General features: G+C 32.7%; 4 protein-coding genes across 18 annotated transcripts; 3 read left to right on the plus strand and 1 right to left on the minus strand.

Annotated features, from left to right (window-relative positions):
- The first annotated feature begins 337 nt into the window (after positions 1–337).
- On the plus strand, positions 338–8,945 carry LOC111699361 (LIM and SH3 domain protein F42H10.3). Of its 10 annotated transcripts, none has more exons than XM_023470021.1 (8): positions 338–439; positions 854–959; positions 1,340–2,229; positions 3,056–3,136; positions 3,758–3,815; positions 5,928–6,001; positions 6,496–6,854; positions 8,657–8,945. In XM_023470021.1, the coding sequence occupies exons 1-7, from the start codon at positions 410–412 to the stop codon at positions 6,661–6,663; spliced, it is 1,407 nt and encodes a 468-aa protein (XP_023325789.1). In that variant the 5' UTR covers positions 338–409; the 3' UTR covers positions 6,664–6,854; positions 8,657–8,945. The 10 variants fall into 10 exon arrangements, with proteins under 10 accessions (XP_023325789.1, XP_023325790.1, XP_023325791.1 ...); XM_023470022.1 differs by having other exon boundaries at positions 6,496–6,769; XM_023470023.1 differs by having other exon boundaries at positions 6,496–6,769; positions 8,689–8,945.
- Positions 8,941–29,945, plus strand: LOC111699360 (uncharacterized). 6 transcript variants are annotated; one of them, XM_023470016.1, is made up of 20 exons: positions 8,941–9,189; positions 9,997–10,731; positions 11,432–11,674; positions 12,515–12,620; positions 13,326–14,495; positions 15,151–15,250; positions 16,412–17,179; positions 17,284–18,874; positions 19,739–19,804; positions 20,499–20,576; positions 21,066–21,174; positions 21,402–21,481; positions 22,086–22,307; positions 22,595–22,719; positions 24,153–24,231; positions 25,864–25,986; positions 26,862–27,001; positions 27,370–27,604; positions 28,226–29,168; positions 29,650–29,945. In XM_023470016.1, exons 2-20 carry the CDS (start codon positions 10,454–10,456, stop codon positions 29,710–29,712), a joined length of 6,519 nt encoding a protein of 2,172 aa, XP_023325784.1. In that variant the 5' UTR covers positions 8,941–9,189; positions 9,997–10,453; the 3' UTR covers positions 29,713–29,945. The 6 variants fall into 6 exon arrangements, with proteins under 6 accessions (XP_023325784.1, XP_023325782.1, XP_023325788.1 ...); XM_023470014.1 differs by lacking the exon at positions 8,941–9,189 and adding an exon at positions 9,446–9,864 and having other exon boundaries at positions 9,931–10,731; XM_023470020.1 differs by lacking the exon at positions 8,941–9,189 and having other exon boundaries at positions 9,446–10,731; positions 21,411–21,481.
- A 5,002-nt stretch (positions 29,946–34,947) lies between these two features.
- Positions 34,948–44,501, plus strand: LOC111699359 (uncharacterized). Its single transcript, XM_023470013.1, has 9 exons — positions 34,948–35,024; positions 35,920–35,997; positions 36,491–36,553; positions 38,109–38,143; positions 39,981–40,012; positions 41,682–41,727; positions 42,319–42,360; positions 43,993–44,002; positions 44,372–44,501. The coding sequence occupies exons 1-9, from the start codon at positions 34,987–34,989 to the stop codon at positions 44,421–44,423; spliced, it is 396 nt and encodes a 131-aa protein (XP_023325781.1). The 5' UTR covers positions 34,948–34,986; the 3' UTR covers positions 44,424–44,501.
- Positions 44,502–45,616: 1,115 nt separating this feature from the next.
- Positions 45,617–52,701, minus strand: LOC111699378 (mitochondrial basic amino acids transporter). The gene is made up of 10 exons (XM_023470050.1): positions 52,695–52,701; positions 52,191–52,321; positions 51,700–51,858; positions 50,662–50,855; positions 49,197–49,278; positions 48,888–48,965; positions 48,038–48,352; positions 47,815–47,900; positions 47,440–47,526; positions 45,617–46,375 (listed from the first exon to the last, which is right to left on the minus strand). The coding sequence occupies exons 1-10, from the start codon at positions 52,699–52,701 to the stop codon at positions 46,240–46,242; spliced, it is 1,275 nt and encodes a 424-aa protein (XP_023325818.1). The 3' UTR covers positions 45,617–46,239.
- Between the last annotated feature and the right edge of the window lie 10,392 nt (positions 52,702–63,093).

Raw genomic sequence — 63,093 nt, forward strand, 5'->3', positions numbered from 1 at the left:
ACCAACAACTTTCCAACCTTGAATTCATTCAAACAATAATTATTGTTTAATTCGCTGTTTAAAGAGATTGTCAACGAGTTATTATTTAGCGAAACTAGTTACATAGCTTTCATGTGAAGAATAAAAATATATGAAGATTAGAATTAAGCGCATAAAGCTCGACATGTATATGTTAAGGTTTATTCGAAACGTTTTCAAGTTATATGCATGTCAATGTTTCCTTTTTCGGTTGCGTAGGGTTAACACGTGAACTGGTCACAAGCATCAATAAAATTGGCCAAAAATCTTGAAAATGGGGTGCAGGTTACACTAAATTGGAGTTCGCAGATTTCGATTTTAATTGTTAATTAATTTTCAGAAGTTAGTTATCTGTTTCTCTTACCATCACCGATGTTAAGTAGGTGACAAGATGAGTAAAAAATGCGCCAAGTGTGATAAGGAAAGTTTGCACATATTAATAACTAGGCTACCAGAGCGCTTCGCGCCCATTTTCTATTTAAACTTTTTATTGTTTCTGTTCGTCAAAACGATAACAAGAAAAGTTTGCGAGTTAACAATTTTTGCTTAGATTTTTTTCAAAATTTTACGATAGTTTAAATTTTAGAGACAGTTGGGTCCGTCCTAAAGAACGATTTTTGGACCCCCCCCCCCCTCCTATCAATTTTGTACATGACCACTTTTTCAACAATTTTCAATTAAATTAGTATTTATTTAGGGTTAGGATAGGTTCAGAAACTTTCTGGACCGAGCGCTGCGACCACAGGTTAGTTTGTTTAATAGATAATCTTGATACAAAATCTGAAGACTTAACTGTCTACTTTCTTATATTACAAATATGTGGTTCTTGGTGTAGACGGTTTATCCAGTGGAGGAATTGAAATGTTTGGAGAAGGTTTGGCACAAGACGTGCTTCAAGTGTCAGGTCTGCAACATGACCTTGAACATGAAGAACTATAAAGGGACGCAGACACAATTAACTTGTCGCCGAAACTTCGTTTGGAAAAATCATTATTTTGCTGATTGGAGAAAATAAATGGGTTTGGGGTTGATAGTATCAAAAAAATAGGGCTTGCCGCATAGTTGATGTCCAAAATTTTATTTTACAGCTAATTTTTAAAATGTACTCTTTAATTTTTCTAAATTTTTGGTTTTCTTCTCCTCTTTCCTGTTAAATGTTAAATGTTATTTTTATTTTTTATTTTGATCAATGCTTGTCCCCTAGATTCTCACACAAAAGTTCTAAAATTGGATGCCATATATATAAGTAAAATCAAGCTTTGTGACAAGTAATCAGTTATTTTCCCCTGAAAAAACCAATGTGAATGCTGAAAATGATCAGGGTTTGACAAGCTACCATACTGTGGGGCACATGTACCCAAGGCGAAGGCCACAGTTGTGGCGGATACGCCAGAAAATAAACGCCTGGCGGAGAACAGCAAAGTTCAGTCAAATGTCAAGTATCATGCAGAGTTTGAGGCAACAAAAGGAAAGTTTACACAGATCGCTGATGACCCTGAGACCTTGAGAATCAAAGCAAACTCCGACGTCATCAGCAACATCACTTACCACGACGTCAAGGGGCACAGGGAGGATATGGAGAAGAAACGAAGTCTCCAGGGAGGGGGGGAGAACACAAAAACCTATCAGTCTGAGTTTGTTGCACCAGAGCCTGTAAAAAATATGAATCACGGTGTGATCTCTGAGGATCATGGACGTATTTCGATCGATCAGGTTCTACCCCATCAAGAACAAGTTCGACTGCCACAAGATCATGGAAGACCGTCGCAGGATTACGGTAGGGTGTTACAAGATCATGGAAGACCGTCGCAGGATCACGGTAGGGTGTCACAAGATCATGGAAGGATGTCTCAGGATCATGGGAGGATGTCCCAAGATCACGGCAGAGTGTCGCAAGATTATGGATATAACTCTGTCCCGCCACCAGCTCGGTCTGCCGCCGGCGGTTTCACAACTACCAACCAGCCCGCCAGTAGATCTACCCCTGCTAGCAACAGAAATCAACCGCCACCCTACGCCAACCCACCTCAACAGCAACATCAACACCAGATGCAACAACAACAACAACTTATTCAGCAGCAGCATATTCAGCAACAACAGTTACGGCAACAACAGATGCAACGGCATCAACTTCAACAGCAACAACTTCAACAACAGCAAATTCAACAACAGCAGTTACAGCAACAGCAAATGAGGCAAATGGCTTATCAGGTTCGTTCTTTTTTGAATTTTTAAAATTGTTCTCTGTAGTTTTCTTTTATTTGTAAAGCAATGTTTTGTGTAAGATAGTTTGACTCATATTGGGATTGAATTGGATTTTTGATTGGATTTTTTTGGAGTTTGGATTGGATTTATAGATTTTGGATTTTATTTTGTATCGGTTGTGGATTTGTCAAAATTCTGGAGCACTTGTATACGTTTCACCACAAAAGATGTCCACGCAGAATGTTTATCCACAATGCTTCTTGTCACAAAACGTTTCCCCACAAAACGTTTCCTTCTTAAAACGACTCCCGACACAAAACGTTTCCCACTACAAAGTGTTTCCTGTTTTAAACTCCACTAAATGTCTCCTCATACTATCCTCCATAAAGATTAAACTGAAGAAACAGTTCATATTTTGTAAATGGAAACTTGACAGGAAATATTTTGGGACACGATACATTTTGTGTTAGGAAACATTTTTTAAGGAAACGTTGATAATTGAAGCTTTTTGTTGAAGGTTACATCCAGTTTTGCAGCAGGAAACGTTTTGTGATGGAAATGTAATGTTAGGAAACGTTTTTTGGTGGAAATGTAATGTGAGGAAACGTTTTTTTCGTTGGAAACATTTTGTTTAGGCAACTTTTTGTGGCAGGAAACGTTTTGTGCTGGAAACGTTTTGGGGTAGAAACGTTTTTAAGGAAATATTTTGTGCAGAAAAACTTTAATGCCAAAACGTTTTGTAAATTCCCCGATATTCTGAAACTTCTGATTATTAGATCAAAACTGATAGTTATTATTTTATTTTAAATCTCTAAGATTCTGATACTTTTAGAATCCCGCGCAGCCGACCGGAGCAGGATATAATTCTAAACCTTCATCTTCATCCCAACATCCTTCTAGTCACCAATATAATGTAAGCTTATCCTTCTAGTCACCAGTATAATGTAAGCTTTTCCTTCTAGTCACCAGTATAATGTAAGCTTATCCTTCTAGTCACCAGTATAATATAAGCTTATCCTTCTAGTCACCAGTATAATGTAAGCATATCCTTCTAGTCACCAGTATAATGTAAGCTTATCCTTCTCGTCACCAGTATAATGTAAGCTTATCCTTCTAGTCACCAGTATAATGTAAGCTTATCCTTCTAGTCACCAGTATAATGTAAGCTTATCCTTCATCTAAAGGCAACTGTTTTTATATTTGTTCATACTTTTTACCCGAAAATCATTTGTTTCCAAAATTCAGAAAATAAACCCCAAAAAAAGTATGTGACGGCATGCATATCTTATTGGGAGTAAAATTATTTTTAAAAGGGTAAATTTTTTTTCGTGAAAATATACAACCCTGTATTTGATTGATTGATTGATTGACTAAAATCCTAAAATGATTGATTGACTAAAATCCTAAAATGATTGATTGACTAAAATCCTAAAATGATTGATTGATTGACTAAAATCCTAAAATGATTGATTGATTGACTGAAATGCTAAAATGATTGATTGATTGACTAAGATCCTAAAATGAATGATTTCAGGATCAAAGAAGAATCTCTTCAAACACTCAACAGCAACCGCAACAGCATTCACATACAGGTGAAAAAATCTGCACAGAAAATATCACAGCAAAGAAAAATTAGTCAGTTAAAGAAATTGAAAAAGTAGTTCTTAGGATCCAAGGGGCAAAATATCAATCAAAAGTGTTGAAAAAATACTGTTTGGTCTCACAAACCCCAATTATGGTTTGTTGAAAAAAAGAATTTTTATAAATTTCTTTATTTCTGAATGGTTGCATCGAGTTGCAGCCCAGAAAAAAAAATTTATTTGATAATTCTCCTTTTTTTCTAATAAAAATCTTCAAATCTTAACTTATGCTCATTTTTCATGACCTGGATCCGGATCCTTCTTTTTCGCTGGGCGGATCCAGGATCCAGGAAATTAAAATCGACAAGAAAATCTCTTTATATTGTCGGGGAATTTGTTAGCTTAAATAATCTTTTTCTCCAATGTGATGTCAGGGACGCCCAGATCCCTGGTGAAGGTGTCAGGGACGCCCAGATCCCTGGTTTAACTTAATGCACTATCAGTAGAAACAAAAAAGATATATTGGCTCCCTGAAAATGTCACAAAAGTGATCTTCCAGCGAAAAATATTCCAGTAATCCAGTAAAAGAAAAATATTTCAGTAATCCAGTAAAAGAAAAATATTCCAGTAAACCAGTAAAAAAAATATTCCTGTAATCCAGTAAATGAAAAATATTCCAGTAATCCAGTAAAAGAAAAATATTCCAGTAATCCAGTCAAAAAGAAAAATATTCCAGTAATCCAGTAAAAGAAAAATATTCCAGTAATCCAGTAAAAGAAAAATATGCCAGTAATCCAGTAAAAGAAAAATCTGTAATTTTAAATGAATTTTAATAATGTTAACGTTTCTGAATTCGGTGTTTAATTTGATATTAAACTATTTTAATAAAAAAAAATTGCTAAATAAGGCACAAAAACCGGCATGGTAACTTAAATTTTTTATTTTCAAATTGTCGTCTTTTTTTATGGGTTGTGTGAAAATCATTATCCAAGTCCATTTCTATTCCAATTGAACATCAAGCAATTGTAGAATCCCCCCCCCTCCCTCTATAGACTACTAAAAAAAATATTACAACTCTGACAGAATAACAACAGTTACATGATCTGTTAAACGTGCAATGGAGTATTATTGTTCTAATCCTGTTCAGAGAGAATTAAGAAGTCATAAAAATGAAGAAACATCCGTGTTAGGATTTTCATATTAAAACTTGATACTATCTAGACTTGATTCTTTAGTCCACACTACACACACATGGTTTTCCGTTTTACTACGACAAAACTGGGCAATTGATTTGTTAAGCTTGATTAAATCAGTGCTAAGGATCCATTTAAGTTTGATGCGGATCCTGGATCCGAATTCGAAAAGATGGATCCAGATCATGAACATTTCTTAAAGATTTTCTGAATTATTTTGACAAAGCAGAATTGTTAAATTATTTTCTTCTTTATTTCCGCTTATTTGTATGCTAAAACTTGATGATTTCTCTTTTTTTCAACAATTCAGATTTGGGGTTTGAGAGTTTTTTTTTTCAGTTTTTGGTTGATATTGTGCCACTTGGATATTTTTGCGGATACGGATTCAGGAAGACAAAATCTTGTGGATCCAACGGATCCGGATCCTAAGAACTGCTTTAAATGTTGTAAATTCCTTATAGAGTTATGCCTGGCTCCGCAAGATGGGGGGGGGGGGGACAGGATTGAAAAAATCTACATTAACTAGCTATTTGTCTTTACTTTTCTAATATTTTTACCTTTAACTAAATTTTTATCCTTTTAAGTCATTCGTATTCCTCATTTCATTCTGAATATTCAGGGCATACCAGACTAGTTTTTCTTGTCTACAGCTTCCTGGGAACTGTAGATATGACTGTTAGCATTACAAATTTTGAGAAAAATATTATTTCAATCAATTAATCAATATTACTTGAGAACACTTAGAAGCACCCCCCATTGTCAGAACCTATGTTTATAATTATTATTAATTTAAACTTTTTGCCTCCTGGTGTGAGGGCTGAGGGGGAATATAATAATTTCTGAAGACGGGGTTGATTATATTAAGTGAAAAAATATATACATATAAGTACTCCTGCTTTGATATCTTTATTTCATGTTTTAATTGTTGCAGGAGGAGTAGGAGGTCGAGGAGGAGGCCCCCAGCAGCAGCCTCCATCCTCTAGGCAGGGGAATAGATGCTATCAGGTAAATTCTTAGTCGTAAATTCTTAACAATCCTGTGTCTTTAAACACAAATCTAATTTCACAGATTATGGGAACATTTTTAACGAATTTAGGTACTTTCCCAATTTTATTTTACCAAGCGGCAACTTTGCAAGGGTATTTTTCCAAGTTCAACTTCACAATTATGCAATTTCCCAAGCGACAACTTCCTAAGTTTGTTCTAGACTGAGCCCCCTAACCTGCTCTAGTACCAGCGCTTGGCCCTTCTTGCAGCCCTGGGGAGGCCTATCCATAACCTTCAATGTGCGTTTGGGACGTTGCCGTTGGGAAAATTGCACATTTGGGAAGTTTCTATTTGGAAAATTATCACTTGGGAAGTTGCCCTTGGTGAAAAAATGCCTTTGGGAAAGTACCTAACACCTTTGTAAGTTTTTAAGAGCTTTGTGGAAAAGTTTAACTAATTTTTTATTTTTTTTTTACATTTTCTATTTTAAAATTATTTCTGTTTCTTTCTAGGCGATGTACGACTACGAGGCCCAGGATAATGACGAGGTGTCCTTCAAGGACGGGGACATCATCGTTAACGCTGTATTTATTGACGAAGGTTGGATGACTGGAACGGTTCATAGGACCAACCAGTCTGGTATGCTGCCGGCTAACTACGTTGAGCCGGTCAACCTTTAAATATCCGTAAACCAGAAAGCCGCCAATGATTGGAAATCACCGTTCACCTCAGCTATGGAGTAGGTTTTAAAAACAGAGACACCTGAGTTTTTTTCAGATTCTGAAAGTAGACTAAGTCTAGACCTAGCATGTAGATTTTTAGAAATCCCTGTCGAGTCCTTTTTGAGAAAATATCATTCAAACTTTGTTGTGTAGTTTAGACTCAAAAAAGGCGTTGACTAAAGTTTTCATGAGATTATTAGGCAATCCAAAGTGATTTGAGCTTTTCTGCTTAAATATTATAATCATATGATAAATTTATCAATGTAGAATTGACAAATATAAAGAAATCAACCATATAAACAATGTTTTTTAGGTATTAAACCACAAATGATAAAAAATAAAGCACATTTTGATGCGTAAATCTTTGTTTTCTCCACTATTTGTCCATAAGAGGCTGAAATGTAAAAGGTTTAGACACTTCTTATGAAATACCTTGAATACACTGAAATATTTTAGAGCTCATTAACCAGGTAAAGCCATATTTAAGTATTTCTTTAAGATACAATCAAAAGAAAAAACCTACATTAGCTGTAAAATAAAAATTTCTTGTGAGTAAGTCTAAGGTTTGCGAATTAATTAGGTGCACATTAAGATTCAGATTTTGGGTCTGTTGAATCTTCACATATCAGGCTAGACCACCACTGCAGCACAAATATTTGACACAAGAGGAACGTTAAGATTCAATAAGAGTACATATTGAAACCAGTTCTCTTTGGGCGGAATTTGTAAACAAGAATAGATGCATCAGTGTTCGTTTAGTATCCGAGGAGGTTAAAAGCATTAAATTTTGATAATTTTGATTATGCACATAATAGTTTCTTCTGACCAGAATATTTCATTTATTTTTTGTATGAAAGATGGATCCCATGTCAGGCTTCGACTCCCGTCTTGTGTTTACATTACCACCTAGAGCTAGTACACTACAGTACAAAAGATGCGTACACCTCTGAAAAAACTTTCCTTGCATTATATCCTTGACCACTATAAGCAACATTAGAGCATTTGTTACAAAGAAAAGTTTTTCAATCGGAAAAATATGTTTGTGTTTAAATGAAACGTGTGCAATGTGCATCTTAGCCGTTTTTGCAGTGCAGATTCAGCCACCTACATTGTTTTTGCAGTGCAGATTCAGCCACCTACATTGTTTTGCAGTGCAGATTCAGCCACCTACATTGTTTTTGCAGTGCAGATTCAGCCACCTACATTGTTTTGCAGTGGAGATTCAGCCACCTTCATTGTTCTTTAACCTTTCTGGCTGTCCACCAAAGTAATTTTCAAGCCCATGACCTGATCACAAGATATTTTTATTATTTAGATGTCGATTTTTATCTTTGCTTCTTTTGATTGACGATTAAACTGTTAAGGGCTCTTAGAGTAACATTGTAACTTTAAGAAATACTTTGTCTTCTATAAGGCTTAACCCGAGTCCGAATTTAATGAATTTAAGCCGCGTCTCAAATCCTCCTAAAACTGATTTCAATTGAGCGCCGGCTTAGACCTTGAAACATTGAAAACAATTTGAGTGGAACCAACCATAATTGAACCGCGTCTCAAATTCAAGCTGCAGCTCAAATTTATCAATTCAGCCTCTGGTTAATGAGCTTTAAAATATTTAAACCCTTAACAAAACATTTCAGTATATTTAAGGTATTTCATAAAAAGTATCTGAACCTTGTACATTTCAGCCTCTATGGACGAATAGTGGAGAAAAAATAGATTTATACATCAAAATGTGCTTTATTTTTTATCATTTGTGGTTTAATACCTATAAAACATTGTTTATATGGTTGATTTCTTTATATTTGTTAATTCTACATTAATAAATTTATCATATGATTATAATAATTATGCAGAAAAGCTCAAAACGTTTCAGGTTTCCTAATAAACGTACGAAAACTTTTGAACAAACACATTTTTTCAGTCTAAACTACACAACAAAGTCTGCTTTCAGAATCTGTAACAAACCTGAGATGTCTCTGTTAGTTGAATGCTGAAATCCACAATGTGCCGGAAAATCCGCTAACTTTTTAGATCCATAAATGCGCGAAACTCTAGAAAATCTCTTAAAATGCATTTCTTGTAAAAATGTAATTATTCTTATACCTATTCAGGTTGTCCGAAGAAAGAAGCCTATATCTTTTTATAGCAAAATAGCTACTAGTTTTACATTATACATAAAGTAAAAATTGTCTCTTGCCAAATTTAAATTATTTAATGTATTTACAGAATGCCCTTTAATTTAAAACTTAATATATTTTTGGACATGTTCCTATTTTTGTTGAAAAATCAGATTTGAAAAAAATCAGTTTTATCAGTCACGAGCTACCTTTAAATAACAATTATGCATTTGTAAATTTGCTTTTAACTTTTAGAATCTGTATTATGCATGCTATATATATATATAAGACATAATTTGTTTATTTTATGTAACTTATGCTTGACCCATGTCTTCCGTGACTTATTATTTATTTTGTTAAAAAAAAGGTTAATTATTTTATTCTTTGACTGGTGATATTTTTCAAAATGTACATTGCCTTCAAAAATTTTGGTTTCGTGGGTTATTTGATTTTAATTATTTGAACTAAAATCTAATTTTAAATTTACTCCAAGAGTCTTAAGGTTTTTTACAGTTAAATTTGTATGTTCTATTAAAATTATATTTTAAATATTTTTTGCAATTGATTTTGTATTTCCTATTGAACATATATTTAAAGACCCCCTCCCCCCCCCCCCCCCCCCCCCCCCCCCCCCCCCCCCCGTCTTGTTGAATGCCTTACTAACGATCTATAATACATGTATGGTTGTATATAAGTATTCCACCTTTCTCCTTCTGTAAAAATAAGAGGAGTATTATTATTATTATTAATATTATTGCAGATAATTTAACGGTTTTTTAAATGATATCGTTCTCAAATCGATTTTTAAGAGTTCAAATAGCTTTATGTAAGACTTGATACAGTTAACTATACATATTGCAGTTAAAGTATTAATCATCATATTCTTACAATATGCAACCTCAAAAATCTTCTAAACCTTTTAGCCCTGTCACAGCCGCGGTGCTCGGCCCAAAGATGGTCTTAACCTAATCTAACCCAAAACATCTTCATCTGATGGACGCAGTGCTTGGCCCAGAAATTTTCCGAACAAGTATCATTTGAGGTTACAAATTGTATCATTTGAGGTTACAAATTGTATCATTTGAAGTTACAAATTGTATCATTTGAGGTTACAAATTGTATCATTTGAGGTTACAAATTGTATCATTTGAGGTTACAAATTGTATCATTTGAGGTTACAAATTGTATCTTGATTTTAACTAAATTGTCTAAATCAAACGAAGGAGTACATCAGAACAAATTTATGTAAAAGTGCTTGATATAATATAGTAAATGATCTGAATAAACTGTCCTACACTGTGTGATGATATTATGTTAGATATTATGTAAATAGATTCTAATTGAAGAGTGTCTTAAAAAGAATTTTGGTGCTGGTTAGAATCCTTATTTTAACAACATGTATAAATGTTTTAATTTTTATTGTGTCTGCATGCATTATAACAATTCCTCCAATTCTGCGTTTAGAGAAGCATTGGGAATCTTCAATGCCACCTCAAGTAAACGCCGCTCTCTATTTACGTATGTGTTTTCATTTAGATTATTTGGACATAATTCTTATTGTTTTTTGATTAATTTCTGATTTAGATTAAAAGATGAAAATTTAGATTTTAATCTTTTGACAACCTGGCAAAATGACCGGAAGCCCTGGCAAAATGACCGGAAGCCCTGGCAAAATGACAGGAAGTCTCGGCAATATGACCGGAAACATGTTGAAAGAAATCCAGAACCCGGACAGTACCTCCTCCAGTGGCACGACCTCCCTCCACAGTGTAATCATGATCCCCCTCTCCTCCTTCCCAGCCAACTACAAGGACTTCTGGAAGTTAAAGGAGAAAAAAGACGAACTGAAAATTATTCAGTTTTCAATAAAACTTCCCTCTCCAACTCCTCTACAATCTTTCAAGAAAAGGTAAAATTTTTTAAATCATTATCGCCTTTCTCTAAAAAAATTACTTCAAGCTGTTGCTCAGCTTTTTTTTACTCTTGTATGATGGCACCATTCTTTTAGTTTTCGTAATTTTTTTCAATTCATTCAGTTTTTCTTTCGTAAAAATAAGTTCAATTGGGTCATTTTCAATCTCACAAAAAGAGTAAAAACATCACGTAGACCACTAAAATATCCATCATTTTATCACATCTTTATTTATTTACCTATGAGTGTAATTCCTTTGCCAAGTTGTACTTCTTTGCTTAAACCACACTGGATTTGTTCCAGAAAAATTGTCAGCTTTGTAGGGCTTATTTCTAAAAATAAAACATCTACGACAACAATCTAAGAGGACATCAATATTTATTTTTTTATATCTTTGATTAATCTATTAACTTGCTTAAATATTTATAAACATTGAAAAGGAGAAAACTAGGTTTGATACAAGCCGCCCGCCCACCCCCCTTCCGGGAAAATCCCTTTTGACTGTTTGATAAATGTCGTTTTTTATAATAAATAATCTTTTTAATCTTTGTGAAGAAACAATCTCAAGAATTGACGAGGGTCAACCCAGACCGAAATATATTTTCATAAATGTGGAACTAACGTCTACTTTTTTACTCTACAGAGGTTTGGTCCATCACCATCACTGAATTTTAAATTTATAATAAATAAATTCTAGAATTGAGGATAACAAGGGTAAACTCCTCTACATGAAGACCTGGGACGACGAAAAGGACGTTAACTGGGACCTGGAGGACGAACTCAATGACAAGGAAGAGCTCCTGAGAAACCTGGAGAACCTGAACCTGTCCTCCATCATGGACGTTTCTTGGCCGGCCGCCAGGAAAGAAGATGATTATACGCTAGAGGAAGAACAGATTTGGACAAGTATTCAGAATTCAAAGATTGAATTCAGCCCGAGGAATTTTACATAATTGACGTTTTTTACCTAATGAAAAATGATTTTAGAGTAACAAATATGTTCACTTTAAAAAAGATATTTTAGACATAGTTTACTTTGTACTTTAGACATAGTTTACTTTGTACTTTAGACATAGTTTACTTTGTACTATAGGCATAGTTTACTTTGTACTTTAGACATAGTTTACTTTGTACTATTGAAAGTGTTCAGATTTTGTTGGGATTCTCTTACAAGCCTGAAGAATTTAAGCTGTATGAAAAGTTTCCCCACCCCCCAGAATTTTTTTTTATTCTTTCCTTGTTCGTTTTTTACGAAGTATCCTTATTTTTATCAAACTAGACATTTTTATACATATATTCACGTTGGTATTCTCTTATTACATTATATTTAAATGCAAATATGTTAGCTATAGCTGGCCAAATGTCCGGACCAAATTGCTTGACAATAATAATCATAATTCAATAATAATCATAATTCAATAATAATCATAATTCAATATCAAGCGTAGTTAACTGGCAGGAGTAACTATGACTGGAAAAAATACTAAAAACCTGGGGTGACGACGGGCACTCCAGTTAGCTAGTCAGACATAGTTTATAAGCGGTTAAACCTTTAGAATCGGTTTCTCTAGCAAAAAAAAGTTATAGTTTCCGGGACAAAAATGGTTGAGATCTGTGATTGATTTAGTATATCTTCTGTCTAAGATGTCTCGTTCTTGGGTTTATATCACTTTAAGGCTAAAGCATGACAATAGGACATTCCTGAAAATCTGGAATGATGATATTTTATGAACAATACCAATGTATATATGACGTGATTGTAAAATACAACTCTGAGTAGTAAGATTGACCTGAAGAGTTCCAGACCAGGCTGGTTAACCTCGGAGATATATCCTCCCGGGGAAAACCAGATCAAGAAACTACTATCAGAGAATAAACTGATCAAGGCAGGGTTTAGGTTGGATAAATTATTATATAGATATTGCTCATTTGGCGTACCGTCCTGTTTTGCCTTATATTGTCTGCATGTGACTGTACGCTATACCGCTTGCTCTAGCAGGTTTTAAGTCGGCCCGATACTTGAAATGAGCCTGAGTTTCCAGTACGTCGGATATAATGTAGAATAATAAAATTAAAGAAATAAAATTTGAATTTTTAAATTTCTATTCAGCTTTTATAAAGAAGAGAAAAAGAAAAACTGTCACCTAAAAGGGAAAATATTTTCTATTATTTAAACATTAATAAAAAAATGATTTCAAATTTACTGAGAATGAAATAAAAAGTCGACGTCGTCATACTTGTGTTGATATAATCGCCGACCACTTATAACTCCTTTGTACTTTAGNAAATTAACCCCTTTAACGAGGGGGTGAAGGCGACCCGCACCCGTTTTACCTCCGACCCACAGATGACGTCACAAAACGGAATTTGAGGCATGCGCTTACCCCTATGCCGTCCAACCCTCACCCGTTTTGCCTCCCGGCAAATTTTCTTAATCCCGGTTTGTGACGTCATCTGCGGGTCGGAGGAAAAACAGGTTCGGGTCGCCTTCCCCCATCCCTCAACAAATAAGTAAACACTTGTATTTTTTGTCTATGCAATCATTGTAAATCTTGATAAGATATTAAGCCCGACCTGTAACCCTGACCCAGGACGCCTATGATAAACTATGCATCGGAGAAATCTACATTGAGAACTTGGATTCTATGCCTTGGCCCCGATGGTGCCGGGACCGTCCCCCAGACACAACCGACCTACTGGACATGCTGGAGTCCGACTCCTGGACGGAGAACTACGAGCTAGAGAATGAGCTGGAGCTGATCGGGAAGGAGTTTGTATTCAAGTGGGATATCAAAGAGGAAGAGAGGATCAATTATGATCATCAAGATGAGAATGTTGGAAGGATTGGATCTGAGATGGACCAGGATTTATTTGATGAGGACGTTGTTCAAGCCACTCAAGACAAGCCAAGTGAAAATGTATCGATGGAAGAGGGGTATAAACCTGAGGAAGAGTTTAAAAAAGAAAATCCAGAAATTGATCTTAATTCCAATGATGATCCACACCAAGAGCTGATTTTTGATCAGGATCTAAATCCGGGAAATGATCTTAAAACAAAAGATGATCTTTCCCAAGATATCTTTGATCAGGATCTAGATCCAGAAAATGATCTTAAATCCAAAGATGATGTTGACCAAGATATCTTTGATCAGGATCTAGATCCAGAAAATGATCTTAAATCCAAAGATGATGTTGACCAAGATATCTTTGATCAGGATCAAGATCCAGGAAATGATCTTAAATCCAAAGTTGATCCTGACCAAGAGCTGATCTTTGATCAGGATCAAAATCCTGAAATTGATCTTAGATCCATAAATGATTCTGATCAGGAGTTGATCTTCGATGATAAAAGTTCAAAAGAGATGGCGGAGACTCAAAGCGAAAAAGAGTGTTCTCATGCCTTAATCAGCTCTATTCTTGAAGATATAATACTGGAAATTGAGCGTCATGAAAAATATTTCGACGCTCATGAGCATGAACCTTCTAAAAAACCTTCTGAGTTTCAGCATATATCACCTAACCTTGCTGAAGAAAATTGTAAACCAATGTCTGAATTCAATGATGGACAAAAGTTTGTTTCAACTGAAATTCTGGAATCGGAAGAGATTGGTTTAAATCTGACAAAAGATGGAGATATTCAAATAATCATGAAAGAAGAAGAAACAGAAGAAAACATATCAGACTCAAACACTGGTCTGAAAGAGACAGAGTTAGTTCAGATATCTGAAGATAGAAAACAACATCCATGCTCTGTATCTCAGGTTAGCTGACATTAAGAAATTTACAGTACCTAACTTTTTTCTGCTTTTACAAAATTTTCCGGAACATGATCGTTTGAAAATTTTCAATGACGCAAGATAAATGATAAATAGAAAATAATGATAAATTAGTAAAAAAAAATATCTGAAGAAGAACGTAACTTTAATGTACACTTTATTTATAAAAGTGCCTTGGCTGATTCAAAATGTTGACCTCCAACCATTTCTTTGACAATGGGATCAATAAGATATGCTAGTTATTTTTTAATTAAAAATTAGCTATTTTCAATTTTGATTTCTCTTTAAATATGACTTATGGATTTTATGTTACAAAGAAAAAGAAGGAAATTGTGAAAAATTTACACTTTTAGATTTAGCAAAAATTTTCTTTTTTGTTTACAGGGTGCCACTGTAAATGGGTCGATTGACACTCTCTTTGTCGAGGGTCAATTAAAATTAATTTTACAACATATTTATTCAAAAATTTTGCTCATTTGTAGAAATTCAAGATTTTCATCTAACAAAATTTGTTGGAACACTTGAGCCAAACTCAACTTAATAATATAGCACAAGTCTTCAAATGATGAAGAATGATAAATTTGATAGAGTCTAATGTTAAATTTAATGATTTCTATTGGTAAGATAGTTTTTTTTTCAGGCTCCCCCTTCAACAGTGAAGAAAAGAATAAAGACCAGAAACTGGAAAAAATTAAGAAAATACATTAAACGTCCTAGATCAGATCCTAAACTCTCTTCAGGTATAATAATGACTGTCAACTAAGAAAAGAGGGGGATAAAGGGTGTGTTAACATTTTATAGTTATCACACCCTTGAACAATGATAATGTTGTAGGCAATGCTTAGGACCCATTTTATTTTGATGCGTATCCGGATCCGGATCTTGGATCCGCTCCGAAAAAAATTGGATCCAGATCCAATACTGGATATTAAGGTCCTGAACATTCCTTCAATATTTACTGTTTTTTTATCCAATTAAAATGTTCAAAAATTTTGTTGGCTTATTTTATTGCCTGGATAGTCAAAATATGCTAGGTGTTGATTATTTGTAATAAAAAAGCTCTTAAGCAGTCCTAATCTATCAAATAAAAATGTCAACAAACCTTTTTCCCTCTAATTCCTCTAGTTATATGATGTAGATTCACTAATATATATTTATATATATATATATATAACATTTTAAAATATTAAATGATTATATTTTAAAACCGTCCTTTGTCAATTAAATCTTACACTAGGGACACTATTAAACCGTCCCTTGTCAATTGAATCTCACACCAGGGACACTATTAAACCGTCCCTTGTCAATTAAATCTCACACTAGGGACACTATTAAACCGTCCCTTGTCAATTAAATCTCACACTAGTGACACTATTAAACCGTCCTTTGTCAATTAAATCTCACACTAGGGAAACTATTAAACTGTCTTTTGTCAATTAAATCTCACACTAGGGAAACTATTAAACCGTCCTTTGTCAATTAAATCTCACACTAGGGACACTATTAAACCGTCCTTTGTCAATTAAATCTCACACCAGGGACACTATTAATCCGTCCTTTGTCAATTAAATCTCACACCAGGGACACTATTAAACCGTCCTGTGTCAAGCGACCACTTTTTAATCTCCCACAAATTTGAAGACAGGAACCAAATATAAAAGAACGAGACGTTGTTAAATGTTAAACTGCGTAGACTAAGTTAAAGCACTTCTCTTTAAATTGAAAAAGCCAACAAGACATTTGGTCTAACTACGTTTATGTAACTTTACTTTTTATCATTATTTCTGGTCCCTGTCTTCATAATTTTCATAAATCGGACAAAAAAAAATGTTTAACTAACTTTTTCTTAAATTATAAATGTCAATTTCTATGTTTATTGTGGCGTCTCTATCTATGTTTAGTTACAGGGCAGAAGTCTTTTAGACGAAGAAATGGTTTACTAAATCAACCAGATCGTTCGATAGGGAGCAACGGGGATTCAAATCCTTCCACCAATTCATCCCAGATCAATGGAGATTTATTCAGCACGACTAATCATCAGAAGATTGAGGATTTCTATTCTGAAACCAATAAGATTAAAAAGGATTGGATCCCTACTTCAGATCCTACCAAAGAATGTATTCCTACTTCAGATCCTACCTGGGATTGTATTCCTACTCCAAATCCTTCCCTTATCAAGGATTTTATTCCTACTCCAGACTCTATCATGATCAAGGATTGTATCCCTACTCCAGATCCTACCCTGATCAAGCATTGTATCCCTCCTCCGGATCCTGCCTTGATAAAGGATTGTATTCCTACTCCAGACCCTACCCTGATCAATGATTCTATCCATACTTCAGATCCTTCCCTGATTAAGAATTCTATACTTACTCCGGAACCTACCCTGACTATGGATTGCAGTACCACTACTAAAGATCCTACCATGATCAAGGATTTCATACTTATTCCAGATCCTACCCTGATAAAGGATTGTATCCCTACACTAGACCCTACCCTGATTAAGAATTGTATCCCAACTTCAGATCCTACCCTGATCAAGGATTGTATCCATACCCCGGGCCCTGTTCTTGTTCCAACTCTGATTAATAAAACTCAGGATCCTTCCAATGCTTTTAAACTGAAACCAAAGAAGGCAATGCTAAAGAGATTCTTGAGTCAAAGTCAAAGTAAGCATTTACATTATTCACACATTTTATTTAATAGCTTTTAGAAAACATTAAATATAATATATACGCAAGAAACAACACAGTGAAACCTAAATTATTTTTAGATTGTGTGCCTCAGTTCACTGATAAACCTGAAGAAACTGTAGCTGTACCTCTCCTTCAAACGTTTAATCAAGAAATTGCTGCTGAAATTGTTGATCAAAAAGTGTGTGATATAAATGTAAATTTTGTTGAACCTATACCGGGCAGTTTGAAGCACACTAAAGAAAGTGATATTGAAACTACAGAAAATGTTTTCAGTGTAATAAATCCACCACAAAATGATACCAGTATGATTTATCCTTATGAAAATGAATCCAGAGGGATTCCTCCTCTTGAAAATGGATCCAGTGATAATCAAGAAAATGGATTACACCAAAATAAAGTCGAAATTTTGAATCCCGAGAAAAATAACACATCTTCAGCACAAGTTGAACATGATAATTTGGCTCCAGCACAAGTGGAACCTGCTAATTTGGCTCCAGCACAAGTTGGACCTAATTATCTGACTCCAACACAAGTTGAACTTGATTGCTTGACTCCAGCACAAGTGGGACCTGATAACTTGACTCCAGCACTTGTTGAACTTGGTAACTTGACTCCAGCACAAGTTGAACTTGATAACTTGACTTCAGCACAAGTCGAACTTGATAACTTGACTCCAGCACATGTTAAACTTGATAACTTGACTCCAGCACAAGTTGAACTTGATAACTTGACTCCAGCACAAGTTGTTGATAACTTGACTTCAGCACAAGTTGAACTTGATAACTTGACCTTATTACAAGTTGAACCTGATAACTTGACTCCAGCACAAGTTGTTGAAAACTTGACTTTAGCACAAGTTAAACTTAATAACTTGACTCCAGCACAAGTTAAACTTCATAACTTGACTTCAGCACAAGTTAAACATGAAGCTCTTAATTCAAACCAAGATAACCCTGCTGAAAACATGATCCAAAAACAAGTTTTAGATTCTAAAACTTTTATTACTCCAGTCACACAAATTAAAAGTAATAACTTTACTTCAGTAAAAGCTAATTCTGAAAACATGACCCAAGCCCATACTCATGAAAATCTGACTTCAGATCAATTTGAACTTGAAAACTTGGTTTTAGTCCAAGCTAAACCTCAACCTGTAGATCTAAATCAAGCACAATTTGGGCCAAACACAGTGACTTCAATCCAAATTGAACCAGAGAAACATAACCCAGAGCAAACTGAACCCATCAACATAACCTTTACTGAAACTCCCAAGGTATCTTTAGTACCAAATAAATCTGCAGAAACGACTCCAGAGCAAGATGAACCTTTAAATATGGTGATTGAACAAAACAATCATGCAAATATAGTCTGTGACCCCAAGAAGGTACATGGAGAGGAGGTCCTGGATAAGAAACATCAGGATGAGAAGGTCTTAAGTGAAAAGGTCCTGGATGAGAAGGTACTGGATGATAAAGTCCAAGATAAGAAGGATCGGGATAAAAAGGTCCAGGATGAAAACGTCCAGGATGAGAAGGTCAAGGTCCTGGATAACAAAGTCCAGGATGAAGAAAGAAAAGAAGAGAAGAGGAAAGGATTATTTGATGTCTCTATCTGTCCTGATAAAAACTGTATTCCTACAAAGAGAAGATACAGCAAACCATCCAAGTACAGGAACAAATTAGTCAAACAAAAGAAAAAGAATAAACTTTAAAGAGACTACAGTGAGAACCAGAAAACTATGGAATAGGAAGTAATCTTCAAAAGAATCTGTTTTTTATTTACAAAGCAAATAGTTTTGCGAGTACCTTAAAAATCCCATATTATGGGAAATGGGTCTACAGCAGTGGCATGTTCGTAGGACTATTTAAAATCATAACTGCAGTTTTTAAGTCGTCCTTGTATTCCACAGTTTTTTGGTTCTTGCTGTATCATCTGTGCACTATAATTTTAGGCAATGCTTAGGATCCGGGCCAGAAAAAATATATGGTTCGACGGATCCGGATCCAAGGGGCAAAACTGTAAAAAGAAATTCTTTGCTCTTTTAGTCCAAATCTCAACTATTAAAAAGGTTTATGAATAGCAGGATCCATTTTTTTCCAAAGCGGATCCGCATAAAGATTAAATGGATCCCAAGGACTGATTTTGATCGACCCTTTTTGGATTGGAATGCCATGCAATATAGGGTCCAAATTTAAAAAATGAAAGTCCATCTTTTCCTCTAAAAACAGTGGAATATTAAAGAAGTCTTCGTTCTTAGTTTTATCAAGAAAGGATGCCTGGATGTGATGTCAGTCTAGAAAGTTGACAACAAATAATTTAACAGTCCCTTTTAAGATCTAAACTTCAAGTTACCAGGCCGAATTTAAAGAATTTGAGCCGCGGTTCAAACATGGTTGGTTCAACTGGAAGTTCTAATATGTGTTTAAAGATTTGAGCCAGCGCTCAATTTGAATCGGTTATTGTCAGTTTAGCGACGCGGTTCAAATTCTTTAAATTTGGTCTCTGGTTGCAGTTAAGACTAGTTTGATTGCTCAGTGTTTCCCCCTTGGAGGACTGGGTTCATGAGAACCTTTTCCCGGAAGGAGTCAACATGTTTGTGAGGCAGGTTTACTAGTTTTTCATGAATCATTTCTACAGTCAAATTCATTTTATTAATTAACCTGCAAACATTTAGTCTCCGAAAATCCAATGTCAAACATATAAAGTCCAGAATTATTTACACGACATCTTCGCCATGGGCATATATAGGCACATATAGTCGATTAAAATGTTTCCGTGAGATTGATATTTATAGATAAAGAGACTGCAGGGGTATACAGGGTGAGTCATGAAAAGTCCTGCAAAACCTTTTTTTTCGTGAAGTTCTCATTCATGGTAATTTCCCCCTCTGTATTAGAAATCTTTTCATTTTTTTTAACACAAACGGAAACTCCTCATATGCCAACAGTTGCGATCATAAGAACTATTTAAAACACTGTTATTTTGGTTTGCAGTATTAAAAATTATTTGGACCGAAATTTTCTTTTATCGAGAAGGTTCAAGCCTTATTAGATTTAATTTTGTCTTGAGCTTTAGCGAGGGAAAAAATTATTTTGGAAATATCCTAAGTTTTTTGGAGAAAATCCCGGAACCAATCAAAACTTTATAGCACACGTGCTATAATGTACAGATAGTTTAACTTTAATGCACGATGGTTTCATAAATGTTTATATAACGATGCCCTCCTCTATTCAAGAGGGAACGTCTGTGAATTAATGTCAAATAAGAATTGAAAATAAAAACCTAGAAATGTTAGGGAAGAAGTTCTGCAGGAGCTCCTCTATGAACCCAGAACAACATATTTTTCCAGAAGGCGAACCAAAGACAGGATCAGGGGGGTTTAAAGATTTGATTAGTCTCATCAAACACTAATTTTCTAATCTGTGAAACCTGTTGGCATAGACAAAAACATATAAATTCTGCAAGATCCAAAAATCAAAATGTTTAATTTACACTATTCGGCTGCAAAGATATAGAGATAAAATGTTAGTGTTTTTCATATGTTTCATCATATTATTATGAAACCGGCATGAGTTTACTAAAATTGACAAATAGCGTGGTTTGATGTGGAAATTAAACTTATTTTTGAAAAGGTTTAAGCATATTAATACATTTTTATCTTACATTTCGAATAAGGTTTAATGTTGCTGATCATGCATTAAAACAATTCTGAAGATGTTCAGAATTTTTTATTTTATTTTATTTTAATGTTTGAATTTTTTTGGTGCGGTTTGATGAAAGCCAGATTTCATCGAAAAAAAAACACTTAAAAGGAAAACTCTTTTTTTAAGCTTTAATTTTGATGCTCCCCTTGTGTCTGTAGAGAGGGCAATGAAAACCCTAAAGAGGGGATTAGAAGTAAGCTTTTGTCTAAAATTAAAAACTTGGCAAAATCTTCTAATTCTGATAAAAAGGACGGAGAAAAGTCTAAGGTAAGAGATATTAATGTTTTCTTGATATTTATAAATTAATGGATTAAAAATATATATTTTATAACTATTTGAATCTTTTATAAAAATATTTGAAAAATCATTTTAATCAACATGGTTACTTTAATCTGGCGTACATTTCAATATTGAGGTTGATAGATCTTGAAGTCATTATTTGCCAATAGAGTTAATATCGGTATAGTTTTTTTTGGCAAAAATTATTATTCCAGTACTTTAAGAAGCCTGATGATCACAAGAAACAGCCTGATATTCCTGTCCAAGCTACAGTTACAGAAAACTCTCACAAAAGGTACTTTTGATTAGTTAATAGTAATTACTATAAATTACTATCAGCGTAAAGGAATTGAGTCTTTGCCACATTTACTCAAATTGATAAACCCTTTATCTTTTCAACCTGATGGATTAAACATTTGATATTTCAAACTTAGATTACATGATCCAACAGAATTCATAGGTTGAAATATTTTAGGTTGCAAAGATTTACAGATTAGAATATCATTATGACAAATATTCAATGCCTTTAAGAGAACTTTTATTTAAATGTTGAGTACAAAATTTAGAATATGTTATTGGATCAATGCAATCTTTATTTGAATGGTTACTTATAATTGGGTTAGATTTGTACCAATACAGGCCGGAGGGGTGTAGATATTATTTCCAATCCCCCCGCTACCCTTCAAAACCCCTCTTTTTTCCTTTTTGTAAAAAAATTTTCTCCGGGGGAAGGGTTTGATTTTTGAAGGAAAAAATCATTTCCCCCGCCAACCTTCAAAAATCTTTTATTCTAATTGTAGAAATTTAATAAGGGCTATAAAATTTAAAATTTAAAAAAATGATTCTCCAGGGGAGGGTAAATTTTCGAGAAAAAAAAGTTTTTGACAACAATATTAAAGGAATGATTCACCTATGCTGGAGAAGAAGGAGAAGGACTGTTCCTGGATCCTGGTCCAGGAGTGGTTAACCAACATCCCCAACCTATTGACCAACCTGGAGATGGAGAAGGGTTTGACCCTGGTGGTGAGGAACCAGGCGGATTATGAGAATAAGATCCAGTTCCCTGACATCATGCTGAGCCCCAGTGTGGGGATATTTATCATCTGTAAACCAAAGTCCAGGAACCAGATTTAATAATTAATGAGATATAGTTGAACCGCAAAGACTTAGTTGAACTTCAGGGTTACCAGCCTTGAATGTAGACTTCAAATGACTTATTTAATGATTTGACAAAGATAGAAAGAACTTTAAAGTTGCAGGAAATCATAAATATAGGGAAACAGACAGTAAAAATTCGGTACAGTCGTCTCTGAAGTCACATCCTTTGTGGGTAACCGGTTACCTCCGGTGGTCAAACTTAGAATACACGGTTCAACTCCTTCTCCCAATTGATTAACTCTGGTCCCAGCCCTTACACTTGTGCTAAACTATTTTTAATGAACTACTCCTTGTTCAAGAAGTTGTTCTTCCTGATCCTGGATACATGCATAGATCAATACCTGAAGGGACTATCGGTACAAGCGTTTTCATCAGGTAAATACAATGATTACTCTCCAGTCCCCGCCATCTTATTTTCTAATCCTTAAATCTTTGCAGATTGATACATACACGTTTGATATTTCAAACTAAGAATTCTGTCACAATGTAGATCAAATAGTCAAAGTTTGAAATATGAAGAGTTAACACCATCAGGTTGCAAAAATATAGGTATTAGAACAGTCGAGTTAGGAGCGAGTAATCTATTCCTTTTTAGATACTCTATAATTTCGACAATTTTTTTTAATTGAACAAGAAAATCCAAAATAAACCGGTTCTGTTTCAAGCAAAAGATATTTAGCAACAAAAAGCTAAGATTTTTATTATGAAATATCAACATGTTTAGCATGATAATGTAAAATGCAACGACGGTTTATTTTGGTAAAACATAGATTTTAAAATGTTTTTTTATATACTTGATACAAGCATATATATATTTTGTTACATGTCAAACATTTTTTAGCTTTAAAATTTAATTTATTTTTCTCTGATGATTTAAAACTAATTTGAGTTAATTAGTATTTTCATGTTGTTAACGAGACTTTAAAAAATGAAATTCTAGGAAAATGCTATTATTGGACTAATTGCTTTCATATAAATACAAAAATATATATTTGCAATTTTATAATATATCTATATTCTCTATGTTTAAGAGCATGGATCTAGTTGTTTAGTCTCTACTCTAATATATATACTCTATGGTTAAGAGCATGGATCTAGTTATCATGTTTCTGCTCTAATATATATATTCTCTATGTTTAAGAGCATGGATCTAGTTATCATGTTTCTGCTCTAATATATATATTCTCTATGTTAAAGAGCATGGATCTAGTTGTCTAGTCTCTACTCTAATATATATATTCTCTATGTTTAAGAGCCTGGATCTAGTTATCATGTTTCTACTCTAATATATATATATTCTCTATGGTTAAGAGCATGGATCTAGTTATCATGTTTCTGCTCTATTATATATATTCTCTATGTTTAAGAGCATGGATCTAGTTTCATGTTTCTGCTCTAATATATATATTCTCTATGGTTAAGAGCATGGATCTAGTTATCATGTTTCTGCTCTAATATATATATTCTCTATGTTTAAGAGCATGGATCTAGTTATCATGTTTCTATATATATATTCTCTATGGTTAAGAGCATGGATCTAGTTATCATGTTTCTGCTCTATTATATATATTCTCTATGGTTAAGAGCATGGATCTAGTTGTCATGTTTCTGCTCTAATATATATATTCTCTATGTTTAAGCGCATGGATCTAGTTGTCATGTTTCTGCTCTAATATATATATTCTCTATGTTTAAGAGGATGGATCTAGTTATCATGTTTCTGCTCTAATATATATATTCTCTATGTTAAAGAGCATGGATCTAGTTGTCTAGTCTCTACTCTAATATATATATTCTCTATGTTTAAGAGCCTGGATCTAGTTGTCGAGTCTCTACCCTGCTCTGCTCTAAGAGTGAACTCCCAAACCTAATATCTAAGATCTACAGGTAATGGATTAAAAGGGTATAGTGGAACCATTAATTGTTTTCAGAAATTTGATAAAACATTTAATTTTAAAATTAATTCACTTCAGCAACATTTCAATATAATAGAAAGTAAACTAAGACGACATTGTTCTACTTAAATAGAGTTATCACTGTACTACAAGTGAAACCATGAAAATTGAAAAGAAAATTTCCTTTGTTTCTCCTTTTACTTAATAAATGTCGCTTAGTATTTTGTAATTTTTATTTGTTGAACTGATAAAAAATCTTCAGGAGCCAAATGAATAACGAGAAACCACGTATACTTAGTTGAACCACTTCAATGATCTTGAACCGGCTCACAAAAGAAGTGGTTCATCCGAACATCCATGGGTTAAACTACTTGACACTATTAATGTGCTAGGGCACTTTTTGTTAAAAATAGTGCTTTTTCCTCAGATAGGAACATTTCTTAATTAAAAGAAAAAGGTGGCGTGTAATAAATCGAAACATCCATAGGTTAAATTACTACTCACTATTAAAGTGCTAGGGCACTTTTTGTTAAAAATAGTGCTATTTCCTCAGATAGGAACATTTCTTAATTAAAAGAAAAAAGGTGGCGTGTAATAAATCGAAACATCCATAGGTTTAATTACTACTCACTATTAATGTGCTAGGGCACTTTTTGTTAAAAATAGTGCTATTTCCTCAGATAGGGACATTTAATTAAAAGAAAAATGGTGGCGTGTATTAAATCGAAACATCCATAGGTTTAATTACTACTCACTATTAATGTGCTAGGGCACTTTTTGTTAAAAATAGTGCTATTTCCTCAGATAGGGACATTTCTTAATTAAAAGAAAAATGGTGGCTTGTATTGAATCGAAACATCCATGGGTTTTACTACTTCTCACTATTAATGTGCTAGGGCACTTTTTGTTAAAAATAGTGCTATTTCCTCAGATAGGGACATTTCTTAATTAAAAGAAAAATGGTGGCGTGTAATAAATCGAAACATCCATAGGTTAAATTACTACTCACTATTAATGTGCTAGGGCACTTTTTGTTAAAAATAGTGCTATTTCCTCAGTTAGGGACATTTATTAATTAAAAGAAAAATGGTGGCGTGTATTAAATCGAAACATCCATAGGTTAAATTACTTCTCACTATTAATGTGCTAGGGCAATTTTTGTTAAAATAGTGCTAGTTCCTCAGATAGGAACATTTCTTGATTAAAAGAAAAAAGGTGGCGTGTATTTAATCGAAACATCCATGGATTTAATTACTTCTCATATTATCATGCTAGGTAATTAAAAGAAAAACAGGTGTATTTCAGTGTTTTCTGTTTTTTACTGTGGTTAAGTGACTGAAGATGTAATTTCAAGTAACCTCCCATATATTGAGGTGCAGGGCTAACTCACAACTAAACTCTGTAAATCTTTATCTGATTAATAATATGGAAGAGATCGTCATCTAAACGGAATTAAATTCCAAAAATGTCCTCGACTTTTGTGTAGCAAAATCAAAAAGTCATGATGTTAGAAAACATCTCATCCATTCTTAATCATAAATAGGTTTAAAGGGTGCCGTTGTGAATTAGTCATTTAAGTTTAGAGTTACTTAAAATTACGTCTACAGTCCCTTTACCTCTGCAGGATGGAGGAGATTAGCCCCAGCCTGTTGGGCAGCGAGGTGATCACCTGCCACGAGAAGTTCCTTGTCAACATCTGTCCAAACATAAACCCAGTCCTAGCTCAAACAATACTTCACAAATATAGGAAGGATATTTTAGATAGTGTGCTAAAACTTCACTACCCCACCCTCCCTTCTAGAAATATACAGGGGATCCCAAATAATGCTCTTTTAAACATTGGAGTACTCATGGTGGTTAAATTTTTGAAATTGTGGACATATTTAAAATTTATAGAACATTGATGGATATCAATTATATAGCGTTTAGGACAAAAGTTCAAGAAATTTGACATTAAGGCTTTGGTGAGTTTATAAATTGGAAAGTTACTGTATTATAGAACTTTATAAGGGAATGTTCAATAGATTTCAAAATGTCCAAAATTTTGTAAATTGAAAGATGGTTGTGTCAAAATGTCTAAAAGAATGTTTTTTGGGGACAGCCTGTACATTTTATGAATTTTTATAAATTTATACGATCTTAATTTCATGAATTAAAAGAATACCACAGATTTTATTTTCATCAATGGATTTCGAAATATTTTCGAACAAATTCTTTTGAAGGATTTTTTTTACTTCTGGCTTGCTATAGGCCTTACGAGTTTTAACCTTAATGCTTTAGCCAATTTGAAGATTAATGGATGCAAACAAACAAGAAAAATACAAACACATATAAATAAAATATGTAAACAAACCTTAAATCGAGATGTTTTAAACATATAAAATTTGTTAACCATACCTTGAATCAAGATGTATGAAAAGGGACTTAGCGTAATTTAAGTGACCCTCCTTGCAAAGATGACAATGTCCGATTTACAACAGTACCTTTAAAGTTTGATCAAGATATCCATGTTTTTGTTTATTTAAACTATTACTTTTTAATTGTGGTTTCTCTATTCGAGTCTGAAACACGACGTTATGCATGAAGGGCCACTAACATTTACAGATATCTTATTGTCTGCAGTCTGCTGGAGGTGCTAACTCAAAGTGTTGAGCAGCTGGAGAAATCAGTTCCTGAGCTGAGCAAGGATATGCTTAACCTTCTCAACAAGGTTCTAGATGTTCAGCATTATTTGATTCATCAGAACCACAACAAACATACAGGTATCATCATCATCATCATCATCATCATCATCATCATCATCATCATCATCATCATCATCATCATCATCATCATCATCATCATCATCATCATCATCATCATTGGGAAATATACTTTAAAAGGAGTGTTCTTGTAATTTCGAATAACCTTTCGTAGTTTTATTGGCTTGAAATCATTCTAGCAAACTCCTCTGTTGCTCTGAAGCATATATACATGAGTCACTTTAAAGAGAGAAACCAAAAAGAAGTTTCAAATATCAAATGCATTCTTGATATAGTATAAAGCTTTTAAGAATACTGTTGTACAGGGGACCTGCCCTTTTATAAATGGAGACTTCTACAGCTTCTCTAAGATCATTCTTAAATTTTAGGGCAACCTGCATTTATCCCTGCGGTATTGAAACCAATGGTTCCTACTGAAGAATATACACAGCCTGTTGGTTTTATTGGATCTGTTTCTTCTCAAAACTATCTAGATAACCTTGATACTGAACCTCTGACCTCAAAACGGTTCAAACCAGCAACTGATGAAGGTTCAATTGGATATATCCAACCTAGAGGATTGGTCCGGCCGGTGCCATTTCATCCTGGATATGTTGGATACAGGTACAGTATACACACTCGAAAATAGTTAAATAGTACTTCGAGAACTTTCACATACAGGGTGTCCCACGAAACATGACAGTTGGTGAACAGTTTAGAATGTCTTCTTCCATAATTTGTTAGGTTGTTTGATACCAAAGAAAATAATAAAAATATTAATTGGAAGTCATGTTCTAGTAAAATTGATTTCAAAGTATAATATATTTAAGCAAAAGATTTTTTAACGAAATAAACTGGAAAAAGCCTTTAATATATAATAGAGGATATGTAAGACGACATTCATAGATCATTGTCATGTTTTGTGGGACACTCTGTACTTGCGAAAATTCTCAAAACAGTTTAAACGTCAAATCGGCTGTACTGATCGAGCCAAAAAAAAAATGTGGGAGGACCTCACGTCACTGGGAAGGCTTATGGATGGTCAGAATTTAAAAAATTTCTATTTTTCAAAATCCACGGGAAAAATCAATAAATCCGCGAATTTTGTTCATTATGGACAGATAGAGCAAGAATTAAAATCAAAGATAACCTAGTACTATAGACGGAATTATCAAAGTTTTTTAAGTAATCTTTTTTTATTTACATGATCGGTAGTGAATCTATACTGACTCATCCATATATTAGAACTAGCTCGAGCCAAGATCCTGTTGATCACGTTCCTCGGGAATCTGGACCTGAGATGTACAACCACTCTCAGTTTAAACCCAACCAATCTGATTATCCTGTAGACTATAATTTGGTAGAACCTAGACCAAGATTAATACAATCAAAACCTTCAGAGCCTTTCTTTTCAGTTCAGGTTGGAGCTAATTATAAATATCAGACATACACTCAACAAGAACCTGCCGGATATCAGCCATCCGCCGGATATCAGCCATCCGCCGGGTATCCGCCATCCACCGGATATCCGCCATCCGCCAGATATCAGCAATCCGCGAGATATCTGTCATCCTATGTACATCAACCATCTGCCGTATATCAGCCATCCGTAGGGTATAAACTTTATGCAAATGGACATGCTCCGTCAATGGTTAGTGAAACAAATGGAAATTCATATTTGGATCCTATTGATTCAATTGGATACAATCCAGTCCTGTCTTCCGAAAATACTCTCTCTGGATACAACTCACACCAAACCAGTGGATACAAATCTCAGCTTCCTGATCCGATTGGATACACATCTCAGATGGCTGATTCCATTAGATACCAAACTCACAACCCTAACCCCATTGGATACGAACCTCAGTTATCTGAGTCCATTGGATACAGACCTCAGCTTCCTGAACCCATTGGGTACAGACCTCAGCTTCCTGAACCCATTGGGTACAGACCTCAGCTTCCTGAACCCATTGGGTACAGACCTCAGCTTCCTGAACCCATTGGGTACAAACCTCAGCTTCCTGAACCCATTGGGTACAGGCCAAAGGAGTTTACCCTTCATCAGGATTCTGCATCCATGACTACTCAGTCTCCGGTATTTGGGCCTAATAGATACACTCCTCAGTTTCTTGGGACAAATATAAACCTTCGGGATCAAGCAATGGGAGTGAACTCATCAAAGTCAAAGGAAAAATATATTCTGTGAAACGCATTGTTTCTACAGTGGTCGGCGTTTATATCAGTACAATGAAGACGCGTATCTAAAATTGATATTGAAAGTCGTCTTCTTTGAATTAATATATACGACGACGATTGTAAATTCTGTAAATAAGTTCTTTTCTTTTGCTCATACTGAGGCCGAATATTTTGTAATGTTAATCCCCGCTTATCCCTTTCCTAAAAGAACTATAATAATTTTCTTTTGAAGTCCATTCTTGTATATTATTTTAAAGGTCTGACCAATCAGAACTGCACGAGAACCTACTCTCGGCTATTGAGAGATCGCAAAATATCTATTCAAATTATTAGTTAAATTAACTCTAGAAATATGCTTCAAAAATAGGTTAACGAAAAAATGCTAAAATATCAAAGAAGACCTTTAAGTTGTCTTGCTAATGTTATGTTTCGTGGGACACCCTGTACGCCAATCAACAGAATATGTTTTATAGAGCACAGAAATATCCTCAAAACCTCGCTCCTATGAATTCCGTCCACCAATCAAGAAAAATTGAATGCCTGGTGGAAATGCACGAATTCGGATCGTTTTTGCAAATTTTTTAAATTATAAACACTTCTGTATTATTGCAAATTTCTAAATAATAAGCGCTCCTGTATTATTTCTAATTTCTAAATAATAAGCTCTCCTGTATTATTGTAATTTCTAATTTATGATAATTCCTGTAAAAATGTGTAATTGTTCTAACCCTACAATATTGGTTCAAAATATAAATTCTTAGTTGATGAAGTATGCTGATAAATGTTTTCTATGAAAATGTTGTAGTAAATATCGCAGAAGTATTATTGCTTACTTTGACAAATTTGATAAAAAATATTTATAATATCCCCAATATATTCCTCTAAATGTCCTCTATATATTTTTCTAAATGTACCCCATATTTTTTCTCAGAATGTCCCAATACGTTCCTCTAAATCTCTCCCAATGCATTCAACTAAATGTCACCAATCTGTTCCTCTAAATTTCTTCAACCTATTCCTCCAAATGTCCCCAAATATAGCTTGAAAATGTCCCCCAATATATTTCTCGAAATGTTTCACAATATATATTCCTCGAAATGTCCCCCATCATATACCTCTTAATGTCGCTAATCTATTCCTCGAAATATCCCAATCCGCGGGACTCCAGGTATAACTAAGTAGTATCCACTAAGCCTCTGAAGTTCGAGGTTGTATTTAGAAATATAATAAATTCTTATTCTTTATTTCTCAGCTAAGTATCTTTTCAGTATTTCTTTTTTGTCGGGAGCTGAACAACAAATTGACAGTTTGTAACGAAAATTTTGGGAAATAATTTAGTAATTTTTGAAAAACAAAAATGTTACTTTGTTAAAAAGATATTAATCGAAGAGATTAAATCTGTCAGAATTTTAAGACTCGTAAGATTTTTTTTAAATGAAAGTCTCAAAATTATGATTCAAAAAAAAATATTTCGTCGCAAATCTTTGATAATCCAATATCAGAGTACACTGTACATTTCAATAATTTGTTTTTTATTAATTATAAACTTACATCTTAAAAATTTCATTGTTTGATGCCTCCGCTTGCTAATATTTAGAATTTTATTCTATATTTAATTTTCTAGTAAAATTCCGAATTTCGAAGAGTGAATTGTATATTTTGATAATCTTTATTTATAGATTGTAAACTTTTAATTTAAAAAATACATTATTGTTTTATGCTTAATTCTGCATACTATTAAGTCAAAGAAGACGATTATCTATATAATAAAGCTCTTCGTTCATGTTTATGATATGGTAAAGTTACATCGTCTCGGACCTACGACAGCTGTTATATTTTCTATTTTGAGGGTTAGGTTAAGATAAGACAATTTCTGGGCCGATCACTGCGGCTAGGGAATACTAGGGGGCCGTGCGCTACGGTCACATATCCAGCTTGCAGCTATAAAACCACGTGCTATAGTAGGTCGGAAGTGTAGTATTGCAGATCTGGCGTAGGTCAGAACTGGAGTGTGGTATAGGTCAAACGAGAATATGCGTAGGTATCGTAGGTAGGTCGAAAGAAACACCATCAAATGTAAGTATGTTTTGTTAGCTAGAGCTGGCAAAATGGCTGAAATATTTTGAGGGAGCCTATGGGGATGACAAAGGGTAAAAAAATTCGATTTTTTCAAAAAAAAATTTCTTTTCAAAATTTCATTTTTTTATTTTACGGGAAACGCCTGGCACTCAAGCAAGTATTTAATAAATATAAGATAAAAAGGTTTTTAATGATTCATATTTTGAAATTTCTTCTTTAAATATCCGTCATGCAATGTGCAAAGCTGCTTCAAAGTAAGTTTAAAGTACAAAAATCAGAATCTCACAGAAGATACAGCGATAACCAGAAAACTGTGGAATAAGAAATCGACTGGTAGACTCAAGTTATGACTTTAAATATTCCAATATACACAAGACACAGCAATTGTGCAAAGGTAAACATACCCATTTCACTTAAAAAGTAATTTTAATAGAACTGAAATATTTAAAGTTCTTTTCCTCTGCAGAAATATTGGTGAAAAAAGGCAGAAAACCATTTTAAAACGCAAGAACTAGAATTATTTTGTAACTACTTTAAGAATTGTAATTGTTAACAAGTGAATGCCGCAGATCTTCACCTTTTCTTCAGACACTCTACATTAGAAAATATATTGCTTTTAGATTTGACAAATATGTAATCATAAAAATTACTAGGACTAGGGTTAGACACATTATAATTTTTCAATTTTCTCTGTTAACTGTCAGAAACATTAACGGAACAGTCAGGCTTATCAAGTTCGTAGCCGTTCGTGAAATAGTTGTGAAGTTCGTTTTCAACTAGTACCTAAGGTAGGTAAGTTCCTTTTCAACTAATACCTAATTTGGGCAAGTTCGTTTTCTACTAATACCTACGGTAGGTAAGTTCGTTTTCAACTAAAACCTAAAGTAGTAAAGTTCCTTTTCAACTTATACCTAAGGTATGTAAGTTCCTTTTCAACTAATACCTAAGGTATGTAAGTTCGTTTTTAACAAATACCTACGGTAGGTATGTTCCTTTTCAACTAATACATAAGGTAGGCAAGTTCCTTTTCAACTAATACCTATGGTAAGTAAGTTCCTTTTCAACTAATACATAAGGTAGGTAAGTTCGCTTTCAACTAATACCTAGGGTAAGTAATTTCGTTTTCAATTAATACCTAAGTTAGGTAAGTTCTTTTTCAACTATAATACCATATGGTAAGTAAGTTCGTTTTCAACTAATCTAATACCTAAGGTAGGTAAGTTCGTTTTTAACTAATACCTATGTAAGGTAAGTTCGTTTTCAACTAATACCTACTGTAGGTAAGTTCTTTTTTCGCTCGTTTTTATTTTTGAAGAGTGTTAAATTTGCCGAGAAGTTAAAAATTAATGGTTTATCCCGCCCGTTAACAGAATTCTTGAAAACTGCACGTCAATGTTGCCCAATTCTTTTAAGAAGATAAAGGGGTAAGCAATTTTTATTTTTAAGTCCCGTACTTATACGGTTTCATCCTTAAAAAAAACATTTGCTAGATTCAACATAAAGACGAACGAACAGAAACTTGGAGATTTGGGATTTTTAGGAAACAATATTACACTTGGAAAGTTAACCAAGCAACATAATCTATATAATAAAGCTTTTTGCTCATTATATAATAAATATAATATATATATATATATAATAGATATATGTTAGCTATGACTGTTGAAACGGATGGACCCAATTGGCTGAATTTTTTTGCGAGAACTCTGGCAACACCTGGCACTGCTAAATTCCTACTTTAATACCAAGAGCGTGTAAACGGCGGAAGTAACTATGATTAACCTGGGCAACTACGGTTTCTTCAACTAGTTCTTATAAATTATACCTTGTAAAATGAATGGGGCGGAAAATAATAAATTTCAGCCAGTTTTTTTTTCAAGACTTAACGCTCTTTTCAACCCAATATCCATGGTTAAACATCAAGGGACTGTAATCAAAGGTGTTACTATTGGCTTGGTATAGTGGGGGGGGGAAGGCCTAGACATTGACTTTGATTGCAGACTATGATATGAATCTTGAAATAAGAAATAGTGAAATAAATTTGGATCCAGGTTCATAAACATGTCAGCTAAATAATATTTTATGTCTGTTTCCTCTAATTGTACGTATATAAGATTTGACAAAGTTAGCAACGCCGTCAAGGGACTGTAAACTGTGTCAGATTAAAGGGACTGTAAACTGTGTCAGATTAAAGGGACTGTAAACTGTGTCAGATTAAAGGGACTGTAAACTGTGTTAGATTAAAGAGACTGTAAACCGTAACAGATTAAAGGGACTGTAACTGTGTCAGATAAAAAGTCTTTAATTCCACCAGTTTTTTATTTAATTTTTCAAAGGCCTTGTATCCTGAAAAGTGTATAAAATTCAACCAATCAGAGTCGCGTATATGAAGCCGATAAATTTAAAATTTTGCGCGCCATTTAAGATTAATATACAGAAACAGGAGGGACTCTCGAATTTTGAAAACCGGTTTTTTATTTTTCTCTCCCATATCCAAGAAAGAACGGTTTAAGAAGAAAATTAAAAGTGTGTCCATATTCCAATTAATACTCATTCTAACTCAGCCTTGTCCCTTTAATAACACAAGTTTCTTGCTAAAGGACAATTAATAATAAAGATCTGAAAACAAAAAACTAACTCTAGCTGCTGCTGAAAGTTTTGATTAGAATCGTTCTAAAAGTTTGAAAGAACAAGCAACAAGAATAAATAGAAACAGTTAAAACTACTTTACACATTTCATTTATCATTCTCAACTGTTTTAAATCTCGGACATTTTGATTTCTCAGAATTATGAGTCCTACATTTTAGACTTTTTCGAAATAAAATAAATCAGCCATTTCTATTTTTCAGTTTATCAATTCAAACATTTCTATTTTTCAGTTTATCAATTCAGACATTTCTATTTTTCAGTTTATCAATTCAGACATTTCTATTTTTCAGTTTATCAATTCAGACATTTCTATTTTTCAGTTTATCAATTCACATTTCTATTTTTCAGTTTATCAATTCAGACATTTCTATTTTTCAGTTTATCAATTCAGACATTTCTTATTTACTCGGTCATTTTTTCTTCAATATATTTCGATATCTATATGTAAATTTGGCTTGTCTGTCTGGGTGTCTGTTTGTTTGTTTGTATCCAATTAACGTCAAAATGGCTGAACCGATTGAGCCCAAATTGTGTGTGGGACCTCACGTGACCCCAAGGAAGGTTTGTGAATGCTTAAATTTTTAAAATTTGTGATTAAAAGTTTTTTATTTTTGTAAAATTTGAAAATGTGCGAAAAAATATTATGAAATCCGCAAACTTTTTTCGTTTTTGTTTTATACTGTACAAAGAGAAGATGCTGACAGATAAAGCCACAGTTAAAAGTTGAAATAGAAGATGGGCGCGAAGCGCCCTAAAAGCCTAGTTTCAATATATGTCTAAAGAGAACTTTTTTTTATGTATTAGAATGAAGATTAGGCAATAGGCAATCTTAGATTTTTTCAGAATATTGAATCTGCAGCAAAAATAATTTTCACATTATAAAATCGACCTTTTTGAGTTTCAGAATATTGCATCATCAATAATTACTTTTCTTAATATTTTTCAAAAGAGACATAATGTTTTTTAATCATATTGAATTAACCAATTTTAAGGTGAACTTTGTGAGAATGTCAAAGTAAATGTAAGAATTCAGTTCATTTTCAGAATATAATATAGAATGTATAATAGCTAGCTCTGAGAGATGGGAGACAGTAAACCAGGAACTCCTGACAGCCCTAAGTAGATAAAAAAAAAACATAATTATAATCACAATATTAAGATTTCCAGAACCATAGTTTTAACACCGAATTAAAACAACTTCAACGAAACTTAAGAGTTGGTCAAAAATATTTTAAATTATAATAGGAGCAAACCTGAGTTTCTCAGGTTCCTCTGGGATATCGTCGTTTTCAGATTGGTTGCGTATTTACTGAATATGATCTGCTTAAAAAACTATCATTATATTTCTCGAGACATCAGATAGAACTCTTATAGGTCTCGATCAACTCCTGAAGTTCTTGGGTTTCAGACTATACCCCCTTTCATTTTTCCTTTACAGTCCATTTTAACTGGAAATAAAAGTTTGTTAATTTATGCAGAGAGACTCGATACACATTGTAAAGTATATATTAAGGAAGTTATTTTTAATATTTTCATAAAAATAACACAACATTAACAATTGATCTCGATATCCAATGTTTGGGCACTTTTAAATTTTGAGAATTAATGCTTGAACCGAGGAGGAATAAAAAAAATACAAATTAAAAAATATTGGAAAAACCCATACAGGAAAGGAATTTTGCACCAGGTGCGGCAAATCACACTTTTTTTTTGATTCACCCTGTATTTATATAGTAAAAACGTCAAATTATAAGAACATAAAATGTGATTAAAAATAAACAATTTTAAATATTTGCTTTTTTTACACTTTACCAAACTTTGACCCTGACAAAAAATATATGCGAAAAACGAATCAATAACGAACCAAAAACATTAAAACAATTATTTTAGGTTAGTGTTTCCCTTTTTTTGGGGGTACAAATATTTCAAAGTACTTTATGATCTAAAGTTTTTAAAAACGATTAACAAAACTTTATGTAACCATATCTATCATAATCTAACAACCAAACTATAGGTTGCTACCAATAGAACGAAGCCAGGCAGCTAGTACTCGTAGATATTCTTTGCAGCCACACAACCAGACTAAAGCCAGGTATACAGATGCCATTTTTTCTTTCTACAATAAACAAACAAAATAATGGCAGATTTTTCTGTTCTGGATTTTCAAGAAAAATATTTTTAAGCAAACCTTTTTTAAAATTCCTTTTATGTGAGCTGGCACACAAACAAAATTTAGACATTTTGATATTTATTGGACACAAACAGACAGAAATTGGTTCCACGCGCGGATTTTTTTTCAATGTTCCAAAATGTTTTTTAATTTTTATCTCATTTTTACTTTTTTATGCCTAAAATCCGAACAAAACTAAAAATTTAGAAAATTTAGAAAATAATCCCTGTTTTTTTCTCACCCTGTAGATTCTGACATCAACAGTGAATTGGTTTGAACTCGTTTGATATTCATCTCCTGTATTATTTTTATTTTGGATAAAATACCCAATATATCTTTTTGCAAGACGTTAGAGATCAATTCAATCTCCATATTTGATGAAAGTTGTCCTAGCAATAAAGAAATCTATTTTTAGAACGAACTGGAACAGAGTCTTCTTAAAAACGAGAAGTGTTGCAATTATGACAGATTGTTTAAGGTAATTTTTAAGATATTTTTAACTTTATATTTTTGTTTTAATGAAATACATTTTCACCCGTCACCATTAAAAATGAGCATTTTAAACGGCATCTAATATTTACTGCAAAGTTTTAAAATAAAATGGCAATAAAGCAACGGCTGAAAAGTTTTAATTACCATTCCTCCGGTGGAGTCATCAGTGTCCAGTGTCAGTTACCAACCCTCCTCATTAGAGTTATTAGCATTAAATTTAAAATGTTCATTCCCTCCAAATTTTTCCCTCCGATGGCCTACGCTTCAACGAAGAAATGGAATATCCTGCAGAATCAAAATAAAAAAAATGGCCTAATTTTTAAAACCTTTCATTCTTAAAAACAAATACCACAATGTAAAAATTAGGAAATATCACAAAATTTAATTATTTATTTTAGAAAATTCAAATGTCGTCATTTTCTTCCATGTTTATTGGGACACCCTACATACGGTCATCGTCGGATATATTAAAATAAGAAAGACGACTTTCTAGTTCTTTGATTTCTCCCAAGATCTTAAACAGCTTGGATACTCATAAAAATGAAATCAAAGAGAATCTGTCAATTAACAGATTATTTTAATGTTCATATGTAAACTTGTAACTTGAAAAAAGGCTTGTTGGAAGTCAAAACCTGAAGAGAAATATTGTATTGATATAGACGCCAACCAAGCTGTACCACTGTATAAAGTGCATGGAGGATGGATTTTTTATAGGAAATATAAACATCCCTCATTCTTGAATAAGAATTTCCAATATTGAACAGAATATCATTGGCAAGCAGGTTATATACCTTATATCATTCACATTCAGGGTTAAACACAAAAGTTGAGACTTGTATGGGAACCTCAACATTTTTATGATAAAACGAGCTGAGAGAGTTGATATTTAACAGCACACTGTAAACTCCGGTTCTTTTCAAGTACTTGTCCGACTTTTTAGCAGATTTAGTGAGTTGTACAGTACATATATGACTATATACGGCAATCGAGACCGTACACCAAGTGAATCGGCCCCTTCCAGGAAGATACATAGGGAACCCATTAATGTCGGAAAAAATACTTAATATATTTGTTGATTGGTTTCTATGGTCGGATCTATTGTGTTATTAACAACCCTGTATCTTATCACTTTTCTTGCAATGTGAAATCTTATGTTTATGATATTCATAACATTTTTACATTGAAAAAAAATTAAATCAATTGTCCAATTAAAAAATTGGTGTCCAGGTATTGTCTTTAATTGTCAATATCAAAAATTGGGGTCCAACATGTGTCTTTAATTAATTGCCAAAATAAAAAATTGGGGTACAACAATTGTATTTTACTGCCAAGTCCAAAAATTGGTGTCCAATATTTGGAATTAAGTGTCAATTTTAAAAATTGTGGTCCAAAATTTTTATTAAATTTTTATTTTGAATTCCAAAAAAATATTTATATTTTCAAAAAGATGATCAAATCCCAGAAACAAGACTTGAATAGAATTATTCCCATTTAAACCTAATTCCGCGAACGGTCCCTTTAAAAGCACTATTTGTATGCAGGGATAGAAGGGGCGAGAATAAATCTGGGATGTCAGGCAATCTAACAATTATCATTTATTAGCGAAATCAATAAATTATTATTTAATATTTTTATCTCAAACTATACTTTGAGAAACGAAAAAAAATAGTATATTTCTATTTTGATTTTTGGTGTCATTTAACCCCCTTTTTAAAAAGTTTGTATACCTTTAAACCAATAGTGAGTTGTTGTGCCCCCCCCCCCTTCCATGCACCCCCCAGGTTAAAGTTAGCTGGACAAAATCAATGTTTCTGAAATATTTTACAGGTTTCCAATTGTTTCCATTCTTTGCAATACAGCTGCTCAGAGAGTTGTAGATTTTAATAAAAACAAAATAATTTATGAATCGGTGGAACTAAAGCTAAAGAGTGCCCTACCTGATTTACAATGGTACCCTTCATGTCTAAATCTAAGCAACAATGAGGAAATATCTTTATTTTTCTATTTTAGTTATGTCAATTTCCTTTCTTGTTTCTAATGCAGAAATCCGCAAGTTACTTTTATAGCAGAAACAGTTAAACAATCTGAAATTTAAGTTATAATATTTAGAACATCATAGCATTTTACTCATACAAAGGGTTGAATGGGTACCGTTGTAAATCGGACAAACTAATTTATGTAACACTTTGAATTTCATCTACAGTTCCTATATATGAAACTATAAAATACAATATTCATTCTCAAAAACTGATATTGGCTTTTTATATTTATCATTTCCCATTTCGATTTCTTAACTCTCGGAATTGTTAAAACTGCAAAATATAAGGACCAAAAGTGTATTGAGTGATCATTAAAAATAATGATCAATTATTTGATTTCTGTGGAAATTTATGATAATCGTTTGGGATCCCAATAGTTTGGATTTTATGTAAAAGTTACGACACTATAAACTTTTTATATCATGCTTTATTTATGACAAATGACAATGGACAAGAAAATATGAATTTTAGAAGTATTAGAAAGAAATAAGCCTGTGCAAAAAACCAGCCTGTGTGAATATTTTGTGCAGTATTATGCTGCCTAGCTAAAGGGGTGTTTAGATCCCTTGAAACAAAAGTTGTTAATATGTTTTCATGTTTTCACTTTTATATCTTTTTTAAGCCTAAAAGTGTTTATATTGTCAAATATTACTATCTTTAAATTTGCCCTGAATTTGGCAATCTGCAAAAAGCACGCTAAACACAGCCGATATAGAACCAGTAAAGAGAAAGGATTCAAGATGTAACTCCTACAAAGAAGAAAAGAACTGTTCGACCCGCGTACCACCCTCGCGGTCAAAGCGAGTGCAAAGAACCCTATATTCTTTATGTGACCAGATCTGATCAATATACTTCTTTAATTTGCAACCACATCGATTCATTAGAGAGAGAGAACATCATATTGCTGGTTAAATGGTTATATTTCTGGTTATATATATATCCTACCATCTCAAACTACCCTCCCCAACTCAACTTCCAAAATACCTTCATCTCCAATTCATATATCTTTCTCATTTTCTGAGACAACCCATAAAAGATGAGACTATTAAAACAATACAAGGTTATCCATAAAAGATGAGACTATGAAAACAACCTAAAACTCTTGAAATTTGGCGACTTAAAGGTTGAATTAAGTAGTTCTGCCTTGAATATGATATTTTTATAGCAAAGTCAATGAAAAGGCAAAGAAAGAAACAAGTTTACAGTTTCAAGGAATCATAAATATGAGAAAACAAACAGATAAATTCGGTACAATCATCACTAAAGTCTCATCTTTTTTGGATAACCCTTTATAAATAAAAGGATTATTTAAATTCATTTTAATTTATTTTAATTTATTTTGATTTATTTTAATTAATAATAATTGTTGATAAGACGAACTACTGTTGAGTTTGGCTAATCTTCAGGTAAATATAAGAATTGATTTTCTGATTTTTTTTACTCGTTAAAATAGAATTCCAACGTATTTTCTATTGAAAAATTGCAACGGTTTCCTTTGCACCTATTTTTCAGTTCAATTATGACGGAGATTTCACTATTTTCCCATCTTAAAATTGGTAATTCTCAATTGCAGCCTGCGGTTTATTCCTGAACCAAGAAAGTGAACGACTACAATTTCCTTATTAATGTGTGTGCTTGTCTCGGTGTAAATATATTAAAAAAATACGTTTAAGTTTACAATTTTATGAAGATGTAGCATAAACAACAAATGTTTTAGTTCTGTGCTGTGGTACAACCTTCTAATTCAAATTCATTTCTTCAATTCTTTTCAATCTGTAGCTTTTTAAATTTCATTCTTTTATAATCTATCAAATAAATTTTTAACGGTATTCTATTCTCATGGTAATAGCCCGACTAGAAAATATTTGGCTCTTGTGCATTTTTTTTCTGAGAACAATTTTCCATTTAAAGTAAACAGAGCTCAAGATAAATAAGAAAACTGTTTATGTAATTTCATGTCACCCTTCCTTTGCAATTCAGAAGGTACCTTTGTTTAAATAACAATGATATTTTACCAAAGAGAATAGATAATATATTAGAGGGGAATTTACTAGAAAAAAGTGTAAAACGGCCATTTTGTTGTACTGCTTCCATACTGCAGGTGTACTTCACATATTTATGCTATATAACCTTTTGGGCCCTGGAATATCATTTTATAGAAAATCTAAAATTATATGAACCAAATTATGAAATAGGCTGGTTTCATAATTGACCAATGATCATTTCACATAGACTCTTTGCCTTTCACTTTACAAACGATGATTTTCCGATATAACTATAAATCAAATTATGTTTTTTATTTATCTAATTCATATAAAGTTTATTTAACAGCTTTAAAAATTTCGAAATTGAAATGGATAGTCTAGGGAGCATACTGTATTAATGTACTCTACTGCATATAATTTGTGAACATTTGCATGATTTGTACACTTTGAACTCCCTTTTAGGCTGAAAGGGACTGAAAAAATTCATACCGAGAGATTCTTTAAATTCCCCTCTAATATATATTCTATTCTCTTTGTATTTTGCACTAACTAAACCAATTAATATTTTTACAGTGGTTTCTTTTTAAAGTAACTTGGGAATTTCTGCAAAGATATGCATTGGAAATTGTCAGAATCTGAGATAGAAAAACAACGATATCATCGTGATTTTCAAGGCTACCATTGTGAATGTGACATACCAAACCTTAACTAATTTTAAGAAGTATAACTTGGAAACTGCACTGAGTTCATCTTTATCTGATCAATAATGTGGAAGATATCGTTAAGAAAGTCTAGCTTCAAAGTTGTTTAATACTCATAATTTCCCCAATTGTTTACATGTGTATGTCGCAAGAAATTCGCAATTTACTTTCGAAGAGAACCCACAATTGAAAAAAATACATTCGTTAAAGCAAAATAATGAATATTTCATTCATTCTTAATTAGACTATGCCTTAAAAAGTAAATAGAACATACCATACTTGTTTAATGTACATCACTAAGAATACCGTCCAGTTCCTCAATATGTAAATTCTTGTAAAAATTAAGATATAGAAAACTTGAAACAAAACGTTAACTTTTCTGTTTTTAGAGTGAAGATATTGAGAGTCGTCCCAGTTTAACCGATTACCAGCGAGGAAAATATAGATAAACAAGTTTATGTACAGTTTTGTATTATCAATACAATGAAGACGACTTTCGATTTAAATTTTGATGTTTATTACAAATTTATATATCAAAGGTTTACACAGCCCGGTTGTAAAGATATAATTGGATTAGAAAATTTATTTAAAGGTACCATTTAAAAATGGAGATAATAATTCTTTAAATATTTGGTGAAAAATACCAATAAAACAACTTTCCACACAAATCAAACGAGAATATTTCAAGAATAAATTTCGCTGATTAAAACCAAAAAAACACTATTAATAAATTATCTAAAATTTATCCCGAAAATAATAAAAAGAAAACTCTTCCATAATGTAAATATAATTGTTTCTAAAAATAAAAGATAAACTAAATTGATATAATAAACCTAGAAATTGAAATAATATACAAATTATTATTATTTTATTTTTGTAAACATGTAATCTCCATAAGAATTCAACTTAGCGTGGAATCAATTACATTTCTATAATTTCGATACCATGCAAGAAATAACGTAATATATTCAAAATAATTTTATTCTACAAAAACCAGTTCTTTGTTTACATTTTACTGTACTGCAGATTCTCACCATCCTTCTATATCGGACATGCAGAAGTCTCTAGGAAAAGGGAAATATAAGTTGATAAAAAAACAGATTTTTAATTTTTAATTTTTCTGAAAGGGAGCAGCGAAAATTATAATTTAGAAAAAAAGATTTCAAAATGAAATTCCTGAAAATTTGGATGCGTGATATTAATTGGATTTTATTAAAGGGACCGTTCACTTATTTGGATAATTTCAGGGTAAACTGAACTGTCTATTCGCTCTTGATTGGTAATAGTCTTACTTTTCAAAGACAACTGTGGCCGGAGAAAAAGCCGGTTTTTCGTTCAGAATTCGAGCGCAAAGGGACGGTCCCTCTCTATAGACACTAATTGATGTTTTTTTTCAGTATGTTGTGAATCAAAATAAATTTCGAATATAAAATTAAACTGTAGTATCTAATCGTTAATTGTAAATGTCATTATTTTTTAATTTTTGTTGTTTTTTAACTTTCTATTTCTAAAATAACACTATTTTATCGCATTCAAAATTGTGTATTGCCTGTGTAAAAGCTGAATTGAACGCGGCATGACAAATGAAAAGTTGTGCACATACGCGAACAAAATCTACAAAATCTACGAACCAAAATACGAGTAATGATTAATTGATTGTCGTAGAGACGTCGTCTTTGTATACACAGTTTACGTGTTTTAATACGAAAAACGTTAATTTCTTGCTAACTCAAATATCAAAAGCTTTAATATTTTAGTACATAATAACGAACACATAATGACATTAAAATATGATAAATTTAAATGTTATTGGGCTGCTGTTACTGAAAAAAAACATCAAATAGTGTCTATAGAGAGGGACCGTCCCTTTCCGCTCAAATTCTGAACGAAAAATCGGCTTTTTCTCCGGTCACAGTTGTCTTTGAAAAGTAAGACTATTACCAATCAAGAGCGAATAGGCAGTTCAGTTTACCCTGAAATTACCCAAATAAGTGAACGGTCCCTTTAAAAGCTGAACTAGGTTTGGAAGTTTTAATTCTTTCAATTTTTTTTACTTTTCAAGCTAGAAAAATAAAAATATCTTATTCTATCCCAATTAAAGTTTTGTTTAAATCAGACATGAAACTCCAAAAAACTAATAAATAGCATCTTTATCTGGTCTTTTCATAACATTTTTCATGTTTATTTGGTCTTTCATAACATTTTTCATGTTTATTTGGTCTTTTCATAACATTTTTCATGTTTATTTAAGGTCTTTTCATAACATTTTTCATGTTTATTAGGTCTTTTCATAACATTTTTTATGTTTATTTGGTCTATTCATAACATTTTTCATGTTTATTTGGTCTTTTCATAACATTTTTCATGTTTATTTAAGGTCTTTTCATAACATTTTTCATGATTATTTGGTCTTTTCATAACATTTTCATGTTTATTTGGTCTTTTCATAACATTTTTCATGTTTATTTGGTCTTTTCACAACATTTTTCATGTTTATTTGGTCTATTCATAACATTTCTCATGTTTAATTGGTCTATTTATAACATTTTTCATGTTTATTTGGTCTATTCATAACATTTTTCATTTTTATTTGGTCTATTCATAACATTTTTCATGTTTATTTGGTCTTTTCATAACATTTTTCATGTTTATTTGGTCTTCTCATGACATTTTTATTTTAATTATATTTCCCATTTTCAGATGATTTGAGGTGAGAGTATTTCCATTTGATCTAATTCTACAGAATTCTCATTTTATAAAAGGAAATCCTTTCAGAACAAAAAAAAGGTTTTTTATTTCAAAAATGGAAGAGAATGAGTTTTATTTTGGGTAGTTTAGTAAATAAATCAAAGCCTATTTAACAATTTTTAAATATTTTCAACATTGGATTTTTTTAGATTTAGGCCGAAAATTTTTCAAAACATTTAATATTTTTTACTTCAAAAACTATAACTTTTACTTAAAATATGTGTTGTGATGTTTCATTGTTTGTATGTAAATGCATATAAACAAAAGTATGAATTTACAAGAAATATTAAATACATTAAAATAAAGTCAATAATTAGACCGATTTGTTTAGTAAAAAACGGATGCCAACATTAAACGAAAAAGAGAAGAAGCAGCTGACGTAGAAATATAACTAATATATTATTGTAAATAGTAACTAAACTGTAATTACCTTAGATTTAAATAATAGGTGTTTAACATTTCCCCATTCTACTCTGTAGATATAATTTCAAGTTACTTTCATTTTCAATCAATCAAAGGTTTGAAATGTACACTGGAGGGTCACTTGAAATTACATCTATCTTATTTAGACAATTTTCTTCTAGATTTTACGCCATTGTTAGGAACTTAGGAACGGGCATCGTTTAAAATAAGATAATTAAAGAAAACTTCTCGTCCCCATCGTTATCTATTTACCTTCCTACACTCCTTTAGCTTTGAGATCAAAGCTTTTAACAAAGTTAAGTTTATTAAACCGGTTTAATATATTGTATGTGACGGATTAAACCGGAAATCTTAAATGTAATAGATATATGGCTCCGCATGCCCCCCATCCCTTGTTTACCTAATGGAACCCTTCGTACTAAGTCTTGAAGTTATTGTACCAAATCATTAACTTTACCAGGCAGAGAGGACCACATTTCATCTCCAGATGGAATCGTAAAGTTTTAGGTCGTCTTTATAGTCTTAAAATTTGTATATTTCACTTTTTGTTTTTTTGTTTACCAAAACTGAACAACTTTAGGTAAAAAGTAAAAAATATTTAAAAAAAACTTTAACTATTGTTGTTTTAAGAAAAAATGTCGTTTGAAATAAATAGTTAAAAATGTTGTTTATAAAATTCTTTAACGAAAAATCAGCATTTCGTCTGAAACTTAATAATATTATTACTATTGTTATTATTATCATCATTATCATTATTATTATCATTGTAACATGATATGACCATATGTAAATAAAAATAGCACTTACTACGTTAAATAAAAATAAATTTTCCGTTTGATCTAAATCTAATATCCTTCCAATCAATTTACGTAAAATAAGAACTGCAATTGAGCTACGAGGTCACGAAGTCGTACAATAATTATCCATAGACTTGACATTTTCCTTATGTCTGGATTTTAGTGCTACATTTGTAAACAACAATATTTTATTTACTTTAAATATCACAGATTTTGTTGAATTTTTATGAAATTCTTGTAATAACATTAAAATAGTTAGATAAACTTATACATTAATTTAACACAATATTTAATTACTAAGTGGAATATATATTTATAAAAATGTAGGATATATCTACATATATGTATAAACTTCCCAATCTATAAAATATATATTTCATATATACATATATATAAATTTTATCCTGCAAATATGAACTACACAAAATACTACTGCTAGGCATTAATAAAATAATGTTTTAATTTTATAAATTATTTTTTCTTACAAGTTTCAACTTTTCATGCTTTTTCTATCTATATAAGGCTTCAATAGCCTTATATAGCCTATCTATCACTTAGACTTTTTTTGTAAAGTGAATGCTTAAACTTGGATGAGATAATGCAGTGGAACCCATACAACTGAGGAAAAGTAAGACGACTGTACGTCTCAAGTAATGAATTTAAATTGTCCAATGAACATGAAAATAAATTGTGCAATGTTCACAGACCCATTTAATCTAAAAGTTGATTTTCAAGCCACTGATAAAAATATCAATTATCAATATCCATTATACATTGATTAAATGTCGTGTTCTTATTACATATTGTTAATGGGCCCACTGTATGTCTTAAGCTAACAATTATATAATGTAAAAATTTAGTTTTCGTTTTCTTACATTAAAAAGACCTAACCGGCCAAAATTATTTACGATGTATATATTCTGTGTTGGCCAAGCCTATATTCTGTTCTGGCCAATAGTAGATGTTTGGCCAGTTTGTTCTATGCGACAATATAATAGAATCCGTATATTCTGCCCAGTTGGCTGTTAGCGAGTAGGTTGGTCGGCAGCAAGAAGTCGGAGGTACGTATTTTAGTTTTCCAGCAGGCCTCCTGCTCATCGGTCAGCAGGGAGGGTCTAGAATAAAAGATAATTTTTCTTTTTTTAAAAATTATAGTTAATTAAAGTTAATTTATTTAAAGTTTACACTGCATGTATAGGGACTGTAAACGTATTTTCAAGTGGATTCAATTAAAGAGGCCGACTTGCCTTTTTCAGCGAAAAATTGATAATTTTCGATTGTGGTTTCTCAATTGACTTCAACACGTTTTACAATACAGTTTTAAACTTATTAATATGAATACATCGGAAGAATTTAGATAATGTCGTCTGGAATTTGAATTTGAAGCTGCCAGTTGTATTTTCCCAAGATGCTAAAGTTTTTATCGGTTATGAAAGTTTTCTAGATTTATTTTTTGTATAGATAAATAAATATCAAATAGCCCTGAAATACTCGACAATATGGTTGGGCGCTACACATCATATAACTCTAAGCGGCATAATCAAGTGAAAATTGATAAAGACGACATTTTAAATATTCTCCAATGTATTCATAATAATGAGTTTAGGAAAACGGCAAACATGTTCCTTTTGTAGATTAGACAAAGGTAAATTCTTCAAGAAACTTTAAAATTCCGGAGTCAATTTGTTTGAATTACATTTACAATTCTTTTTTCCATTTTTTTAAGCGTGAAACCAAAAATTTTACAAGATGAACAAAAAAGTTTTTTTGTACCGAGAAATTTGGCTTTAAAGAACATAATATCCCACATAGAACTAACTACAACTAAGTGGATCCTGTCTGTTTTCAGTTATTTTTTGACCTCTCATTCAAGACTTTAGTATTTGCTAGTAAAAGACCACCAAAAAAGAATAAAAGTGAAAAAACGAAAACTCTACATTTAAAAGAGTTAAAATTGGTTCTGAAGTTGAGACTCGCTGGACTTAATACCAGGACCTTGAGTATACCGTGCCAAGGACCTTTAGTATACCGTGCCAATGATCTTTAGTATACCATGCCAAGGACCTTTAGTATACTGTGCCAAGGACCTTTAGTATACCGTGCCTTACATAAATAAATCTAGTTTTATTGTGCGTCTCTATTGATATTCTTAAAGTTGGAGTATTTGGGAAAATCCTACCTGTCCTCTTCCACTCTCTTTATTGTTGGGACTACTTCCATGGACTCCTCCTCAATCCAGTATTGGTTGAATTGGTTGAAATTGTTCCTAAAATAATTATTTAATTTACTTCGTTGTCGTCTTCCTATTCCATAGTTTTACAAGTTCCACCTTACAGATGCGTTCTAGATTAAAGTGTTTAAACTCCTTCCTTGGTTGTAAATTTGTTGAGTTTATACAGTTAGTAGTAATTTGGAAATTCTTATTAACATTATTTTAAACTTAACAGGGGCTTAGTTTATTCGTTCTGCATTCTTGGAAATGTAATTTGCCTGGTTTCTAGAGGGGAGGGGGGGGGGTCTTGTGAGTGGTTACCCCCTGTTTTTTGCTGTTTACCTGAAGTTAAGATTTGATTCTGTTGTGACAAAATCCTCATGTACAGTTGGACAAGCGTAGAGTATTCTTTCGGGGTGAAGTCTCCACTAAATAAATTTAAAATTAAACATTTTTATACTTTTTCCTATACTAACACGACGGTTCTCTTAACCCTTTGTCTGATCGTCGATGATGGAGATATCTTTTTAATTATAACTGAAAAGTGAGTGTGGATTTATAATACCTGGGCAATATTTGTTGCTTGTTCCTTGACAAGGAGAATATTAGGCATATCAGTAGTTACAGTTGCCAGGCGTTGATCTCTTTTCTTCTTGCTCCACGTGTTCGGAACTCTCTCTATCCTACTAAACTTCTCAGCACTACCCTTCAAGCTCTTAAGGGTGTCATACACCTCATCCGCCTTCTCGTTCAAGGTGGTGAAGGTCTTCATAACAAGGCTGTAGACGAAGAACGTGGCAGCGTTCATGGGGAAGGCTCGTATGACGGTAGATACCAGACCACGAGATAGGAACTGATGACCCTCCCGAGCCAAACTCATCTATAAAGGTTAAAACTTGATAACTTTTAGATTATTTAATACAGCAAGTGGCCATGATATTAAGTAATGTTTCCAAAGTATTATTTTTACTTAAGCTTGAATTCAAGTGATCCCTCAATGCAAAGATGGCAATGGCCGATTTACGACGGTACCCTAATCTGATAAAAAATGTGTCAGATACCAACTCGACAAGTGTTTAATTTCTCCATGGCTTCTTAAAAGCAAGACATGCGCAAGTCATCTTTCCACAGAGAATGAAGAAAAAAACAGAAACTAAAACATAAATTTCAAATTCATACTTCATCGATTAGTAAAAGCTTTTTAAGGGCTTGCTGTTGTAAATCGGCCATTGCCATCTTTGTATGGAGGGTCACTTGAAATTACGCTTACAGTCCCTTTAAAAGTATACTCCCGCATAGCTTGAACCCTGCTGTACTGGTACATTTCTTTTTCCCCCCTACCCTTTATCAGCAAAAATGCAATCTCAGTTTGTGTTTATGTTATCTTAAAGGTTGGTTTGAAAAATGACGTTTACCTTTAAACAACTCATTACTCCTGAGTACTTTTGTTTTGCACCAAACCCATCTGCTTGGAGTCGAGACTTTATCACATCCTGATCAAACCAGTTCAAATATAATACATTGACATACCTTGGTTAAAGAAAACAAACCAGTTCAAGATTAATATCTAAAAACTGGAATAAATCTGGTCCGCCTTTGCTAACGCTTTTTTATAGATTTGACCGATAATAAAACCTGCTCTGGTTTTTTCCTTAATGAAAACCTTGATGAAGGATATTTATGTAATTGAAAGAGATATGTAACTGAATATTTGAAAATGGTTCCTGTGGGTAGGTGAAGACCCAGGATAGAACACCAGCCATTCCACCAGCTGCTAGGATCACCATAGTGCTCTCTCCAAACTCTCTAAACACAGTTATTATATAAATTTAGAGGAAGTTATACCGTATATATTAAATACATACTACTTTAGTCTTTATACATAATTTAGCAGCCATTTTGTATTGTTCCTGAGCCTATGATTTGATAAAATTGGGAAAATTATTAGGTCTAAGCTGCCATTAAGCCTAATTTAAGACCCCAGTGAGCGGGAGAAGGCAGGCGGCCATAAGCCACAACATTTTCCCCTTCCATGCCACATATTATCTTTTTTGTCTTCCGGCAGCCATGAGCCACAACAGTACGGTCTTCCATGCCACAGCATCTGAGTCTTCAGGCAGTTATTACGTTTTTAAATGATAAGGGCATTGAAAAATTTTAAAAATCCTGCCACATTACACGATAGTGATACCTTTAAGAAGTTTTAGAAGTTTATTAAAGATCAATGAATTGCGTGTTCAGTTTTGTAACTGCTTTACATAATACAAAAGAAAATTTTACATCATTTTACGCATTGTGGCCCTGTGGGCACCAAGACAAATTGTTTGGGGTATAGTATAAAGAATAAGAAAAGATGAGAAAAATCACAATATTAACTGTTATTACCTAAGCGTTACAGATGTCCTCAAAAAAAATTGTATTTTGCAATTTTCTCTTTAATTTGTGCACATTTTTGAACTTTAAGAGTATGATATGGACATGGTCACATGGTGCATCATTTTTATTGTTCATAATATTTTCAAAAATTAGCCATTTTAGAGGAAAGATGGAATTTATGGTTTAGAAAAATAAGTTAAGCAGTTCACATTAGATAAATTAGTCAATATTTCAATTTAAAAGTTAAACATAAAGTTCTTTATATGAATCTTTTGCATGACGTCAATGGATTTTTAAAATCATAATTTCAGTGCACTAAATTTATTATTTAAAAGTTATAACTGCCAGAAGACTCAAATGATGTGGCATGGAAGAACGTACGGTTGTGGCTCATGGCTGCCGGAAAACAAAAAAGCTAAAATGTGGCATGGAAGGTAAAAATGTTGTGGCTTATGGCTGCCTTCCTTCCTACACTCCTTTAGCTTTGAGATCAAAGCTTTTAACAAAGTTAAGTTTATTAAACCGGTTTAATATATTGTATGTGACGGATTAAACCGGTTTAATATATTGTATGTGACGGATTAAACCGGTTTAATATATTGTATGTGACGGATTTTCATGGTTGGAATTGTCGAGTCGAGTCTATAAGAGCTGGCAGCTGGTTCTAAAGTGGGGTTGGGTCTAAAAAAAACCTTAAACCTGACCCTTAGGAAATTAGGCTCAAGTAGAAGCTTTTAAATCGCGGGCTCTGTATGTAGACATCAAATATGTTGGTTTTGAAAGCACAGCAACTGTAGATAAGCTTGACTCTACCTGATCATGATTTCATAAGCACCAAAGTAGATTCCAAACGCAGGAACCTCTCTTGTGAAAGTTATTCCCATTCCTCTAGCAAGACCAGAAGCCCCAGCAGCTTGATAAATATGTTTGAGGGTTCCAGAAATGCTGGTTTCCCCTCCTACTTGCATCTGAGTTTTCACAAGCTCCATTGGCGACACAATAAGCGTCTGAATTAATACATTTGACAATTCTTTTAATCAAAATCCAATGAATTGCAGATAAAAATCTCCTCTTGTGCACGTGCTTACGATGGTATAGTCTCATCTAGCTTGCGTTCGGGTAGCTCACAGTGCTCTAATGTCACCTAGCACCGAAGGCATGATCTTATAAAATAATCGCGAAAATAAGGTCAACTGGCTGACAAAGTAATGCCCTAATTCAGGCAGTTAAAATATGATACTAACAGTTGCTTCTGAGTAACTCCTGTCAACCATATTTTCGGATTTAAAGAGGAATTTTTACTGAAGCTCAAAAAATTATTTTTGCCTACCCCGTTCTACCTGGATCCGCTTAGAGCGGGTCCAAGGAACCGCAGGTTTAAAGATGATCCAAACTAAAGATGTTCCTCAGCAGTTCCACCACCTGAGAAATATTATAATGATTAATAAAAATGAAATTTGAAAAAATGCATTCTCGTAAAAAAGGTGTATAAACATGATTTTTTAAGAGTATACAATCTGCCACCGATTCAGTAGCTTTCAGATGAATAAAATGATCTGGTGCTCTCCCCCAGCAGTTCCTGAATAAAGGTATTCATGGAAGTAAATATTATTTTAAGCTTGGTTAGTTTCTTGTTTCATGTGTGTTAAATAAAGTTTAATTAATCCAGGCTGGAACAATCTGCAAAAAAAATAGGAGTAAAAGAGCACATTCCATTTTAATGCTTGATCAGCTAGCAAAGGACATAAATTTATTTAGCGAAACATGCATTTTTATCAGAACACCCAATAAAAAGCATCAGCACACTAAATTTTATTTACTTATGTACGAAAATTTAGAAAGTTCTAGTACCTGAACCAAGCCTGCCGTTGAACCAGCTAAAGCAACTGATTTAACCGAATCTGGATCGTTCATTTGTCGAAGAACGTTTCCGTAAACACCAAATGTGATTGCGTTGATGCCGGCTACTCCAGCCAATGGAGAAGACATGCCTCTGTATAATCCTTTTACCTGGACAAAACACATAGTTCAGAAATAACTTTAAACCTAATCTGTCCCGCGTGATTTGGAGGATAGTGTATTGAAGGCGTTTTTGGTGTCTATATAACTTTGAGTTGTTTCAATACCCTGCATGCCAAAATATGCATGTTAAATGTTTAATGTTTAAAATTTATCATAACTTATGAAATTATGTAATTAAACAGATTAAAATACAAACAAAGCAAATAATACATTTATTACAGCAAAAATATTGTAATTTTAACCAAAAGTGACATAACTTAAACTGATCAACCCCAACTTGCAATTAAAGCACTGCAAGTTCAAGTTTGAAGATAACCTACCCCTTCATGTTTAAATATCTCGGAGAGGCAGTGGAAAGTTCCTCTGTATTGAAGACCCTTTGTGGGATCTTGGGTTTGGATTTTAACTTTAACAGTGTCCAAGGGGTAGCCAATCAGAACTCCGGCAGCACCTAGGAATCATTAAACTTTATAGATTAATTTCATAATAAAACTTCTACACTAAAAATCTACTCAAAGGCCTTTCCCCGGGGGGGACTTCCCAAGTGACAATTTCCCAAGTGGCAACTTTCTGAGGCGCCGCAGGCTGGACGCTGCGGCTAGGATGGGCTAACAAACCAAGCTCTGTGACTAGAACAGGCTAGGGGGCCGAGGGCTATGACTAGAACAGGCTATGGGGCCGAGGGCTATGACTAATACAGGCTATGGGGCCGAGCGCTGCGGCTAGGACATACTTGGGAAGTTACCGGTTAAAAAATTGCACAGTTAGGAAGTTGCCACCATTTGGAAGCTGCCACAATTGGGAAAAAGCCCTTTGGAAAGTACCTAACATCGTTTTTAAGAAGGTGCATCAAGTTGAGTACGGTACATACAGGCTAAGGAGACCAAAACGGGACAGTACGCCAAAGGTGCATCAAGTTGAGTAAAGTACATACAGGCTAAGGAGACCAAAACGGGACAAAGTTTAAATGATTTGAACCGATTGAAAAGTCCTGTACTTTTTATGCATTGATATAATCATTAGATCGAATAATAATATAACCTCTCAAGTTTTTAGCAAAAAGAACCTTTTGTTCTAAATACATCTGTCTTCATTTCATCCATCCATTTCAAAATATGTCCAAGGTTCTAGTTTATGAGCAATAAAAGCTATTTCATTTTAAGGTAACAGTTGTTAACTTCATTTATGAATATCTAAATTTCGTAAACCAGGTTTTGGAGTTAGATTTTTGTCAAAAATTGAAAATTAAGGATGATAATTTTGGCCATATTCTTTTACACTGCGCGCGCTAAAATGAGAAATGACAGGTCAAAAATTAGCTTAAAAACGTACTACTTTCATTTAAATGATTCTATCCCTAATCACTTTATTTTGGAACACATGAATCACAAAAATGTTTCTCTAATAATATTTTTTTTCTTTAGTTTTATCAATTGAAAACACATCCATTAATTTGAATATTACCAATCAGAAAAACTAATGAAAAAGCCAAGAATGTTTTCCGATCATAATGTTGTGTAGATATATAATTAATGTCCCTTATAAAGATTATAATGTTGTGTAGATATATAATTAATGTCCCTTATAAAGATTATAATGTTGTGTAGATATATAATTAATGTCCCTTATAAAGATTATAATGTTGTGTAAATATATAATTAATGTCCCTTATAAAGATTATAATGTTGTGTAAATATATAATTAATGTCCCTTATAAAGATTATAATGTTGTGTAGATATATAATTAATGTCCCTTATAAAGATTATAATGTTGTGTAGATATATAATTAATTTCCCTTATAAAGATTTTGTAGATTATTTGTAAACTACTAATATGTAATAAACATCTAATTAGCAAGGAATTAAGTCTTTGCAACAAACTCTAATTTTCTAGTCCATAGATCTTTGCAATCCGATGGTGTAAACCTTTGCTATTTTAAATCTATGATTATTTGATCTAACAAAATTCATAGTTTGAAATATGTAAGGTCTATGCCATTGGGTTGCAAAGATAAATGGTTCAGCAAATTTTATTTTCTTCGACTAAGCAGAAAATAAACTGATAAGAAATTTTCTAAATCATAACATAGAAGTTAGGAAAAACTAAATCTAGATTTCACATGACGTAAATGTTAGTTAAAGGGACTGTAAAGGAAACATGAAAGGGGGCTGAAACCTGAGAATCTCAGGAACTGATTAAGACCTATAAGAGTTCCATCTTATATGGTCCTGTCTCGGGAAATCGGTATAAAACTGTGTCAAAACTATACCAAAGCATAAAAGATTTGGAATAAACAGATTATATTCAGCAAATACGCAAACAATCTGAAAACGACGATATCCCAGAGAAGCTTGAAAAACTAAGGTTTACTCCTTTTATGATTAGAATTTAATAATTTTTCATTTTTTATAGCTATAATTGATAAAATAAGTAATTCGTTCGTTTCACGTGAACAGAACTCCCACCAATGGCAGTGCATTATTGTCACGTGTTGTGGGCCTGTTGCCATAGTTTGACTTTTTCCAGAACGTTATTTTTTTGTAACACTGAAAATGGAAATTTCAACGCTGCAAAGAACTTGATAAATGCTTCCTTTTTAAGGAACCTTTAAAAAATCCTGACTTGGTTTAGAAGTTTGCATTTCATGAATTGATACATTTTGTTTTTAAATGAAATGACTGGGGTAAGGCTGGAGAAGGGGGGGGGGGTCAATAAATCCTGTTTACATAATATTTTGACATCTTATCTCTCAACCTTATAAAATTTCCGTTCTCCGCAAGTATACTATCTTTTCTATTTTTCTAAATATTCCTATACATCACCCCCTTAATAATCATTTACAAAATTTTCCTCTACATTAAGAATGTCCATTGGTGTGAGGCCTGTTTTTAATCGTTCAAAGTTTTTAGTTTTTCAAAGCTACATAAGAATCCGCGATATAAAATTATATGCTAGACAAGTTTGTTTTTACACACACATTTTCCGTTTAGAAAAATCGTTTAGGTTAACATCTTTGATCAGAGCAAACATTTAACTTTGGAGACTGGTACTGAAATATAAATTTTAATTAACTTCGGGCCAACCATTCAAACAACCTGGTTAGGCGGGTCCAAACTGCATAGTAAATAGTGATTGCTTATTTGTAATATCTCATGCTTTGTAGTTGAATAAAAATATCAATGAATGAATTTGATTTCAGTTTAGAAAGATTTGGAATCTACGATCTAGTTTAACAGAGAACTTTTTCTTTAAAGGGAGTGACCGGCAATGTATGGTAGTTGAACTGTGAATGTAGGATTGATTGTGAGGACATTTTTAGGAATCATTTGAGACCTATGAGAATTCTTTACGGTGCATATTTGTTCAGCAAGAGCGCAAATTCATCCCCCCCCCAGGCCAGTTAGGGTTAAAATCCTCATAGATTGTTCATTTTTGTATCGGGTTTTCAAAATTGTTCAATAAAGACGACGAAAAAATGTAGTAAAAATTCTACAGTAAACTTATAGAATGTTTAGGAACAAGTTGAGAAAATAAAATTAACTAGTATCATCGAAAATAAGAAATTATATTCAGTTATTGGTTTCTGTAATGTACCATTATTCACAAAGATTTTCTGTAGATTTCCTAGATTATTTTTGGAAAGACTGTATTTGAATAATTTGAAGAAATCTGCGAACAAATTCATAAAAAATGAGAAATTCAAAATAATGATAAAAAAGAAATAATTGATTTTAACATTAATTTATTGAGAAAATTTCAATTTAGAAATATGTTCCTAAACATCTAATTAGTTTAGTGCAGAATTTTTTTTATATTTTTTGTCGTCGTTATTTAATAATTCAAAAAACATCGATTCTGAAAACGTAACCACCAAAATGGATGATTTTTAACGTTGACTTTGCGCTCAAACTCAGTAATTATACATCCTTAAAACGTTTTATATGTCGTCTCAAATGAATCCTAAAATATTTCTTTGCAATACTACATTGGCAGTTTCAACTACCATAAATTGCTGGTTACTCCTTTTTAATAAAAGAAAATTTCGGCCAAAAAAAAGTGCGCCAGTGCGGCCCTTTCAATTATAAATTCAATAATACAGGATATCTTTTTACTGAAAATTTTTTTTTTTTTTTAAATTTCATCTGGTAGATTAAACGGTAAAATTCAAATACTTTTGGAGATTTGTAAACGAGAAAATTTTTCTTCATTCTAAAGTAAAAACACATAAAAACCGATTATTATGAAATATTTGGGAAAAAAATATAGCTCTAAGAATTTTGATCTCCAATAAAATTGTCAGGCTACCCAATTTCTCGGCTTTCATTCCCCCCATATAAAGAAAGGTAATCGTTGTTCAAATTACGTCATTATTGTGCATATTTAATTAAATATTTGTTCAGCACTGGAATTTTTAAGGAAACTTCATTTATTCCATAATTTCTTCAGCAAAAAAATATTGTCCTTCTAAACTAATTTTCTAATATTTATCAGGAATTTTTGGGAATTGCTTTTCAAGAAAATGAGGAATTCTGATCTCTGTTAGCTATGAACTTACTAAAACTTTACATAACTATACCTGACTATAAACACTTACATAATAATACAGAAAATATCATGCGTTAACTATCTCCAATAAATAAATCTAGAACTCCATATTGATTGAATTTAAACAAAGAAATTTTTATTTTTCATTAGCTTAAACATGCGTTTTGCGTTATACGTTGTGTGTACACTTTTGAGTTTGACTGTTTCAAAACATGACCAAAACCAAAGTTTTAAAGGTCTTACTGTATCCTCATTATGTTTCCGCTCTAGAGGTGCAAATACACACTTTTTACTCAATGTGATCTATTGTTCTAAATCTACACATTTTTGGTTCCGACAACAAAAAAATAAAATTATAAAATTTGTTCGAAATTATTAGCAGAATAACATTTTGTAACATATTCCTAACGTTTTCCTTTAGTTTCAAACAAATGTTTGTAATTTTAAATGATATCAGTAAATGTTAATCTTTTCTTCTTCTTCTAAAGGATTTAAGTCTATGTCACAAACTCAAATTTTCTAATCCCTATATTTATGCAACCTTAGATATTAAAAACTGTGAATTCAAATAATTTCAGTTTGAAATATCAAAGGTTTGCACCATCAAGTTGCTAAAATATTAGGATTAGAAAATTTGATTTTGTGACAAAGACCTTTTAACATATTAGCACAAAAGATCATGACGAGCCATATTTTGTTGATATTTTTTAGATTAGTTCAGCGGTTTAGCATCATGGGTTGAAAGTGATCTTTGCATGGAACCCGGTTTTTACAATTGGCCTGAAAACAATATAAAAACTCACGCGTAAAATGCATGATTGAACAGAGATCTTGTTTTAATTCTTTCACTGGACACTTCATCTACAGGGGGGGGGGGAAGGAAGGCTAAGCCCCCCCCCCTTCCTCCATGGGTCAGTAAAAACTATGGTTTTCCGTAGAAAGTTTAAAACAGTCCCCACTGAACAAATTCTTTAAAGGCTTTTAGATGTTTAGATTTTTAGATTTTAAGATTTTTAGATTTTTAGATTTTTGTTTTCAATTTCGTCGTTTTCCTATCTTAAAAGGGATAAAGTTCTGTCATTACTATTTGTCTCTGCTGCATAAATCTCCCCTATCAAAAAGTTTTGTCCAGTTAGCGAAGGGTAAATGATTTTTTTAAAAGTTACAAGGTACGATGTTTAATTGCTTATCATTCTATCTGTTCTGTGCGAACCAGTATTGGAGTATTTGCGACGTACACAAAATTAATCTATAGACTACGTTGCTATTCTATTCCGACTTATATTGGTGTTATGATAACATAACATGCCATATAACTATATTATAAATAGATTTTGTGGCGATAAAAGTTTTGCGCATTCAGATCTATCCTGTTTCAGTCCGGGTAGTATAAAACCAGACAAAACTAGAAAAAAATACTTTTCTTGGTTTAGTGCAGACACCATTCATGATTTCAGCCAGGACGGGGGGGGGGGGGTGACATGTGCTTTATTCACCTCCCCCTTCCCCTGGTAATCTTTAAACTTATCTTACTATTTTATTATCTTCTTTCGTTCTTGAAAGATTTTGTCGAGCTTTGGTTATACAAATATATTCAGGTGTCTTTGGTACATTTTGATGATTATTGGATACAATACTAAAAACTAACAGACAAGTCCAATATAAATATTAAACATATATATATATATAATAAATTTAATAAAAAGAAAATCTTTGACTTTTCTTTTTTTCTTTGTAGGTTCCTCTCCTCTGCAATTTGAAAAAGAAGAATGTCCTCACTTTATAATTATCTTAAATATATCTTATTTCTATAGAATCCATTATTTCTCTATTTCATTTGCTTTTTGAACTCATTTCTCTTTTTTAAATCTTCTTTTCCTTTTCCAATGTTGTAAAATTTTCTCAATTAAATTGTAATAATTGTGATTTAGTGTTTAAAATCCAACAAAATGATTAAGAATTCGTTTTCATCATTGTTTTACCTTTCTTATCATTGTATTTTCTCTTTTTTTCCCTTTTATAGTATTTTCACTTTCATTTTTTTTCATTTTTTATTTTCTTTCCTTTTTTTCTTTTTTCTCTTTAATTAAATTTTCTCTTTCATTTTTTCTCTCTTATTATCTTTTCTCTTTAATTTTTTATCTCTCATTGTCTTTTATCTCTAATTTTTTTATTTTTTATTTCCTTTTTTCTTTTTCTCTGTTATTAAATTTTCTCTGTCATTTTTTCTCTTTTATTTTATTTCATTTTTCTCTGTCTTTGTCTTTTATCTCTAATTCTTTTATTTTTTATTACCTTTTTTCTTTTTCTCTTTTATTAAATTTTCTCTGTCATTTTTTTTCTTTTATTTTATTTAATTTTTCATTTTTTTCCTTCTTTGTCTTTTATCTTTAATTTTTTGCCTTTTATTTCTTTATTCATTCATTTTTTCTTTTATTATGTTTTCTCAGTTATTGAATTTTTTCTTTCATTTTTCTCTTTTTAATTTTTTGTTTTTTGTTTTTTTTTCTCTTATATTTTTTTCTTTTTAATGGCTTTTATCTTACTTTTTATCTATTTTATCATTCCATCATTCATTCATGTAGTTTTTTCTAATTTCAATATCGTTGCAACCCGATGTCGTTGACCTTTAATATTTCAAACTATGAATGCTATTAGATCAAATCATGCAGCCCCAAATGGTGAGAAGATCCGCTTCCTGAAATCCCTTGTGATGGCTGCAGTAGCTGGGGGTATGAAGGGTTTGTGGGTACTCACGATACTAACTTTAACTAGCTACTGGGGGTGTGGAGAGTTTGTGGGTACTCCAGGTACTAACTTTTAACTAGCTGGGGGTGTGGAGGGTTTGTGGGTACACACGATACTAACTTTAACTAGGTACTGGGGGTGTGGAGGGTTTGTGGGTACTCCAGGTACTAACTTTAACTTGCTGCTGGGGGTGTGGAGGGTTTGTGGTTACTCCAGATACTTACTTTAACGAACTGGAAAGAGTGGAGGGTGTGTGGAAATTCCTGGTACCAACTCTAACTAGCTGGTAGGTGTGGAGGGTTTGTGACTCCAGGTACTAACTTTAACTAGCTGGGGGTATGGAGGGTTTGTGGCTACTCCAAGTACTAACATTAACTAGCTGGAGGGAGTGGAGGGTTTGTGGGTACTCCAGGTACCAACTCTAACTACCTGGGGGATTGTAGAGGTTTGTGGTTACTCCAGGTACTAACTTCAACGAGTTGGAGTTAGTGGAGGGTGTGCGGATAATTCAGGTACCAGCTCTAACTAGCTGGGGGGCGTGGAGTATTTGTGGGTGCTAATTTTAACTGGCTGGGGGTATGGAGGGTTTGTGGGTACTCCAGATATTAACTTTATCCAGCTGGAGGGAGTGGAGGGAATGTCGGTACTCCAGGTACCAACTTTACCTAGTTGGGGGGTATGGAGGGTTTGTGGGTACTCCAGATACTAACTTTAACTAGCTCAGGGGTGTGGAGGGTTTGTGGATACTCCAGGTACTAACTTTAATTTGCTTGGGAGTATGTAGGGTTTGTGGGTACCAACTTTAACTAGCTGGGGGTCCTGGAGAGTGTGGAAAATGCAAAAAAATCCATAAATATGCCTCTTCAAACAGGNTCCTGGAGAGTGTGGAAAATGCAAAAAAATCCATAAATATGCCTCTTCAAACAGGGACATGTAGTCTCTATAAAAGTACCCACTCCCTCGGAAGAAAAAAAACTAAACACGAATCTCTAGAGATGTGATCTTAGTTGTGTAATTTATTCCCCAGCCCCCCACTCTTATTTACCGAAACAGATAAAAGAGAAATTTTGCAAAAAAAATGCAAAATAATTGAGAAATAATTTTCTCTTTTGTTGGAAACCCTAGTCTGGAGGGTTTATTGGAACTTTAGGTACTAACTTAAACTTAATAAATGGATTAACTTGGTAGACAAATTGATATAAAACTGTGTCAAATTTATACGAAAATTCATGATAATGCAATTTTGTATAAAAGTTGTAGTACTAAACAAATCATATTCAACACGAAACCATATCTGAAAACGACTATATCCCACAGTAGCCTGAGAATCTCAGGTTTGCTTGTATTATAATTTTTTTGCATTTTGATTTTGCATTTTGAATAGATATAATTAATATAATATTATAATCCATACAGTCCGTATTACGTCACCAGAACCTAAGCCAATGACAGTGCATTATTGTTGTCACGTGATACAGACGGAAATCACGTGACCAGTGTACTGCACTGCGATTGGCTAAAGTTCTGGTGATATAATACAAACTGTACGGATTAAATGTAATAATATTATCAAAATTATATCTATTAAAAATGCAAAATATAAATGAAATAATTATAACAGGAGCAAACCTGAGAGTCTCAGGTTTCTGCAAAGGATATAGTACCTTTTTCAGATTGCAGGTTCCGTATTTGCATGCTGAATATGATCTTTTTAAACCTAGACTTTTATACAAAATTTCATATATATATATATATATATATATATACAGGGTGTCCCACGAAACATGACAGTATGCAAGACGACTTGAATGTCGTCTTGATTTTTGATATCATTTGCTGCGTTTATTTGTCAACCTAATTTTAGAAGTAAATTTCTAAAGATAATAATCACAAAATTCCTCTAGTCCTTCCATTTCCAAAATGTGGTCTGCCTTTTTTGCGCTTTAAATATTGCCCGAGATATGAAGAATTTCGTTCAGATTTCGAAAATTTTGCTTTTATTTAACAAAATTGAAATCTGAACCAAACTCTTTATATCTCCGGTAATATTGAAAGCACAAAAAACGCAGACCACATTTTGGAAATGCCAGGGCTAGGAGAATTATGGGATAATTGTTTCAAGAATCATACATGTTAAAGTAAATAGAAGACTAAATGTCACAAATAAATTCAAATATCAAAGACGACTTTCAAGTCGTCTTGCTATTGTTATGTTTCGTGGGACACCCTGTATATGAATTTTATATCAATTTCTCGAGACAGGAACATATATAAATGTCTTATATGTCTTTCAGGGTCTAAATTTTCTGTAGTGAATTGTTTTCAAAATTGTTTATTCTAAAATTTTTCTTTTTTTTACACTAGGCCAATATTTGATCATGATAAAAATATGTGCAAAAAACTATCCCAAAAAAGTGTTTAAACGATTGATTCTCAAATTTTCTTATTTTAGAATAAGGATATTGCAAGGTTTATCAAAACCAAACTTTGACAGAATACAGTTTAGAAATCTTGAAAGTTTCATTAAAGTTTTAAAAACGATTAACAGCACCTAGCTTTTCCTACCAGTCTTCAGTTTGCACATCTATAGTCGCGATTTCGTGCGATTTCTCTACCTTATAGTAACGATTTTAATTGTTATGATCTGAGAGTTACTTTTAAAAACATTTATTCCTGTTTCGAGGATTTTTGGTAATGAAGACGACATTTTCATATTTTCCAATAATGTTCGAAAACAAGTTGTAAGCTAAATATTATTTCAAAAAATAAAATCAAAACATATTATGAAAAATCAATTATAAACAAATGTGGCGAAAGATAATTGATGATCATAGGTTGTAATATCTGAATGATTTGTTTGAAATTTAATAGATATTTTTACGATCTAAGTCGTATGTTGCATCTTTCTGAATTTGTATGGACAATACGTTCTTCGGTATTTGTCGTTTTTAACAATTTTCTCCTTATAAACGCAACAGATAGAAGAAAGATTAGTAGCGATCAAAAGCGCGTTTTCATCGCATTAAGCCTATACCCCCTTTCATTTTTTGCGAACACTCCCTTTAAGAGAAAATAATTCAAGTGAGACTTCTTGGATTGTTTGGAAAACTATCAAAGTTATTCACCATTTGATACTGTCTTTGCCTTATGTAAATTTCCAAAATTATTAATCAAAGAGAATAGAATATATATTAGAGTGGAATTTAGACAATCCCTCGCTATGAATTTTGTCAGTCCCTTTCAGCCTGAAAGGGAGTTCAAAGTGTTCAAATCATGTAAATGTTCACAAATTATGTGCAAATGACACAAAATGTGCGGCGCGACCCATGATCAAATCGTCGACAATCACCTCGACAACACGTGAATTATCACGGGATAATGACGGGTCACTCGTGTGAAATACACCAAAAAATCTTGTGTTCTTCACGGGTTTTTGTTTGTTGGATATATGCAGTACATTAATACAGTATGTTCCCTAGACTATCCATTCAATTTCGAATTTTTTAAAGCTGTTAAATAAACTTTATAAAATGAATTAGGTGAATAAAAAACAACATTTGATTTATAGTTATAACGAAAAATCATCGTTTGTTTAAGTGAAAGGCATAGAGTCTATGTGAAATGATCATTGGTCAATTATGAAACCAGCCTATTTCATAATTTAATTTTCTTTTAATATTAATTTTAGATTTTCTTTAAAATGATGTTCCAGGGCCCAAAAGGTTATATACATAGAGAATAGAATATATAGAGAGGAATTAACTAGAAAAAAGTGTAAAACGGCCATTTTGTTGTACTGTTTCCATGACTGCAGGTGTACTTCACATATTTATGCTATATAACCTGTTGGGCCCTGGAATATCATCTTATAGAAAATCTAAAATTATTGTTAAAAGAAAACCAAATTATGAAATAGGCTGGTTTCATAA

Source organism: Eurytemora carolleeae, unplaced genomic scaffold (assembly GCF_000591075.1).
Source record: "Eurytemora carolleeae unplaced genomic scaffold, Eaff_2.0 scaffold356, whole genome shotgun sequence".
Lineage (NCBI taxonomy): Eukaryota > Metazoa > Arthropoda > Copepoda > Calanoida > Temoridae > Eurytemora > Eurytemora carolleeae.

Bases quoted from the DNA above. Each gene is read 5' to 3' on its own strand.
- LOC111699378 (XM_023470050.1), bottom strand. The intron at 50,856-51,699 runs GTACTAGAACTT...GTATTAATTCAG, and splicing joins CAACGGCAGGCTTGGTTCAG to ACGCTTATTGTGTCGCCAAT. The intron at 47,527-47,814 runs GTAAACAGCAAA...TAATTATTTTAG, and splicing joins GAATCAAATCTTAACTTCAG to GAACAATTTCAACCAATTCA.
- LOC111699359 (XM_023470013.1), top strand. From the start codon at position 34,987: ATGGGAGACAGTAAACCAGGAACTCCTGACAGCCCTAA. The intron at 35,025-35,919 runs GTAGATAAAAAA...ACCAAACTATAG, and splicing joins GGAACTCCTGACAGCCCTAA to GTTGCTACCAATAGAACGAA. The intron at 40,013-41,681 runs GTAAATATAAGA...TTCTGTTTTTAG, and splicing joins TGAGTTTGGCTAATCTTCAG to AGTGAAGATATTGAGAGTCG.
- LOC111699360 (XM_023470016.1), top strand. From the start codon at position 10,454: ATGACCGGAAGCCCTGGCAAAATGACCGGAAGCCCTGGCAAAATGACA. The intron at 18,875-19,738 runs GAACAAATTAGT...TTGATTGCTCAG, and splicing joins AGCAAACCATCCAAGTACAG to TGTTTCCCCCTTGGAGGACT. The intron at 29,169-29,649 runs GAAAAATATATT...TATGTTTTATAG, and splicing joins TGAACTCATCAAAGTCAAAG to AGCACAGAAATATCCTCAAA.
- LOC111699361 (XM_023470021.1), top strand. From the start codon at position 410: ATGAGTAAAAAATGCGCCAAGTGTGATAAG. The intron at 960-1,339 runs GGACGCAGACAC...GAAAATGATCAG, and splicing joins GAACATGAAGAACTATAAAG to GGTTTGACAAGCTACCATAC. The intron at 6,002-6,495 runs GTAAATTCTTAG...GTTTCTTTCTAG, and splicing joins AGGGGAATAGATGCTATCAG to GCGATGTACGACTACGAGGC.